Below are 72,089 nucleotides of genomic sequence, written 5' to 3'. Positions count from 1 at the left end.
TGAACCTTCAGGAGGGGGTCAAAGGGGCCACCAGTTGGCGAGAAGCTCGGGAGGCACGCCCTAGGGGGTGCCCCCAGGCTTGTAGGCCCCCTGATGCCTCTCTGATAATCCCCAAGTTCAAGGAATCATCATAGAAATTTCCAAAGATGGGAATGATAAGTATAGAGTGTCGAACCCACAAGGAGCTAAAGGTAAGATCAATATTCTCTCAAGTCATATATGCCACTGATACGACTCTACGTACACCGAACGTTTGCTTCCATCTAGAAACGAGAAATAAAACTACGTTGTGGGGTATGAAGAGGATAAATTTGCATGATATCAGAGAACTAAAATATAGAAATAGGTGCGGTTAACATAAGGTTAGAATATATTATTATATATTATGAATAGCGAGTGTGGAATAATGATGGATCGGTGTGTGGAGTTATCCTAGGCAATTGTTAATAAGATCGGTAATCATTATTGCAATTTTATATGAGGGAGAGGCATAAGCTAACATAATTTCTCTACTTGGATCATATGCACTTATGATTGGAACTCTAGCAAGCATCCGTAGCAACTAAAGATCATTAAGGTAAAACCCAACCATAGCATTAAAGTATCAAGTCCCCTTTATCCCATACGCAACAACCCCCTTACTCGGGTTTAAGCTTTTGTCACTCTATCAACCCGCTATAAGCGAATCATGAACGTACTGCAACACCCTACAGCGGGAATCCTTCACGTGTGCATGTCACGGAAGGCACCATAGGATAGCACCAAAATAAAACATACAAATCAAACCAATCTAGATCATCAATCAACCCAAAAGACAAAATAAATCTACTCAAAACATCATAGGATGGCAACACAACATTGGATCATAATATGTGGCATAAAGCACCATGTTCAAGTAGGGGATTACAGCGGGGTGCGGGAGATTGGACCGCTTAAAAGAGATGAGGAAGGTGATGAAGATGGTGATGTTGATGAAGACTGAGGGAGTCCTAGACTAAGGGGTCCTCGGGCGTCCGGCCTGTTAGCCATGGGCCGGACTGATGGGTTGTGAAGATACGAAGATCGAAGACTATACCCGTGTCCGGATGGGACTCTCCTTGGCGTGGAAGGCAAGCTTGGCAACCGGATATGTGGATTCCCTTCTTTGTAACCGACCTTGTGTAACCCTAGATCCTCCCAGTGTCTATATAAGCCGGAGGACTTAGTCCGGAGGGAGACATATCCATTATCATAGCCATACAAGCTAGACCTCTAGGGTTTAGCCATTACAATCTCGAGGTAGATCAACTCTTGTAATACTCGTATTCATCAATATCAATCAAGCAGGACGTAGGGTATTACCTCCATAGAGAGGGGCCGAACCTGGGTAAACATCGTGTCCCTTGTCTCCTGTTACCATCGACCTTGGACGCACAGTTCGGGACCCCCTACCTGAGATCCGCCGGTTTTGACACCGACATTGGTGCTTTCATTGAGAGTTCCACTGTGCCATCGACGAAAGGTTTGATGGCCCCTTCAATCGTCGATAGTGACGCTGTCCAAGGAGAAACTTTCCTCCCTGGACAGATCTTCGTGTTCGGCGGCTTCGCACTACGGGCCAACTCGTTTGGCCACATGGAGCAGATCGATAGCTACGCCCTTGGCCATCAGGTCAGATTTGGGACTTTGAACTACGTTGTGGACATCCGTTGAGATTTAATCTTCGCCGGATTTGAGACCACGGTCCACGGCGACCGCTCCCGGTCACCTTGATGAACGTGACCTGAATCTGTCATCAGACCGCATCCAGGAGATAGCTCCTGTGACCACTCCGGCCTTAGATCTAGAGCACACTGCGACATCCGAGGATTGGAAGCTCAGCCCCGCCACAGAGGCCACAAATTCCCTGGCGTTGGAGCCACACATAGGCTTGATCTCACACGATACCCGTGCCACCGGAACTCAGGACTCGTCTCCGGCCATAAGTTCCGAACCATGTGGGCCCGCGTATGCCGAACCTGATCATTTATCGATCTTTGAATTCAGCGCCGCAGACATTTCCAGCACTCATCTTTGGGCGACATGCTAAACTCATTAAAAACCTGTCCTTGCCGGAGGACTCACAGCCGAAGTATATCCGGCCCGAACTAGGGGCTGATGTTGTAGAATTTTGCTTCCCACTCGCCACCCACTTCATAGCCACGGTTGAGGATTTGACCGACATACTTGATTACGACTCCGAGGACATCGACGGTATGGACGACGATGCCGGAGAAGAAGAGGCCCAGAACCCGCCGTTCACCGGACGCTGGACGGCCACTTGCTCGTATGATGTATACATGGTGGATGCACCAAAGGAGAACAGCGGCGATGACAAGGAAGATCCAGCTGAGGATAAACCTTCGGAAATACAATCCAAGCGCCGGCGTCAGCGGTGCTGCTCTAAGTCACACCGCAGCAAAGATAGCAACACCGGCACAGGAGAAGATAACACTCCAGAAGGTGCTGAAGACAACGAAGACCCCGTTGAAACAGCAAATGAACAAGATGAACGGGAAGATGGGCAGGCTAGCTGTAACACCCTCGATGCGGCTATATCTCCCACGTGTCAAAGCACGACTTAGAGGCATAACCGCATTGAAAGCAATGTCGCAAGTGAGGTAATCTTCGCAAACAACCCATGTAATACAATAAGGGAAAAGATACATAGTTGGCTTACAATCGCCACTTCACACAATTACATGAATAACGCATTACATCAACCAGATACAATCAAGGTCCGACTACGGAACCAAAATGAAAGAAGACTACCCCAAAAGCTACACAGATCCTCGATCGACCCCAACTGGGCTCCACTACTGATCAACTAGAACGAAACAACACAAAGGACAAGATCTTCATCGAGCTCCTCCTGAGCTTGGTTGCGTCACCTGCTCGGTCTCATCGGCACCTGCAAGCTGGTTTTGGAAGTATCTGTGAATCACGGGGACTCAGCAATCTCACACCCTCGCGGTCAAGACTATTTAAGCTTATACGTAGGGAAAAGGTATGAGGTGGAGCTGCAGCAAGCGACTAGCATATATGGTGGCTAACATACGCAAATGAGAGCGAGAAGAGAAGGCAAAAGCATGGTCGAACAACTATGATCAAGAAGTGATCCTAGAACAACCTACGTCAAGCATTACTCCAACACCATGTTCACTTCCCGGACCCCGCCGAGAAGAGACCATCATGGTAACACATGCGGTTGATGTATTTTAATTAAGATCAACTTCAGGTTTTCTACAACCGGACATTAACAAATTCCCATCTGCCCATAACCGCGGGCACGGCTTTCGAAAGTTCAAATCCCTGCAGGGGTGTCCCAACTTAGCCCATCACAAGCTCTCACGGTCAACGAAGGATATTCCTTCTAGCGGGAAGACCCGATCAGGCTCGGAATCCTGGTTACAAGACATCCTCAACAATGGTAAAACAAGTCCAGCAACACCACCTGAATGTGCCGACAAATCCTGATAGGAGCTGCACATATCTCGTTCTCAGGGCACACTCAGATAGGTCAAGCTACGAGTAAAACCAGCCCTCGAGTTTCCCCGAGGTGGTCCCGCAGGCTTCCCGTTTCGGACCAACACTCAGAGGAGCACTGGCCCGGGGGGGTTAAAATAAAGATGACCCTTGAGTCTGCAGAACCCAAGGGAAAGAAAAGGCTAAGTGGCGAATGGTAAAACCAAGGTTGGGCATTGCTGGAGGAGTTTTATTCAAGGCGAACTGTCAAGGGGTTCCTATTATAACCCAACCGCGTAAGGAACGCAAAATCCGGGAACATAACACCGATATGACGGAAACTAGGGCGGCAAGAGTGGAACAAAACACCAGGCATAAGGCCGAGCCTTCCACCCTTTACCAAGTATATAGATGCATTAATTAAATAAGAGATATTGTGATATCCCAACAAATATCCATGTTCCAACAAGGAACAACATAGCCATGTTCCAACAAGGAACAAACTTCAATCTTCACCTGCAACTAACAACGCTATAAGAGGGGCTGAGCAAAGCAGTAACATAGCCAAACAACGTTTTGCTAGGACAAGGTGGGTTAGAGGCTTTGTTTAACAACATGGGAGGCATGATAAGCAAGTGGTAGGTATCGCAGCATAGGCATAGCAAAAGAGCGAGCATCTAGCAAGCTAAGATAGAAGTGATTTCGAGGGTATGGTCATCTTGCCTAAAATCCCGCAAGGAAGAAGAACGAGTCCATGAAGAAGACAAATGGACGTAGTCGAACGGTTCCTCACCAACGCGACGTAATCGGAACCAACCCGAAGAAGCAACACCGGAAAGAAGCACACAACATAGTAAACATCCATCACATAAACATGGCATGATGCACAACCAAGTAAGGTGCATGTCCGGTTTAAACATGCATGGCATGGCAAAGTGCACAAACAAAACTACAAATTAAGTGGAGATCAATATGCAACAAGTTGCATATTGACGAAACACCACATGACTTATTTAGTTCTCTCTCGGTTATGTACCCAACAATATTAAATGTTGTTAAGCATGTCAAGAGGTGAAACATAAAGGGATTATCTATCTAAACAATTTAAATGGGCCGGATATAGCAAACAACAAATCCGGTAAATCCCCATATGCAATTATCAATTTGGTGCAACAACAATTTTAAACACTTAAATGTTATTATCATGATGTGAATGACATGTGCAAGTTTTATGCAAGTTTTAAAGAAAATGTTGCCAAGCATATTATGAAGCATTTGTCACCGTGGCGGAAACGGAAGGGGTGCCACGGCAACTAATCCGAAAATGATGCCACAACAACATATCGGTTCCAGTAACTCATGGAGATACCGGTGCAAAAGGAAATGTGATGTGAGTGTGTCATGCAAGATGGTGGGGTGATCCCGGTACCCGGGTTTCCACGGGTTAGCGGCAAACGAGGAGGACCGAGCAAGTGACAACTCGGACATGGTGCAAACATAGGGTGCAACTCATACAACACATCACAGGCATGCGGTCCACGGGCGCGTTCCGGCGGTTATACCTTCGAAGCGTGCGTTTTGGAACGGATCAAGTTCATAGAGGGAAGTAGGCGTTCTCGCGACGGCGGTAGTGGAAGTAGTTGTTCACGCGACGGTAGTCGGACTTGACGATACCGTTACACTGGTCTTCGGCAACGGTAGTGGTACCCATTTTGTAGTCGTGCACATTCCGTAGATGTTCGAGGTCACGGTGAGGATCTTGACGTCCATGGAGTCTTCGAGGGTCGACAGTAGTGGTACTCGGGTCGTCGGCGACGGTAGTTGTTCTATGCATCGGGCGTCAAGGTACTTGCCGAGGTACTTGCCATTCTTAGCGGTTCCGAAAACGGCGGTAGATGAACAAGATGCGTCGTCATGGTACTTGGCAAAAATCTCAAAGAAAATGCCTGACGGTCCACGTACGGGTCTTGGCGACATTCTTGCCCATCCAAAACGAAACAAGACATAAGGGCCTCTGGTGGGCAGCGGGCGAGCAGCGGCAGAAGATGTCGAGCCATAGCTGCTCATGCCCAACAATGAAACAATAAAATCGGCCATGACTTGGTGCTGGTGCAGAGCATCAGGAGGCAGGGCGTTGCAAGAGAACGGGGCTGGAGATGGGGGCGGTAGCAGCGGAGCGAAGTAGAAATGACAGAGCTCGGGGTTCGTGGTGCAGGGGAGCATGAGAGGCACCATGGACGCAGAGGAGACAAGGTGCACGACGGCAAGGCGAAACAGGCCCGAGGTCGAGGTCGCCAAGGGAGGGAGGCAGCAGGGGTGCGGCGACGTTGATGGCCTCGCGGGCCATGGCGGGCGAGGCAGCGACACGGGGGCCTACTGGACGGGCGCGAGGAGGGAGACGCGCAGGGGAGTTCCTTACCCTGGAGCGAGATGGGGCGCGAGCACCATGGAGGTTCGGGTACTTGGGGCGCGGTGCAGAGGAGGTGAATAGGGACGAGGGCAGCAGAGGGAGGAAGAGATCGAGAGGAGAGGTGGCGCGGCGTACGGGAGAGATGGGATCGAGGGAAGGGACTGCTGCGAGCGAGAAAGAGAGATCGAGGGGAGATGGGGATCGGGATGCGTGCGCGTGCAACGCTCTCCTGGTGGCGCTATGAAGCACAAAGGAGGAGGAGGGGATCGGGACTAGGTGGCTCGGGCGCCTAGGGTTGGAGGAGTTAGATGGGCTGGCTAGGCCTAGCAGGCCGGCCTAGGCTGGGCTTTTCTCTCTCTCCCTCTCTTCTATTATATCCTTTAACAGAAAAGAAAAATTGAGAGAGGGAAAAGAAGGAGAGGGTTACGGAAGGATTTTGCACATAGGGATAATTTCCCTGGACTTGCAAAAATGAGCTTGATCCCGCAAAATAGAAGTGGGCACACGGTTGAAGTTGAATTCAAACTCATTTGAAATTAATTCAAATGATTTGAATAGGAAGTGAGTTTTGGGAAGGTCCAAAAATGTTGAGACTTTTGGAGGAGCCTCAAAAAAAGAAGAAAGAATTTTCGGCAAGGTTTGGAGATCAACTCGAAGCAGAAAGGCATGGGATTATCTGCACGTGTGTTATGGGTGATTCCAAATTATTGGAATATAATTTATATAGCTCCCTAAAATATTGGGAGAATAAGTTTTAAAGAGTAATCACCATAGTGAATATCCCTTGATTTAAATGGAGCGAAGATCCATGCAATTTATTTAGTTGAGTTAAGAAAAGAAATGACATGATGGCATGATGACATGATGCAATGCACATGATGCAAAGATGAAAGCGATGAAACAAACAAATCACACGACGAAACCCAAAAACCCTGGAAGGCATCTGAAGCTCCGGTCTTGGGGCGTCACACTAGCCCTGGTAAGCAGGCCACGCACGAAGACTCGGAGGACGGAAGTTATCATCCGCTCTCCGAGGATGAGGTGAGCCTCGGCACCGATGATTTCATCGTGCCTGAGGAACCTCTTGAGAAGGAGCGCTTCAAGCACTAGCTAATCGCCACTGCAAGGAGCCTGAAAAAGAAGCAGCAGCAGCTTCAAGCTGACCAAGATCTGCTCAATGATAAATGGACCGATGTCCTAGTAGCCGAAGAATACAGCCTCAAGCGCCCAACCAAAAGCTACCCAAAGCGCAAATTTCTACTTCAGTTTGACGAGGAGGCGCCGGAATACATACCTCCATCGTACAATGCGGCTGACTGGCCACCACATGGTCGGGACAAAATGGCAACTCATGCCGAACACCAGCCAGCCCCGCTCATCGCACAGGTAGAGGTAAATTATCCCATGGTCATACATATGACCTTCGGCAAAACCTGAACAATAAAGCAGGACATACCAGATCAATCTACGGATCGCGAGGACGTGCCTCGACGCATGATGACGGGCACCTATTCGGGCGTAAAAAACTTAGTCATGCGTGGGCTGAAAACCGCAGATGGACTCCATCAGAGCCACGTCGCGATACGGCCCGATATAGAGGCGCCGCACACTCTCATTGCTTCACTGATGAGGTCCGGGATCATGAATTCCTAGAAGGGTTCAAACCCGTGAATATAGAATCATACGATGGAACCACGGACCCCACGGTGTGGATCGAAGACTTCATTCTCCACATTCATATGGCCCGCGGCGATGACCTCCACGCCATCAAATACCTCCCTTTAAAACTCAAGGGGCCAGCTCGGCACTGGCTCAACAGCCTGCCTGCAAATTCTATTGGCAACTAAGAGGACTTGGAAGAGGCCTTCCTCGATAACTTCCAAGGTACATATGTTCGACCACCAGATGCCGATGACTTAAGCCACATAGTTCAACAACCTGGAGAGTCCGCCAGGAAATTCTGGACTAGGTTCTTAACTAAAAAGAACCAAATCGTCGATTGTCCAGATGCCGAAGCCCTAGCAGCCTTCAAACACAACATCTGCGACGAATGGTTGGCTCGCCACCTCGGCCAAGAAAAGCCAAAATCCATGGCGGCCCTCACGACACTCATGACCCGCTTTTGTGCGGGCAAGGACAGTTGGTTGGCCCGTAGCAAAAACAATGCAAGCGACGCCGGCACCCCTGAAGATAAAACTAGCAAAGACAAGTCTCGATGCAATAGATACAAGCGTCGAAACAACAGTGATAACACCGAGGACACGATAGTCAATGCCGAATTTAGGGGCTCTAAGTCCGGTCAGCGAAAGAAGCCGTTCCGAAAGAACAATTCAGGCCCATCCAGCTTGGACCGCATACTTGATCGTCCATGCCAGATTCATGGCACCCCAGACAAACCAACCAATCATTCAAATAGAGATTGCTGGGTTTTTAAACAGGCCGACAAATTAAACGCCGAGAACAGGGAAAAGGGATTGCAAAGCAAGGACGATGACGAAGAGCCCCAGCAACTGAACACAGCGGGGGCAGAAGAAGTTTCCCCCTCAGGTCAAAATGGTGAACATGATATACGCTACCCACATCCCCAAGAGGGAGCGCAAGCGTGCGCTCAGGGACGTCTACGCGATAGAGCCAGTCGCCCCAAAATTTAATCCATGGTCATCATGCCCGATCACTTTTGATCGCCGGGATCATCCGACCAGTATCTGTCACGGTGGCTCATCCGCACTGGTCCTAGACCCAATAATTGATGGGTTCCACCTGACTCGCATCCTTATGGACGGAGGTAGCAGCCTCAATCTGCTCTATCAGGATACAGCGCGAAAAATGGGCATTAACCCATCTCGGATCAAGCCCACCAGGACTACCTTCAAAGGAGTCATACCAGGTGTAGAGGCCCCCTGTACGGGCTCAATCACACTAGAGGTTGTCTTCGGATCTCCGGACAACTTCCGAAGCGAGGAGCTAATCTTCGATATCGTCCCCTTCCGCAGCGGCTATCACGCACTGCTCGGACGAACTGCGTTTGCTCGATTCAATGCAGTACCACACTATGCTTATCTCAAGCTCAAGATGCTCGGTCCATGTGGCGTCAAAACGGTCAATGGAAATACAGAACGCTCCCTCCGTATAGAAGAGCACACAGCTGCCTTAGCAGCAGAAGTACAAAGCGGCCTTCTCAAGCAGAACCTTAATTCGGCCGCTGAGCCCACGGACACCGTTAGAGGGTCCGAACTAGTCTGCAGCAAGAGAGCTCAGCTCGTCAGGAGCTCGACTAGCAATCCGGCCTCCGTCTCAGTCCCGATCAAGTAGTGGCATTCGTGTCGCGTGTACATAACTACGCACTCAAAATCCCATGGGCATCGACTGAGGCCTAGCTAGCTTGTGGTCCATAGTATGGCTCAACCGACATCGGATACACACATACTTTCACTCTTACTTGTTTCCTTTTCAGGTCTCAATCCCACAGGCACCATCTGGTGGTCTGGTCATCGGTCCTCTTGAAGGATAAACACACCAAGACGGTGAGAAATGCAGACATATGGGGGACTTTTTAGGTGATTCCGTTAACGATAACTCTACCTGTTTTTCAGGACCCACATGCAACTCTCCCTTGGTTTCGGCATGTCAAATAGCCTGTTGCTTATCGCACTACATGTATCAGTGCGCCTTGATGTACTAATTAAATTACAATGAGAACAGTTTGCGGCTGGAGCTTTAGGACCCCATCTTTTTACCTTTGTACTTTTTTTGTTTTCTTTCTCTTTTTCAGCTCCCTTGTGGATAACCCTATCAGGTAGCACCCGTACACTTGGGTACGTTTTATGTTTGCCAGGGGCTTCATAGCACCCCACATTACGGCAACAAAATTCTGAACACTTTTTATAAGTATAGTTCGGCACCCCGAATTTAGCATTATATGCATTGGCTCTGAATCATGTCTTTGGTCAATAGTTGGGTTGCCTGGCTCCTGTGCTTGCTACCTTACATTCCGCTATATCGGCTAAGGTAGTAAAGGGAGAACTACTGTGATTGTGCCTTGGTTTATCCAAAGGAGCACCTCAGTAGAGAAAGCCGAAAACTGACTGTCATGATGCGGCGAGAGTCGGTCAGCTGTTCGGAGGTTGCAAATCGTTGGAGATTTCTTCTGCATTACGCGAAGGATTGGTACTTCCCAATCAGATGCTTATAGCAATGTAGTTCGGATACTAGGGGCTGCGCCCATGTTTTTATTGTCGCACTCCTATGGCTAAGTGAGGGCGTTATAGCCGCATAGTCTGGTTGCCTGGTTCGTTGCGCTAAAAAACTCCTTCAAGGACCATCTAATTGGATCAAGATTGTTTAGATTCCATCCCGAACACCCCCGTGCTACCTACATGGGGGCAGAAGCCGATGACTAGTTAACCCTTAGATTTCATACAACACGGCCGCACAGGAAGTAAAAATTAAAAACATAACAAGCATTATATTGCATAAACACTTTGTTTCATCATACAAGGTATAGGGAGCTCAAATACATTCATTCAAAGATAGTGTCTTTCGCACAATGATCCGCAACAATGCGGGACCCTTCCAAGACATCGCCAAAGTATCGCTCGGGTGTGCAGTGCTCCTTGCCTTCGGGCGGCCCCTCGGTCGCCAACTTGTCGGCGTCCATCTTCGCCCACCAGACCTTGACATAGGAGAAGGCCAGACACGCACCTTCAATGCAGACAGGCCGCTTGATGACGTCCAGCCGAGGACATGCATCAACCAGCCTCTTCACGAGGCCGAAGTAACTGCTGGGTATAGCTTCGGCTGGCCACAACCGGATTATTAAATCCTTCATGGCCATTTCGGCCACCCTGTGCAGTTCGACCAGTTGTTTTAGCTGATCGCTGAAGGGCACCGGATGTTCTGGCACAAGATATTGCGACCAGAACGGCTTCTCCGCGGAGCCCCCTTCTTCGGCTCGGAAGAACTCTGCGGCGTTGGTCACACTGCGTGGCAGATCAACAAAAGCCCCTGGAAAACTTCGAATCCGGGTCAGTAAAAGATATTTCCTCTTCACATTCTTGCTTTGCATATTGAATTCCTTACTCGCCGCGATCTTCCTGGCCTCCTGGATCTCCTGGAGGGCGCCCTGGGCTTCACTCCGGGCTATCTCCGCACTCTTACGAGCCTTGGCAAGTTTGGCCTCTTGAGCCGACGCATTGTGCTCCAAGGTCTCGCACTTCCTCACCGCGTCCTGGAGCTCCTGTTGGAGTTCGTTGACCCGGGCCTTGAGCCTCTTACGGGTGGCCTGCTCCTTGACAGCCTTCCCCTCGGCTTCGACCAGGGCCATTTTCAGGGCCTCGACCTTGGTCGTTGTCATGGTTCTGAGTATGACCGTAGAATAGGGGGTAGGGATGTAGAGGCAAGATCCTAGCTATGGAGGAGTTGTACACGCGAGTTTTACGAGTTCAGGCCCTTCTCAGAGGAAGTAACAGCCCTATGTCTCGGAGCCCGGAGGCGGTCGACTGGATTATATGCGTGTGTGTTACAGGGGGTGCGAACCCTTGTCCCTGAGGAGGGGGTGGCTTATATAGAGTTCGCCAGACTCCTCCCGCCCTCAGTTACAAAGGGTTTAAGGTACATAAAGGTGGGGACATTACTGGTAATGCCTGCAATAAAGATACATAATGACCATTAAAGCTATGACTTAATTCCCGACCATTGCAGAGTGGAGTGGCTCTAGATCTTCTGGTAGTCGAGTGATTGTCCATACGGTCGAGTGTCTTCAAGATTGTCGAGTGGAACATAGCTTCATGGTTGAGTGGATGATGATTTTTCTTCGAATGCTTCTAGTTCTTTTAGAGATGTCCTTGGGGAGGGTACCTTGGACAGATCCATGACCCTACCCTAGGTACATAGCTTCGTCATTAGCCCCCGAATGGATCAGGGTTTGAGTGCGGAAGGAGTTGAGAACACTTCCGACTCATTTTTCGTGCTATGAGTATATCTTGTTCTGGATCAATGAACTGAGGTGATGACACCAACTTCTTTTTCAGTCGCGTTGATCCATTCTTAGTTTTTGTTGAGTGAACTTTTACTAAAGAGCTCTGAGTGATGATGTGGAGGATGTCTTCCGTCTGACAAGTTGTTCTGCTGTCCGCGGATTTTGCGGGATTCAGATTTTGGGAAGCGCGCCGGGCGGGGGAGGCTGCGGTAATCGGGACGGATTAGGCAGGTCGCCTCGATCCCCACGCCACCTTTTTTGCCACGTATCGCACGCGCGACTATTGCGGGATTTGATAAGATCGTCCGGGCCTACAAGTCAGTCACTCGAAAGTGTCGAGACCGGGCTTTCGAACAGTGCGCCCTCATTCTCCTTCTTCTTCCTCAGATTTCTCTGCTGCGCCTACTTCTTCTCTCGGTGTCGTAGCCCCGCTCGGACTCGATTCGCTGCCATGGGGAAGGAGAAGACGGTGGCGTTGGAGCGTGCAAAGAAGGCGACAGCGAAGGCGAAAGGGAAGAAGACCAGCCAGGGCGGATCTTCGTCGAGATCCGGCCTGCCGCCTGGCTGTATCCAGGGCGACTGGATCCGCTCGACAATCAGTCAAGACGACATCGACGACCTAGTTGAGGGGGGATTGATCCCTCACCAATCGGTGCGGCTCCCGGGGAACGAGACCGAGCCGCAGCCGCAGGAGGGTGAGTGCGTCCTCCTCGCCACTCATGTCGACCGCGGGTTTTCTTTGCCTCCCCACCCTTTCTTTCGTGGTTTCTTGAACTTCTTCGGGGCTCAAATCCACCACTTTACTCCAAACACCATCGTGTATCTTGCTGCTTTCATGTCCATGTGCGAGAATTTCTTGGGCTGCCGACCGCACTGGGGTCTCTTCAAGTACATATTCACAGGTCGCTCCCAGACGGTCAAGAAGGCCAACCCGAGTGACAAGAGGACGCACGTGATACAGATGTGAGGGGGCCTTGGAATCCAAATGAGGAACAAGAGCACCTTCCCAGCTATGATCCTTCCCGACTCGGTCCGGGGCTGGCAGTCGACCTGGTTTTACTGCAAGGACCAGCCGACCCCGGGTCAGTCGACTGTACTTCCCCCCTTTTCCATGGCTCGAGTGGAGAAGCCCTCCTCCTTGAGAGTGATCCCGGAAGAGAAGGCGCATGTGAAGGTGTTGGTCGAGTGGGTTGTCCAACTTGTCCGCGACGGAGTGACTGGTATGGACCTGCTGGAGGTCTTCCTCAGTCGACGCATCCAACCACTCCAAGCCCGTGACAATCCGATGTGGATGTACTCGAGACTCGAGGGACACTCGGATCCACCCAGAGGATGTTAGCGAGGACACAGTGGAGAAGTGGCTGAGAGGTATTACCGACAACAAGGATAATCCCCGGGGGTCCAGGAGGGTGGTTCCATTCGACCATTTGCACCAGCCGGAACAGGTATGATTCTGCTTTGTCGAGTATCTTCTTGATTCACTATGTAACATCTTGTTGATGGTCGACTGTATTTCTTTTGTTCATTGTCTTTTCAGGCTCTTATTGATATGTACTCGATGCCCAATGGAGTGCAGGAGCAAAATGTCGAGGAAGGGGCGAGCGGGGGCGAGAGTGGCGAGTGGCACACGGATGTAGAGGAGGACGAGGAGAGCGACGACCCGAGTGACGAAGAAGAGGTCGACTCACCTCCTCATAGAGAAAGGAGATCCAAGCACGTCCACGACCCGGCAAACACCCCTGATCTGGTGGCCGCACCGGCCGGGCAGTCTTCAAAGCGCCCTCGGATGTCTTCTCAGGTGCCGACTGAGAAGGGACCGAAACAACTCAAGACTGCACCGCCTCCAGCGCCGAAACCATCGAAGGCCACATCCTCCAAACCGCCGAAGGCTTTGCCCAGAATCAAAGTGACCATTCCCACCATCTCCGGGTAATCATCTGGCCCGATCTTTTGGCCAACTCGAGCAACAGAACATAACCGACTGAATTTTGACATTTGCAGTGCTGCTACATCTGGAACTTCTTCCCGCCAATACCGAGACAAGGAAATGGAAGACGCGGTTACCTCCAACCCTGGTAAAACCCTCGTGATCTTGTTCTTGATTATTTGGTTGATTAAATTCTGGCGATTCACTTGGGGTCGACTGGTTTATTTGCAGCCCCACCCAACGTCATCGAGCTTTCGGATGATGATGAAGATGTGGCCCCTAGGCCCAGAAAGAACAAAAAAGTAGCAGCTGGCAAGACGTCTCAGCAGGGACCGATGACAACACCAACCGTCCAGCAATCTGAAGACGCAGGTGGGGCCTCTGTAACTTTTGTTGTCCCATTATCGAGTGAGCGCCCTGCACCGTCGATTGTACCGGTGTTTCCTTCAGTCGTCCAACCTCACGCTTCGGAGCTCCAAGCTGCCGCACTTGGGTCGTCTGCCCCCTTCTTCACCAACTACCATGTTCCAGAAAGCCAGTCGGGCGCGGCTGCGGAGGCCATCCGTCAGGCTAACATGATGATGGAGCGGATGAAGACGGTGCACGAGAACAGTCAGGCTGCTTACGATGCCAGCGCGGCTCTCCGGGCCAATGTACAGGTAAGTAGGCTTTCGACTGACCTTGTTCTATTAGGATATGCTACCTGAAATATTTTCTTTCATACAATCTCTTATTGTTTGCGTCAAATCTGTACACCCACTGGGTGTTTTGTTGTCTTTGGTATTTGCGCTCTTCCACTCGGCCTGGGCGAGTGGGATCTGAACCGGTGGGGGCACGCTAAGTGCACCCACTGGGTGTAGTCCCCGAGACCACAGTCGACTGCGGGCAGTCGACTGGGGTCTGAGTACTTTTTACTTTCTTTTCTTCCACTCGACCCGGGCTGACTGGTCGAATGGGATCTGAACCAGTGGGGGCACGTCAAGTGCACCCATTGGGTGTAGTCCCCGAGACCGCGGTCGACTGCTGGCAGTCGGCCGGGGTCTGAATAGTTCTTCTTTTTTTACTCGACCCAGGCGGACCGGTCGAGTGGGGTCTGAATCAGTGGGGGTACACCAAGTGCACCCGCTGGGTGTAGTCCCCGAGACCGCGGTCGACTGCGGGCAGTCGGTTGGGGTCTGAGCAAACTTTTAAGTTTTATTCACTCGGAAGTAAATAATCTTCGATCTTGTCGATTGACATGTCTTTTGCCTTCTGCAGAAATCTTGTACTCTCATTTCTAAGTTTGCCGAATTTGAGGAGAAGCAGAGGCAACTTAACCTTGACTTGGAGTTGGCCCAACAAAAGTTGAAGAAAGCTCAAGATGAAGCTGTTGGTATGGAAGGTAACTTCCTGTCAACTGTTCACGTCGATCGTCCTTTTAAAATATTTCTTCAATATCTTGCTTGATCCGATTGCTTATTTTGCAGAGAAAATGAGGTTGGCTCTGGAAAAGAAGGACTTGGACCTTGCAGCTGCGCAGAAGGAGGCTCAAGATAAGACTGCCCTTGCAGGCGAGAAGTTGGCTTCGGTCAGAGTGCTGGAAGAAGAAGTAAGCAAGCTGAAGTCCTCTCTCACTGAATCCAACCGAGAGGTAACTCGTCTGAAGAAGGACAAGATGGCTCTGAATGAGAAGCTGGAATCTGCGACTCGCAAGAGAAATGACATGGAAGCTTATCTAAGAACTCTTGCCAAGAAGATCTATCTTATGTTGGAAGGTACTCCTTTTAATCCGACTGGTTTACCGCTTGCGAGTTAATCCTGTCCAGTTGACTCACTAACTCTTTGACTGCAGAATTCTGCCAAAACTTTGACGAGGAAACTGGACGGATCGAGACGGATTTGGACCCTATTGCTTCTCCAGTCGGCGACGAGGCCACCATGAATGTGCTTCGACTGGAATCTCGTGTCGCCAGTGTGACAAGTTACCTCGCTCGTCTGAAGGTGGCAGTTTCACGGATCGACTCATCACTCTGGCCAAGGGCGATGCTTCAAAATGACCTTGAGTCTCTGCTTGCTCGCCTCAACGAGGTCCCAGGTCAAGTGCAAGAATGGAAGAAGTCCTCTGCCCGGTGTGGTGCTGATGTGGCGTTGTCCTTGGTAAGACTCCACTGCAAGGAAGCTCGCGAAGACAAGCTGGCGGCGATCAAGGTCGCCAACACCAAATGGCACGATTTCCAATCCTTTATGGAGACTTTCATAGCTGCTGCCACTCAGATTGCAGATGGAATCAACTTGGACGAATTTGTTGAACCTGCCAGCCCTCCTCCTGCCGAATGAACAGACTTTGAGATTTAAACTTGCCTTAAATTTGCCTCGGGATGCCGAGTGGTTGTTGTAACCATTAAACTCCTTTGGGCTTGATGCTCGAATACTTTTAATCCGTCGCCTGGAATTTCTAGGATCTATCTGAACTTGGTTTATTTCTGAATATGTTTGCATTTGCCTTCGCATGGAATTTGCTCTTTGGGATATAGCCCTAAAGTGGAGAGTTCAATCGACTTGCGCCTCGTGGTCCTTGTAGACAGGGATGGGGCACACGTTGTATTTGTGGCGTAGCTCGGAGAAAGAGGTCGCAGTCGACCTGCACCTCATCGTCCTTGCAGATAGGGATGGAGCGTACGCTGTACTTGTGGCGTAGCTCGGACAAGAGGGTCACGGACGACCTGCACCTCGTCGTTCTTGAGGATGGGGATGGAGCGTACGTTGTACTTGTGGTGTAGCTCGGAGAAGAGGGACGCGGTCGACCTGCACCTCATCATCCTTGCGGATGGGGATGGAGCGTACGTCGTACTTGTGATGTAGCTCGGAGAAAGAGGTCGCAATCGACCCGCACGTCGTCGTCCTCGCGGATAGGGACAGACTTTAAAACTTAGGCGAGTACTGGACTGCAGCTAAGCCCCCAAGTGAGAGGGTTGCTCACCACTCGGTAGGATTGTACAAACTTAGGCGAGTACTAGATTGCAGCTAAGCCCCCGAGTGAGAGGGTTGCTCACCACTCGGTAGGATTTTACAACCTTAGGCGAGTACTGGACTGCAGCTAAGCCCCCGAGTGAGAGGGTTGCTCACCACTCGGTAGGATTTTACAAACTTAGGCGAGTACTAGAATGCAGCTAAGCCCCCGAGTGAGAATGAAGGGACCTTCCCAAGCCGGGGCGAGCTTGTGTGGTTTTTGCTGATCCACTCAAAGAACCAAGTCACACTCTTGAAAGGCTCGACCCTTCACGTGTCTAGCATGGAATCGACGCAAGTCTTGCTGATAAATGGTCGATCGGATCAAAGCCATCTCTCTTTCCTCCTCTAGGAGGTCGACTGCATCTTGCCGAGCTTGTTCTGCTTCATCTTCAGAGAAAAGCTCAACTCATGGTGCATTACGAAGCAAGTCACTCGCTAGAACAGCCTCAGCCCCATAGACCAAGAAGAATGGAGTTCGACCAGTCCACCGATTGGGAAATGTCCTCAATCCCTAGAGAACTGATGGAAGTTCATCAACCTAGGCGCCCGCTGCGTGCTTGAGATCTCGCATCAGTCGGGGTTTCAGTCCTTTGAGAATCAGGCCATTTGCTCTTTTTGCTTGTCCATTCGACTGGGGATGGGTGACTGAAGCATAGTCGACTTGTGTGCCTTGTGAGGCGCAGAAGGTTCTGAACTCATCACAATCGAAGTTCGATCCATTGTCAGTGATGATGCTGTGCAGAACTCCGTATCTGAATATCAACTCTCTGATGAAGCTGACAGCAGTATTAGCTTCAAGATTCTTAATAGGCTTGGCTTCGATCCATTTGGTAAACTTGTCGACTGCTACAAGCATGTGAGTGAAGCCACTCCTACCAGTCCTCAGTGGACCAACCATGTCCAATCCCCAAATAGCAAAGGGCTAGACGAGTGGAATGGTCTTCAGGGCTGATGTAGGTTTGTGCGACATATTGGAGTAGAACTGGCAGCCTTCACATCTGTCGACTATATCTTTCGCCATTTCATTTGCTCGTGGCCAATAAAATCCAGCTTGGTATGCTTTAGCCACAATGGTCCGAGAGGACGCATGGTGACCACAGGTCCCCGAATGGATGTCGTGGAGGATCACTCGGCCTTCTTCTGGTGTTATGCATTTCTGGCTGACCCCAGTTGCACTTTCTCTGAACAGTTGTCCTCTTATTACAGTAACGGCTTTGGATTGACGAACGATCTGTCGAGCCTCTTCTTCATCCTCTGGGAGCTCTTTCCTAATGATATATGCAATGTATGGCACTGTCCAGTCGGGAGTGATGACCAACACCTCCATGATCAAGTCGACCACGGCTGGGACCTCGACTTCAGTCGGATCTGTGGCACTCTTAGGCTATGGGGGCTCTTCAGCGAAGGGATCTTCTTGAACTGTAGGTGCATGAATATGCTCCAGGAACACATCAGTGGTAATAGCTTCTCTCTTGGAGCCTATCTTTGCTAAATCATCTACTGCTTTATTTTTCAGTCGGGGTACATGATGGAGTTCTAACCCCTCAAACTTCTTTTCCAACTTCCTCACCGCGTTGCAGTAACCAGTCATGGCTGGGATTCTGACGTTCCACTCCTTCATCACTTGATTGACTACCAAATCTGAGTCGCCATAGACCATGAGGCGACGGATGCCGAGTGAGATGGCCATACGCAACCCATACAAGAGTGCTTCATATTCTGCTTCGTTATTGGAGGAATCAAAGTGAATCTGGAGGACATATCTGAGCTTGTCTCCTCGGGGGGATACCAGTACCACCCCGGCACCGGAAACATTCAGCATCTTGGAACCATCAAAGAACATGGTCCAGTGCTCCGAGTGAACTTGGGTCGGCAGTTGTTGTTCAATCCACTCAGCGAGGAAATCCGCTATTGCTTGGGACTTGATAGCTTTCTTTGCCTCGAACTTGATATCTAAGGGAAGGAGTTTAATCGCCCACTTTGCCACTCGACCAGTTGCATCTCTGTTGTTCAGAATCTCTGATAGTGGAGCGTCGCTGACGACTGTAATGGAGTGATCAGAGAAGTAATGTGCAACCTTCTTCGTGGTCATATAAATCCCATAAACAAGCTTCTAATAATGTGGATATCTTTCCTTTGATGGAGTCAAAACTTCAGAGACATAGTATACTGGGCGCTGAACTTTGTAGGCTTTTCCTTCTTCTTCCCGCTCGACCGTAAGTACTGTACTGATGACTTGTCCAGTGGCTGCAATGTAAAGCAGTAAAGGTTCTTTGCTGATTGGAGCAGCAAGCACCGGCTGGGTGGAAAGCAGGGCTTTGAGCTCTGCAAATGCTGCATCAGCTTCAGGAGTCCACTCGAACTTATCTGACTTCTTCATCAGTCGGTAAAGAGGCAGTGCCTTTTCACCGAGGCGAGAAATGAATCGACTTAGGGCGGCCAAACAACCAGTAAACTTCTGGACATCATGCACACGCACAGGGCGTTTCATCCGGAGTATGGCACCCACTTTCTCTGGGTTAGCATCGATCCCTCGCCCGGAAACGAGAAAACCGAGTAATTTTCCACCTGGAACTCCAAACGTGCACTTTGATGGATTGAGCTTGATATCATACCTTCTGAGGTTGGCAAAGGTTTCAGCAAGGTCAGCCAGTAGGTCGGAACCTTTACGTGACTTGACCACAATGTCATCCATGTATGCTTCCACATTCCGACTGATCTGAGTGAGCAAGCACTTCTGAATCATCCACATGAATGCGGCTCTGGCGTTCTTCAAACTGAATGGCATAGTGACGTAACAGAAGCACCCAAATGGGGTGATGAAAGCTGTTTTTATCTCATCGGGTCCATACAGACGAATCTGATGATACCCGGAATAAGCGTCCAAAAAGGACAAACGCTCACACCCCGCAGTCGAGTTGACTATTTGGTCGATGCGAGGGAGAGGAAAGTGATCTTTCGGGCAGGCCCGATTGATATGTTTGAAGTCGATGCACATGCGAAGTGAGTCGTCCTTCTTTGGGACCATGACAACATTAGCTAGCCACTCGGAGTGGTAAATCTCTCGGATAAACTCAGCTGCCAGAATTCACCGATTGCCTTCCACTTCTGTACGGCGGACCGTCGAAGATGTTTTTTGACTGGTTTCACTTTTGGGTTGACTCGCAAACGATGCTCAGCCAGTCCCCTGGGAACACCTGGCATGTCAGAAGATTTCCATGCAAAGATGTCCCGGTTCTCACGAAGGAACTGGATGAGCGCTTCTTCCTATTTGGAGTCGAGTGTTGTTGAAATGTGAGTCGGAGCAACATTGGGATCCGTTGGATGAATATGAATTGGCTTCGTTTAACCAGACGACTGGAATGCTGAATCTGTGGCAGGCTCCTTAGCTCACAACAAATCACTCGGATCTGCATTTTTTTGATACTCATGCAACTCCACTACTGCCATCTGTGCATCGGTGATCTTTGAGCCCTTCTGGAAACACTCTTCTGCCTTCTTTCGACTGCCAGTGATAGTGATCACCCCTTTAGGACCAGGCATCTTCAATTTGAGGTACACGTAACATGGTCGAGCCATAAAATGTGCATAAGCTGGCCTGCCTAGAATAGCATGATAAGCACTCTAGAAATCCACAACTTCAAATGTTAACTTTTCTTTGCGGTAATTCTTGGAATACCGAAAACCACATCAAGGGCGATCTAACCGAGTGACGCAGCCTTCTTGCCAGGAATGACTCCATGGAAACTCATATTACTTTCGCTGAGTCTGGACATCGGAATGCCCATTCCTTTCAACGTCTCCGCATATAGTATATTCATACCACTACCACCATCCATCAGAACCTTAGTCAATCGAGTGCCTTCAACTACTGGGTCGACCACCAACGCTTGCCTCCCAGGGGTGGCTATGTGCGCTGGGTGATCGGACTGGTCGAATGTGATGGCAGTCTGAGACCACTTCAAATAACTAGGTGTCACCGGAGCGACCATGTTCACTTCTCTGTTGATGACTTCCAGTCGACTCTTACTCTCAACGTCAGCGAAAATCATCAGAGTGGAGTTGACGTGGGGGTAACCATCATCGTCCTCCTCCTCATCCTCAACTTTGTCTGCTTCCTTCTCCTTTTTCTTGGGTTGTTTCTCTCGGAATTGCTGCATTAGGAGTCGACACTGTCGAGTGGTATGCTTCGGGTAAATGAAATTACCCTCTTCATCTTTTTTGGTATGAATGTGGCATGGTAAATCTAGCACATCATTTCCATCTTGATCTTTTACTTTCTTGGGGTTCCACGGCCCTTTGGGCTTCCCTTTGAACTTTCCTTGAGTCACGGCTAAGGCTTCACCAGGAGCGGCTGGCTCGGCTTTGCGCTTCTGCTTCCGACTGGAGTTTCCTCCTCCGGTTTCGTGGGCGACTATTTTGTGCTTGCCACTCCGGAGTCGGTCTTCTTCTTCACCATTGGCGTACTTGGTGGCAATCTCCATCATCTGAGTCAGAGTCATATCCCCTGTCCGACTGAATTTCAGATTCAACTCCCGATACTTGACGCCTTCTTTGAAGGCACAAATTGCCTGGTGATCAGACACATTCTCCACTGTGTCGTGCAATGTGATCCATCTCTGGATATAATACCTCAAAGTTTCATTCGGTTTGTGAATGCAACACTGTAATTCTGTCAGCCCTGTCGGCCGTTTGCAAGTACCTTCAAATGTTCTGACAAATACTCGGGCAAGATCTTCCCAAGTACAAATACTACCAGGCGCTAACTGATTCAGCCACGCTCTGGCTGAGCCCTCCAACATCAAAGGAAGGTGCTTCATGGCCACTTCATCATTGCCACCACCAATCTATACAGCCACTCGATAATCCTCAAGCCAAGTATCAGGCTTGGACTCGCCAGTGAACTTACTGACTCCAGTTGCCAACCTGAAGTTGGGAGGAATCACTGCAGTCCTGATGGCTCTGCTGAAGCACTCTGGACCTGAGACATGTACCCTACTGCTGGTTGGGAAATCTCTGTCATGACCCTCTCTGTGAGCTCTGTTTCTGTCGACCAGACCCTGAACGAGAATAGATCTCGCATCAAAGCCTGGCTCCTTGGGGTCGACTGGAATCCTTTGCCCACCACTGTGAGGACGTCTGTCATCATGCTGCCGAGGCACGTATGACCCACTCCTTGGGGGAGGCGTGGGCACTCGATGACGATCATCGTGATCGAGTCGGTGATCATACTTCTCGCGGTTTTTGTACTGATCTCGCCGGTCTTCACGTCCTTCACGCCTCGGGGGCGATCTCGGGCTGTGAGCCGACTGGACTGTGTCTGCAACCACGGATCTGCTATGGATCCTATTCCGCGACTGAGATACTTCTGTATTCTGCTCTCCCGCCACACGGAGCAAAGCCCGGATCTGCACCAGACCTCGACCAGCTTCTGACAGGGAAGGTTGGATTGACTCCGCTATTCGGGCCGCAGCTGCGAGATTCTGGATCGAAGTTCGGTATACCTGAGTCGGAGGCGGAAAAAGTTGACGTCGACTGCACTTGGGGATACGCTGCCGAGCACGCTCGTCGAGTGCGTGCTGGAGGTTCTCCAGTCGAGTGTGCTCAGCCAAGTTGGCCAGGCGCGCCTCCTCCAAGGCCTGAGCCTCAGGGGTTTCTCCAACGATAGGAGTGTGAAGCACATCCATGTTCCGGCGGCGAAGTTCTTCCCTCCACTGCGAAGAGAGGGGTTCGGGGCGGTACTCTTCGTGAACACGCGGCGGATCGCCGCCCCCATCGCCTCCGTCTTCACGAGTGAAGCCAGGAGGACTGCGTGGTCCATTGACCATCAAAACTTTTGTCGTGGGGTCGCTGTTGTCGCACTCGGATGCGGTCTCTATGGAGCCAGTCGACATGTCGAACAGGCTGTAGAGAGTTTCGCCAGGCTCGATTGCCGCGACTTGGGGGTGGCCGACTGGTGAGCCACTGCATGCTTCACCCACCACTGAAGCCTCGGTCGACCGGAATGCTTGCTCCGGCGGGCGGCAGGGAGGGAGGTCAGCACATAAGCCGACCGATACTGAGTCGACGGCTGCCGTAGGAGGACGCCACGGACGCACGCACGAAAGTGCGTTGCCCCGTGGACGGGGAGCGCCTCGACGTCGAGTGGCGCTTCCTGGAGCCAAGTGGAGTCATCGGCGATGAATACGAGCGCACCGACACGAATCTCGTGGCCCTTGGCCAAACCTCCGCCTGAAACCATGTTGATGGGGATTGGAAAAATCACAACTTCTCCAACAAGTTTCTAAGACACTTTCCCCACGGTGGGCGCCAACTGTCGTGGTTCTGAGTCTGACAGTAGAATGGGGGGTAGGGATGTAGAGGCAAGATCCTAGCTATGGAGGAGTTGTACACGCGAGTTTTACAAGTTCAGGCTCTTCTCAGAGGAAGTAACAGCCCTACGTCTCTGAGCCTGGAGGCGGTCGACTGGATTATATGTGTGTGTGTTACACGGGGTGCGAACCCTTGTCCCTGAGGAGGGGGGTGGCTTATATAAAGTTCGCCAGACTCCTCCCGCCCTCAGTTACAAAGGGTTTAAGGTACATAAAGATGGGGACGTTACTGGTAACGCCTGCAATAAAGATACATAATGACCATTAAAACTATGACTTAATTCCCGACCGTTGCAGAGTGGAGTGGCTCTAGATCTTCTGGTAGTCGAGTGATTGTCCATACGGTCGAGTGTCTTCAAGACTGTCGAGTGGAACATAGCTTCATGGTCGAGTGGATGATGATTTTTCTTCGAATGCTTCTAGTTCTTTTAGAGATGTCCTTGGGGAGGGTACCTTGGACAGATCCATGACCCTACCCTAGGTATATAGCTTCATCAGTCGTCGCCTCTGTTCACACCATGGCATTTCGGTCATTGCATATCATTTCCCCTTTTTCGAACACATAACAGGTTATTACTTACCTTGTTTTTCCTGGAGCTGCCTCTACACCTGGCCCAGCTCCTCCTCGGCCTCCGCCAGTTTCTGCTTCAATCCGGAGACTTCGGCAGTATGCGAGGCCGCAGCCAATAGCGACGCCTGTGCATACATTTCAGACAAGTTTAGTTAGTTTCCTGCAATAGGAGATTGATCCTCTGTCTGGTTTTTTCTTTCCGAACACCGGACAGTGTCTCAGGGGCTACTGTCTATATTGGGATTTTCTCCTTTTTGCGCCGCTTACCTCAAAACATGGCAATAGGCTGCTGCAGGCTTCGGTTAGTCCGCTCTTGGCGGACTGAACCCTTTCAATTACTGTGCCCATAAGGACACGGTGTTCATCCACAATGGAAGCGCCTCGCAGCGCTTCCAGCAGATTTATCCGGTGCCCCTGGTTGGACAGGGGTCACCGGGGGAACATGCATCGCCCCTTCTTTTGAAAGAGGTTGCGTGCCGGATTTCGAAGCCGCATCGGACTCCGGAATCGAGTCCGGCTGAGGGCCGAATTGAATATGGCCCTCCCCGCCAGTCTCCATGGGGATTGACTCCCCCTGGTGTCCAGCGACGGGGGTTTCGCCTTCTGGCGCCTCCTGAGCCTCTCCCCCTCCTGGAACAGTCCTTCGGGACAGCACCTCCACATCGTCCTTGGCCTTGGGGGAGTGAGCGGCCGGCGGTGAATCGCTGGCCATCGCCTTTGAGTCCAGCGAACCTTGTGATGAGGATCGCTGGGAACTGTCGTGGGCTGGACTGCAATAGCATAACTGATTATATCAATACAACAAAGAGGAAAGACTTGGTTTATGGGCGGATATGGGTTTTAGCACTTACGATGCGGCCCGGGGCTTAGTGCGGGAGTGTCTCTCCGGACTACTATCGGCGTTCCACGCAGTGCTATCCGCAAGGGAGCTCTTCCCTTTCTTGGACGTCTCCGCCTCCAGATTCGCCGAAGCCGCCCTATTCTTCCTCCCCTCATCAAGGGGACACTATTGGAATCAGTTTCTTTGCCGTCCGCCATGGCGAACGGCAAAGGCATGGATCACGGACGGCAAAGACCTTTGCCGTGAGTCAGCAGACGGCAAAAGGTCTGGCTGAATAAGCTACGGCAAAGGGCACTTTGCCGTCTGCTGGCGGACGACAAAGATGAAATGGTATTTGTCGTCCGCCAGCAGACGACAAAGGACCTAGAAGGTACACATGGCAGCGTAGGTCGGTTAGGGGGTTAACGGCGTGCTTTGCCGTCTGCCAGCAGACGGCAACGACCGTTGCATCTTTGCCGTCTACTGGCAGACGGTAAACAGCCCAAATAGGCCAGCCCAGGCTGCTGCCACGTGGCCTCTTTGCCGTCTGCTAGCGGATGGCAAAGTTGCTATATAGCCCCTGTTTTTTCTATTTTTTTGTTATATCAATTCATTTTCACAGAAATTCACACACACACACACACACACACATATATATATATATAGTGTTGCTATTCATCACCCAGGGTGCAGAATAAGTTATTCTTCACCCGAGCTAATCTTACGATCGCTTCATAAACAAATTACGTTTGGAATTCAAATAGTTACATTCATATTGATTCACTATGTAAAATTTGACATAAGAAAATAAAAATATAGGTCATAAAACAAGAAAATTTGCAGTTTATGTGTATTTTAGACTATGTTTTTACGTTTTTAATTTTACATAACATAAAATATTTTTTACGGCGATTATATATTTTCTTATGGTCCCTTTTTGCGTCGAAAATAAGACAAAACTTACAGAACGTAAAATTATGGTGCATTGATGGTAAAATAAAGGGGGTGAAGAATAACTATTCCTCGCCCAGGGTGACGAATAGCGCGACCCTATATATATATATATATATATATATATATATATATATATATATATATATATATATATATATTCAGAATCACATAGTTTCAAACATCAAACATCATACATCAAACATAGTTTCACCATCGCCATCAAACATCATACATCCAATTCATATATACATAGTTTCACAAACATCCAATACATCAAACATCTAACATCTAAATAGTAGCATTCTGCCCTTCCATGAAGTGAACCAAACCTGCAAAAATGGGAGTGAGAAATTAGAAGAAGAAGAAGACTAGAAGAAGAGCTCTTCCTATTCCTTCTCTTCCTCCTCTTCCTTGTTTTTTCCATCTTATTCATTATTTGTGTTATTTTAGAGTTAACCTATCTAAGTATGCCATTTTTGTGCTACCAAATCTATGGTGAAATGAATAGAACAAGAAACTAATGCTTTCATATTTTAGAAAGCAAGTCTAGAGTGACGGCTGCAACTGCAAACTTTCCTTCACTAACCCTGTACATGCACTAATTAGTGCATTGCGTTTGGAAGTAAAGCAGAATTTAGGCAGTGTAAATGAGCTAAAACCAGTGCACAAAACAGAGAGCTCAAACCCATGCCCAGTCCCAATGATTAAAGGAAAATTAAATATGTCAAAGGATCGCAATCCTGAAAATAATCGAGATGGGAAGCTATACATATTGTAGGATGTATGAAACATACTGTAAATACGGCCTCTTGCCTTCTCAAAATAATACAACCTCTTGAATAACACAAGTACAGACTACCAACACTAACGGAACCTTCTTGAGTTTACCTACCAGGAAGCATGTGGCTCAAGAAATAAATTGGCATTGCCTATTAGGGTTAGGAAATTCATCCACACTCAGCTGATGCCTCTCTCTCCCTCTCTCTCGATTGCATTGCAGATGATGTGTAGGTTTAGACCATGGACCCCCTTTCTCTCTCTCTCTCTCTCTCTCTCTCTACTGATGGAATTGCATAGAATTCTAAACTGAATTTTCAGAAACTTGGATGTTGACTGGATCTACTTGAAATGCAGATTGTAAGTAGTACCAAGCATGCAGCAGATCCATAGGATTGAAACATAGGCAATCCCAAAAAAATGACCTGTAGCCGCCGCAGTGTGAGGTGGTGCAGGACGAAGAGTCGTCGTTCTGATGGCCGGCGTCGGCGCCCTTGTGGGTGGGTTCATCCTCCTGGTTGTCGTCGCCGTCGAGGTACTCGTCCTCTCGTCGTCGTCCTACTGCTGCTCCAAATCGAAGCACACATGCATCATACATACATACATACATACATACATACAGGACCAAATATGATTTGAAATAGATAGAACCAAAGTGCAACTAGCCTAGTATATACATGATCTCATCAGGAACCAGAGTTATATAACAAGTAGTCCTACACAAGAACCTACAGTCTGGTGGCATCAAGCACTAAACCAAACCTCATCACACACCCACCCACCTAGTTTGGTTTCACAACCAGCAGCATAGAAATGAACTAGGCTACAGCAGAGCAATGTTTGTAGGGAAATAACCAACCTCACAGTGACAGTCGCGGTGGACGACCTCACAGGTAATTTGAAACCATGCATGTGATAGTGAAAATTAATGCCTGAGGCCCGAGCATTACGAATCACAAGCCAATTCTTTTCTTTGAAACTAAAATGAATAGGTGGGCATGTATCACAAACTGACTCCTTGAAAAGACAAGCTAATGTCTGGACATTATGAATCAGAAACCAATTCTTTTTGTTTGACAGCCACAACTAGCAGTACATGGTCCAAACAAATCAAAAAATAGCAAAGATAATAGCTAGTAGCACTTTACAGAAGCATGTGTATGTGTGACAACAGAAGCAGCCATTTTTAGAAAAATTAAACCAATCCAAAATGTTAATCAATTAAGCAGCTCTCTGGTACGCACAACATATAGGAGGGTAGTGGTCTGCTATGTTTAGAATTAGAGCCCCACAGACATGCATGTATCTAAATTTAGAAACAAGATTACCTCACTTGATATGCATTATTTCTCACACAAAAGTTAAACAAGCAACCAGTCATAGTAATCAAACAGAGGAGAACACCATTGGTATTCAACAAGCTGTAAAGAAATCTACTCTGAAATCAGAGAGCATGCAACATAAAAAAATTAAACAAGGAACATTCAGACCTCCATGGACATGCAGATCGCCCCACCTCCCTTGCCCTTCTTATGGTCTTTCTCCTCCTTCCTCATCCCCTTCTACTACTTTTCTCTGGACACAGAAAGCACCAAATTAATGCCCCTAAAAACAAACCCGGTCAAATCAGAAATTGCACAAGGGAAAAAAGGAAATTTTCTTCCCATATAGAAAGAAACAGGGGGTTGAGAGAGGGAGAGAGGCGAGATGGGGGAGGAGGACCTTGGCTGCCGTTGCGTGGTGGTGGATAAGTCCCTCCTCTGCCGCTGCCTTGTGGTGGAGAAGCAGCGTCCAACAGGCGCAGCCGTGTGAGGAGCCATGCGACAAGGCGTAGAGGACCGGCTGAGGCACGCCGGCGGCGGAGACGAGGCCGTGCACCAAACCCTAGTCGTGGAGGGATGGGTTGGGCACCAGCGTTCAAGGGGGGAGGGACAAATCTGGCCGGAGGAATCGACGCAGTGGGGCGGGGTGAGCTCGGTAGCATGTTGCACGCCGACCATGGTCGCCGGAGCTCGCCGGATTAAGGGTGGTGGCGGCAGCGGTGGCTAACCCTAGGGCGCGGGAGAGCAGAGAGGAGATGTGGGTGCGGGTACGGGGGCAGTGGGGGCGGGGCGGCCGGCGGCGGCTCGGGAATGGGTGTGGCGTGGGCGAGGGGCGGCGGCGGCTCGGGCAGGAGAGAGAGAGAGAGCGCGGATAGAGAGAGTGGTGGGGCACAGGTGCGGGCGCTGACCCGCTTTTTAGTTAGGTCATGCCTCTTTGTCGTCTGCTAGCAGACGGCAAAGCGCCTAGTTAACGGATGTTAGGTTGGCCATTTTCTTTGCCGTCCGCTAGCAGACGGCAAACAAGCTTTGCTGTCTGTCAGCAGACGGCAAAGAAAGTGGCCGTTAGGTAGTTCTCACTAGTGGGCCATCCTCCCTCTTTGCCATCTGCTAGCAGACGGCAAAACTTTTATGTCGTCCGCTAGCAGACGGCAAAGAGCTGGCTGACGGCAAACACCCTTTTTGTCGTCCGCTCTTTATTCGTCGTCGGCTTTCTGAAAGCTGATGGCAAAGACCTTCTTTGCCATCAGCTAGCAGGCGACAAAGAGCTGGCTGACAGCAAATATCCTGATTCCAATAGTGGGAGGGTTGTTCTCCTCCTCCTCTTCATCGCCGTCGTCTTCGGTGGCAGAGGAGCGGGTCTTATCTTCGGACGTCGCGTCCGAAGCGCCCCTGTGGCGGGGGCCACTCCGGACCCCCTTAGCCTTCCTGGTGGCCTTCTTCTTCGACGCCTTATGGGGCGCCGGCACCAGCATCTTCGCTAAACGCGGGATGACTGGTTCTTCAGGTAGCGGAGCCGGACATTGGATCAGCTTCGCCTTCTCCGTCCACTCCTTAAGAATCCATGATAATAAAGGCTTAGACCTCATCCTTGAAACAAGCAAGTAAGGGATGCAGTAAGAATACTATACCTCGTTGGCGAGGTGGTTGATGTCATGCCCGCGGCCCGAATCTGTGGCCGGCGGTGTTTCGTTACCCTTAAAAAGCAACCTCCAGGCATCTTCGTGAGTGGTTTCGAAGAGCCTCTTCAGAGTATGGTGCTTCTTCGGATTGAACTCCCAGAGAGGGCGGCTTCGGCTTTGGCATGGAAGAATCCAGCGAAGTAGCATCACCTAGATTATATCGACGAGTTTGATATCTCTATTCACCATGCTTTGAATGCGCGTCTGCAGCGCTGTCGGCTCGTCTGACGAACACCAGTTCGGGCCCTTCTCGACCTAGGAGGTGAGTCGCATGGGAGCGCCAGAGTTGAATTCGGCAGTTGCGGCCCAGGTGGTGCCGCTGGGCTCTGTGATATAGAACCAATGTTTCTGTCATTCTTTTATAGTCTCCACGGAAGTGCCCTTCGTCCAGGAGACATTGGCCAGCTTGCTAACCATGGCGCCTCCGCACTCCGCGTGCTGGCCATCCACCACCTTCGGCTTCACATTGAAGACCTTGAGCCACAACCCGGAGTGGGGTTGGATGCGAAGGAAGGCCTCACACACGACGATGAACGCCGAGATGTTGAGGAGGGAGTTCGGGGATAGATCATGGAAGTCTATCTCGTCATTGAAGCCGGATACCTTGTCATTGAAGCCAGGTTCAGGGGCTACTGAGGGAGTCCTGGACTAAGGGGTCCTCGGGCGTCCGGCCTATTAGCCATGGGCCGGACTAATGGGCTGTGAAGATACGAAGACCGAAGACTGTACCCGTGTATGGATGGGACTCTCCTTGGCGTGGAAGGCAAGCTTGGTGACAGGATATGTAGATTCCCTTCTTTATAACCGACCTTGTGTAACCCCAGATCCTCCCAGTGTCTATAAAAGCCGGAGGACTTAGTCCAGAGGGAGAGATATTCATTATCATAGCCATACAAGCTATACCTCTAGGGTTTAGCCATTATGATCTCGAGGTAGATCAACTCTTGTAATACTCGTATTCATCAATATCAATCAAGCAGGACGTAGGGTATTACCTCTATAGAGAGGGACCGAACCTGGGTAAACATCGTGTCCCTTGTCTCCTGTTACCATCGACCTTAGACGCACAGTTCGGGACCCCCTACCCGAGATCCGCCGGTTTTGACACCGACAAAGACGATCACCACGGCGATGATTCCCATGGCGGCACTCCGGCACCACCGAGAGAGGGGGGAGAGAGTCTCCCCCTTGTGCTTCCTCCATGGCCTCCCCCTAGATGGGGAGAGGTTCTCCCTCTTGTCCTTGGCCTCCATGGTGATGAAGGCCCCCTCTAGCTTCCTCCTCCATGGCCTCCAGTGATGATGGCCCCTCCGGCAGGGTACCAGAGAGGGCCTAGATTGACTTTTCGTGGCTACAGAGGCTTGCAACGGCGGAACTTCCGATCTAGGTTTCTTTTCGGAGGTTTCTATATTTATAAGAATTTTTGGCGTTAGTCTCACATCAAGAGGATTCCCGAGGGGACCACAAGCCCTCAAGACGCCCCCTGGGGCGCGCCTTAGAGGCTTGTGGCCTCCTCGGGACTCTTCTAGTCCAACTCCGGTGCTTCGGGGGTCTCTTTTAGTCCATAAAAAATCACCATAAATTTTCGGCCCATTCCGAGAACTTTTATTTGTGCACAAAGAACGACACCACGGTAGATCTGCTAAAAATAGCGTCAGTCTGGGTTAGTTCTAATCAAATCATACCAAAACCATATAAAATTGTTGTAAAGATGGCATGAATACTTCATAAATTATAGATACATTGGAGACGTGTCAACATCCCCAAGCTTAATTCCTGCTTGTCCTCGAGTAGGTAAATGATAAAAGAAATAAGTTATGAAGTGTGAATGCTAGTATAGTGCATAAATTTGATCAATGATAGTTCCAAACACTTTTTCTAGCATCATTATATATCATAAACAGTAGCTCATCTCATAAAACTTCTCATGATCAAGTAACAAGCTATTCACATGTCAAAGTATAGACCATAAAGTTTCTTGAAAACTAACAAACTATGTTCTCAGTCACCAAACAATTGCAATTCATCTTACTTTCAAGAAGGGTCTATGTAAGAGCTATGATTTAGCAAATTTCACATACTCAACTATCATATGTTCTTCCATGATTGCTAACACTCAAAGCATATTGTTAGAACAAATAGCCTCCGTCGAACACAGAGAAAGATAGGGGCTTAATGTTTTGCCTCCCAACTTATTTATCATATAGATAATTGTCAACAATAATAACTCATGATCAAATGTATTTGAATGGTCATATATGCTTGGATTTCCCCCCACCACATGATGCTTGCCAACTAAAGGATAATTGAGGTTGAAATAAGAAGGAATACTATTGACTCTTGCATAAAAGTAAATACACGAAAGTAAAAGATAGGCCCTTCGCAGAGGGAAGCAGTGGTTGTCATGCATTTTTTATTTTGGGATGTGCAAACCCTTAGTGCAAAGGAACGTCACGTTGAATTTCCCTTTGTGATAGCAACCTTTATTATGCAGTCCATCACTTCTATTTATTTACCATCACAAATTCATACAACATTTATTTTCCCTTACAATAAAATATCATACATATTTAGGAGCAATTTTTATTGCTTTTTGCACCGATGACAACTTACTTGAATGATCTTATTCAAACCATAGGTAGATATGGTGGACGCTTATGGCAAAAAACTGAGTTTAAGGGTTTTGGATGCACAAGTATTATCTCTACTTAGTACAAATTTTTGGCTAGTAAAAAACAAGATAGAGTGAGATACGAAGTGTAAAATAAAGTGCATTGATTTAGACCAACATGGAATTGTTACCTCATGCACATTATCTATTTTCGCCCTGGAAAATCGTCCCGTGTTTGGGGACTACTCCTTTTATGGAGGAGGAACCTGTGGGAACGGTAGTCCTGCATCGAGATTGTTAGTTGATTACTGCTGCACATTTTATCAAGATCAACCTATGGGAATAGCTGTCCCTTCCTTACCAAAGAAAGGAAAAAAAATTGAATCGGTTCAATTCTTGCCCTCATATCGAAATGAATCAAGAACGCCCTTGTAGATGATTCTTTACTGCGACAACATTGAGGGTTCCTCGAATAATGCAATATCTCATACCGGGTAAATCCTTAACCCTTCCCCCTCTTACTAATACTACAGAATGTTCTTGTAACTTATGCCCATCCTACCTACTCTACCTTTTTGTCAGCCCATCCCTTTGTTTTAATGCAGACTTTGATGGAGATCAAATGGTTGTTCAAGTCCAAACTGTTGAGGCCCCTTAGAGGTTCTAACCATGGAGCACGAGGGTCCCAAAAACATAATAACTCGGTCATCTATTTCAAATGAATATCTCATTTTTTAGCAACAGGGTTATGAAAACCCACCAGAAGCAAGTAGACGAATTGTATGTGCCAATTACCATTTAGCTAGCAAGCTCATAAATTCCCTCTGCCCCTACTGTACTCCAGCTTGGTAGTTTCCAAACTCCTGTAGCAGTTCTTGAACACCTAGAGGTGTCTGCTCTGTAGGATCAGCATCTAGAGTTGATTTGTATTTTGTATTCTATACTATGTTTTCTTTATATATTAAATACAAAGCCCTTACTCTTTCTTTTGTTTGGAAAGCTCGAACACACAATGTTCCTAGCCAGTCTCTCTCGGGAAACATGGCCCAATTTCTCTCTTTCTTTTCACGCGAGCAACAATTGGGAATAAAACAGACAGTGACCATGAGTTTAAAATGTAAAAAAAAGGGAAGAGTGCATTCTCCACTTTCTTAGCTCAAAAATGCGTAATATAGTGATGTCATGTGTCTGTTTCTTTGAAAAGGTAAATGAATGGTGTCGATTTCCACACTGAGATTGCCTAAGAGGAAAATGATTTAATCTTTTATAAGAACTAAAGTTTCATCAGAATATAAAATAGAAGTTACTCTAGGGATAACAGGCTGATCTTCCCCAAAATCGAATGTGTTTGTTTTTATGTTATTTCGTGAAGGAATGAAAAGATACCTCAAAATACTTCAATTGGTACGCACAAGAAATAGGCCACGCGAAGGGGCCAGCAGCCCCCAAACCAAAGTCTGAGACGTACAATTACAACTCAAATTACTTCAGATATTTCTAGAGGCATTTGGGGCAATGCGAGCCCAGGTCCCGAAGATACCTGATTCTAAGTATGTTATTGAAGCGTTAAAGCGAGATTCGGGCCCTTTATAGGGAAGGCATATCATAGAGAATTATAATTCTCGATTCAAGCAAAGAGTGAGAAGTATGGCTTGGCCAGGAAAGCAGTAGTAGTGGCAGAGGTCGAGGTTCAAAAGAGAAAGCCACACTCCTAATTCTTGGCTAGTGGTGAACGGAAACAAAATACTTTTCCTTGCTCTTTTGGGGTTTTTAAGGTGACCGGTGCCTTTCAAAAGTGTGCTTTGGGCCCAACTTCTTTCACGATCATGTCACGTCAAGGTACAGAAGAAAAAAGAACTGCAAAATCCGATCCAATTCCCCCTCCACCCATTTTTAAATTTTGAATTTGAAATACTTTAATTATTATTTTTCCTTATACGGGAGCAGCCCTGGCTGAGTATTTTATGTACCGCGACCGACCTAACAGCTATCTGCGGCTGCTTCTTCATCATTCCGTTCCCTTTTTCAAACTCCACTTCTTCGTTAGGAATCGAGGATCTTTTAACAATACCCTGAAGCCCTAGACACTTGTTGCAAATAGTGTGGAATGGAACCAAATCTTTTCTATTTAGTAGTCTAAGTTTCTCGACGAGGATAATTAATTCTGTCAACTACTCGATACAACGAACTATTAGATCACGTCTTTCCTCGTTCATGGTTCTATATTCTTGTGTCCTAACTGGAATAAAAGAATTAGTACATCTGTTCCGCCCAAAATGGCCTAGTGGGGCCTATAGGACCATATGTCACTGCTTAATTTCTATTTTAGAGCATGGTTTGAAGGGGTTGTGGGTGATTCCCCTGAAAGGTGTGGAAAGTCACTGTTTGATGGCTCCCTTAATGTATGTGCAGAAAGTTTCTTCGCAAACTGCTCAATTTTGCCTTCTAGGGTCGGGAAAAAAGTAAAAGGTCTCGCGAAGAAAATAATCCTATTTGACGAAATTTCCCTTTTTTATCTATGGAGTCACAACCGAGGTCATGGTAAATCCAGGAATTTGATTTGATTCATTTTTCTTATAGTATAGAAAAGAATGAAGTGGAGATCTTCCAAATCTTTCAACCCCTTGGAGTTATCATACGCTTGGAAGAAGAACTAGGAAGAAGAACAAAATATAAAGCCCAATAAGCATGTCTTGGGAGGCACAGACTTGCTTCCACGAGAGGCATGGTTGTGCCTCTCAGAAAAGGGGAAAATGTATTTTCTTTTTTCCTTCCACGAAAGGCACATAATTACTTCTGGTGGAGGCACGAATTAGCTTCTGCGAGAGGCACGGTCGTGCCTCTCCGAAATGGAAAAAAGTATTTTTTTTTTCCCTTCCGTAAGAGGCACAAATTTATTTCTCGTGGAGGCATGGATTTGCTTCCGTGAGAGGCACAGTCGTGCCTCTTGAAAAGGGAAAAAACATGCTCCCGATTTGGGTTATTTCGTCCGTTTTTTCCGTGAAAACTCGTCGAAACCTATCAACACTGGATCTAATTTTGAAGATTGCAACGCGAGGAATCCAACGATGAAAAAGGTTTTTCTATTTGGACGCATGGTTTGAGAAATAAAATGCTTTGCATAAATGGATCTATGAAAAAAAACTCATAGGTTGCGACAAGTGGCGCACATGCAGCGTGACACTTGTCGTAACCTTGGGGTGAGAGTGATCTTTGCAAGAAGTACTCGTTAATTAGTGATCTCAGCTACAACAAAAAAGAAGAATGAGGGAAACAAATCGGTCATGGGCCGAATTTTCATAGCACGAACTAGTGGGCATATGCCACTTTTTTCCTTTTCCTTCTTTATCCATGGGCCTGAGTAGCCTAGTCGAGTGGATGTGGATGTGCGCGTGAGAGAGTAGGCTTAGATCTTAGGTGTTCGTCTGCTCGATCTGTGGAACAAGAGATAGCTGGAGGCACACATTACTGAATTGTATGATGGCTAGAAGTGTATGGTCTCTGGTGCCTGAGCAAATGGTGGAACACATGTGTGATAATCAAGATCTAAGTGCGAAAGAATAGCGGTTTATGATGCATGAATCTATGAACCATGATGAATTCACAAGGATGGTGGTCACTCTGTGGGCTATATGGAAAGCGAGGAGGAAGGCAATCTATGAGGAAATCTTCCAAAGTCCTTTGTCAACCCACTGTTTTATCGGTTCTTTTCTGGCGGACATCTCGGCATTAACAAAGCTAAACCAGAGTTAGAATCGCTCCCCGGTAGCTCGTCCTTCGTCATGGCAAGCACCACCATCAGAACATGTAAAGATCAACTCCGGTGCAGCTGTTTTCAAGGACGGCGGCGGTGGGGCTGTAGCTGCTGTCTGTAGAGATGAGGATGGGATTTTCTAGGAGTATCATGCATCATATATAGCAATCACACGGATCCGGAGACTCTAGAAGCAATGGCAGTGAGAGAGGCTCTGGTTGTTGCAAAAGATCTCTATGTGCACAAAATACAAGTGGCATCAGATTGCAAGACAATTGTCGACGGAATACAACATGGTTCATCAACAATTTATGGACCAATCATACAGGAAATAAAGGACCATTCTCATACTTTTACTTCTTATAACATAGTTCATGAGTTTAGGAGTTCGAATACCGAGGCTCATAATCTCGCTAAGCATGCTTTAACATTGGGGTTCGGCCGTCGTGTTTGGCTCGAACAACCTGGTGATCTTCTTTTCATACCTGTAAACGTTGTGATGATTTAATAAAGCTTCGCCAGATTGTCTCAAAAAAAAGATCTTAGGTGTTGGTGTTGAGTTGTATAACTTGCAGGGATGTTTGCATCTCCCGCAAGTTTCCTGTAAATGTTCTTTCTTTCTTCTAATGGGGTCTTTTTTAGGAAATAAAGACTTTTGCTAGTCTGAATTTCAGCTCTTTCCATATTGTTCATTGCCTGAGAGCTTGTAATAAGGTTGCAGACGCTTTTGTGTTGTATGGGTCGAAGATGAAGCTTGTACCCCAAGCGGTATGGCCGGGTCTTGCCCCTACCTTTGCCCGGTCTTTTGTTGCTAGCGACATCGCTAGACACGTTGATTAATGGAATGAAATGTTTCAAGCTCAAAAAAAATGATACATTTTTTGTGTACTCTTTTAAAAAACAATGATCCTTCAGATCGGAGCGGCCACCATGTCCGAGTTGTCGGCACCGCCACCACGCCACTGCTGCAACCCGTTTTTCCAACGACGCATGTTCGCTGCGCGGCCAGCAACTGGCGCCTTACCTTCGCGTCGTTCCGTGCGCAGCCAACGATGCCGCGCCCCGCCGCCATCCATTTCTGCCGACAACGCATCGTCACGCATTTTCCACATCCACTGACCGCGTGCGGCGTTCCACGCAGCCAACCATGGCGCCGCATAGCCTTGCCGCTGTGTCGCTCAAACGGCAGGCACGCCCAGCCGCCTGCACCACCGTCGTTCTGTGCAGCCACGCCGCGCCGTCCACCTTGCGGGCTCCCGCATACTCGCCATGACTACGTCTACGGAGCGAGGTCACGCACGTGTCTCAAACCATCGTTGAAGCAACCACCAGGCGATCATGCTTCCTTTCTTCTAGATGTGTGTATACACTCTGGTTGAGATCGATTTGCATGAGTGCAATGGACATACAAGGGAAACCATCAATGGTTAGACGAGCAATTGCTAGTCAGGAGAAGATCAGATTGAATATGACAAGGGCATTTCCAATCGATCCTCAATGACCTGTTAGAAGAGTAAAAACATAACATCGAGGAGTGGCGATGCATCTTCCCCGGCTGCAACGACGATGCACCGACCTGGACCCATGTCTCGCCGGCGGTGGCCTGTCGAGGCAAGATTGGCTCGACCTCTACTATGTCAAAGATGATAATGATGATGAGTAGCCTAGTGTAATTTAAGTTTGAATTTATATTTAATGTTCGGTTGTCAAGACTAGGTTGACCCTATGTTTATATGTATGCAAATTTTGGTTGAGACTAGGTTAAATTTATGCAAATTTAAATATTACTCCCCTAAATCCAGGAAATCGGCTAGAACCAACTGAAACTGAGTGAAGTATAAATACTCCACTAAAATTTACTTGGTCGGATCCTCCTCTACATTTTAAGAAACGATTAGAAATGCCCTAACTCCAGATCGATTCGTTTATGGATCCATGCGTGCTCCCGTGGCCATGGACAGCCTGGTGCGCCGACGAACAGTAATCATGTACCCAAAAAAAGGAACAATACTTGTTTTTTTTTAAAAGGAGGAAGACCCCCGGCCTCTGCATCTAAACATACATGCAGCCATTTTATTAATTATTCACACAAGACTTTACAAAGCAATACAATAGTAAGACTAAAGTCACTGTCTAGACAACATCTGTCGCTACTCTTATCCAGTTGATGAAGGGATGTTGATAGTCTGGGTCTAATACCAAACAGACCTCGCAACCAAACATAACATCTAAGACCTGAGGCCCCAACCAGGACGCCTGCCGGGTATGGGGCACCCACCGGTCCGGCGCACACTCAGAGGCCGCTGCCGCCACCTGCCACCAATCCATCTTCAGAGCTGTACTGCTGCATCTACCTTGCTCGGTCTAACTGTCGTCGATGCCACCACGACGCCAGACAACGTCACCGTCCTACGCGAGTCCATCATCGCACATCAGACGCCTAATCTCCAGGGCGCCATGCCATCGAGATCTGTCACCATCAATGTGCAGGATGAAGCACCGCCACCAAAGACGTCGTCCACTGTTCCCTCGAGCCCGCGTACACCTCCAAGAAAGACGCCCCCAAGGGGGAAACGACACAATCGCGCCACCGTCTTCTGATCTCTTTGGCATCTAGCCAAGAGCAGATTTTTCACTCAGATCTGTTCAAAGAACTTCATTCAGCTTCTTGTGCACGAACCGTCGCCTTTTCCGACGGAGACTAGACCAAAAGGATCCGGCCGCCACTGACAGATCCATGCAGCCAGCACTAGGAGATGACGACAGTCTCTCTGTACCGGAGCTAGCATGAACCGGAGCAGATCGAGTCGGAGACGATGAAACCCCTCGAGCTCCCGCAGACCAGTGAGCCGCCGGCACCACCGCGTCCAGATCGCCAGACTCGTGAACAGATCCCTCTTATTCACTGATGTAGGTATTTATACTCTCCCAAAGGTGTGTTACAACTTACAAGAGATGTCTTTTAGAGAAAAAGACACGAGCCAATAGTTCCCTAATTAACAAAAGTTAATTAATTCGTAACAAAATCCACATCTGCTAGCCGCGACCTTGGGCATAAAAGAAACATGGTGTAGTTTGATCATGGCTACTGCCTGAGTTTCTTGGAGCTGCTGCACTCAGGGGACTGTAGTGCTTTATGTGGTCTGCTTTGGCCGGGGTTATCCGCACGCATTTGCCGTGGAACCACCACACGTAGATGTCGCAGCCGATCCAGAACTTGCTGAACCTTGGTGAGGGGGGGGGGGGGGGGGGGGGGGGGGGGCTCTTTGTAAGGTGCTGCTAAATCTCAGTTCAAAAACGTACAATTTGATTAATCTGGTGCTTTTTTTTGCGAATAATCTGGTGTTGTTCAAAAACGTGTTGGGCTGAGGCTGGAAGCGGGCATGGTGTCTGCCTTCCGCTATGTCGGGCTTCTTAACTTGCTTTCCTGTTTGGGCTGTGGCCTCTGGCTTGCAGTCCTTTCCGTTTTCTTTTTTTTTATTTTTTTATTTTCTCTTAGGTCTCCCACATAAATACTTGTATTTTGTTTCTTATTTTTTAGTTTTCCTATCTTCCAGTGGAATTTTAAGGATGCAGCTCACTATGTGTGTACAACACAACTAAAACAAATGTTTGTGTTTTTTAAATATATGTTCTGAATATCAAAAAGTGTTCTCGTTATGAAACTTTGTGCAAAAAGTTAAAAAATGTTCTCATTCTGGAAACATGTTCTTGTTTCTTAAAAAGTGTTAGTGTTTTTCAAAATAGTTATTTGTGTTTTCAAAAAATATTTGAATTTTTGAACATTTTTTTATTTTAAAAACTGTTTGGAATTTTAAAAATTGATCAGCTTTTCAAAAATTGTTTGGAGTTACCGAAATAATTCATTTTTTAAAATACAATTTGAAAATTTGTTTGTGTTAAAAAAAATTGGCTTTTAAAAATTGTTCAAATTTTCAGTTTTTTTTTTAAGTTTTTTGAGTCTCAACCCTGTTGCGTATTCTTATATAGTTCGCGCTTTGCATGATCACCAGCAACCATGAGGCCAACTGGCTAGCTGCACCCGTTTGAAGTGTGAGGTCGCGTTACAAAAAAAGAAGTTGCTTTCGCGTGGACCTGTGCGTCCGGCTAGCTGCACTCGTTTCCTGCACCACACGAGTTGAAGCCCACCACGCGTTTCTCAACACAGCACAGAACTTAAGCCCACACAAGGAGAAAAATATAACTCAAAAGCCCACATGATAAACATGCCGAATCTAAACATGGATGACGTGTCTTAGGCCCCGTTCGGATCCTCTCCTACTCCCAGCTTCTTTGGTCGGCACGTGGAGTCATCTCGAACGTGGCAGCTCCTGGAAGCCAGCTTCGCGGAGCGAACTGCCCTTAAGGATGGCAATGGATAGGGTATGGGGCGGGTAGAGCAATACCATAGCCATACCCGTGTAGTCAATGGGTACAAAATTCTACCCATACCCGTACCCATGGGTATGATACTTTACCCGTACCCATACCCGACAGGTACCCATACCCATTGGATACCCAACGGGCAGTTCAAATAGTACACAAGCTATTCGCAATTTTACATTCATCTATAGCGCATTTGACAAAAAAAACATTGATCTCAACTCAATAACAAATAGTTGAGTAGATGAAAATTATCTCAATTCAAATTGACAATTGGTAACAACTTTAACATAGGTTCATAAGCTCACAACACAACTTTAACATATGTACACTTGTGATTGTGAATCACGGGTAAGATTCACATGTCAGTATAAAATGGGTAGGGTATGGGTATATCCATGGGTAAAAGGCTATACCCGTTCCCTACCCATGACTTAACGGGTAGGGTATGGGTACTACCCGTTGGTATAAAGTTGCGCCCATACCCTACCCATGCGGGTACGATACTCGCGGGTACCCGTACCCATGGGCAAAATTGTCATCCCTGCCCTCGTAGTGCAAAAACGAGAAGCGGGTCGAACCTATCTTCAAAAATGGAAGGAGGCGGAGTTGGACGTAATTATCGGATATGCCACCGCCAAGTGAACTCTGGGGCAGCGTACCGGTTCGATCGGTATGTTTCTCTCACCGATACGTTCTCTCCCGTATGAGAAACCACCTACCTGGGCTTTATGCTTGCTTCCTGGGCTGCCGGCCCATGTAGACGGGAGCTAGAGAGCAGCCGCGCGCTGCCAAAGTGCCGAACGCATCACTGGCTCCGCCAAGAAGCTGGCTAGCGCTGCCTCCCCAAGAAGCTGGCCACTTTGGGAAGCCAGCAGACTTCCGAATGGGCCCTTAGTGGACTGAGACCTAGATGGCCTTTAGAAAAGAAGAATATGGAACCAGTTTTCTCGTGCAATCAGTAATAGCTAAAGCTTTGTATAAATTTGAACTAAAACCACTACAAGTAATTTGGAACGGAGGGAGTACATGCTGATATCAAAAAAAAACTTGACAGGTACATGCGGCAAGAACTAAATAACACAACACTTGATAGCAAGAAGTAAATAACAAAACACTTAACAAAAAATACATCAAAACAACTAGAATATACGCGTGCTTTGCCGTGCCCGTTTTTTCAAATTATTTGCCTATTTGGCCGTTAATTCTCAGATAGATCTTTTACTTATATCAATCAATGGACCGAGCATTGTTGTTCATTTTCTGTGGGGCTTTTGTGTTTTTGGCTTCCATGATTTTGTGGTGTTGTAGGAGGATATTAGTCCAAAAGAAACGTATAGAGATTTCCAGAAGCAAAGACACATGATCACCGAAACTTGGTAGGATATTAGTCAAATTTTTTACAGCTTTACAACAATTGTTCTTCACAAAGATGAAATCATAGACGAACTACCAAAAAATATCCATAGGCAGTGGTTGCTGTCACCCATGTCCTGGAACTTCAAGGCCAAACCATAATACCGGATAGGGATGCAACTAGAAATAAAATTCTATGGAATCAGCTCTATAGACAAAGCAGTCGTGTTCACAAAAAAACATCGTGATTCCTCTATAACCCTCCTGGGAAAGCAACAACTGAGATACAAAACATTGATGAGTTTTTATGGCTACATGACAGTTACAACCCAGTGCTGAAACAACTTCGATCTGAATCTACTATTGATTCTAACTTTAGAGCACAACATGCAAATTTGATTCAAACTTGAAGATAAAATCCCCTTGGAATTTGCTACTTGTTTAGCCCGGAGCAAGTAATATGAAATTCAAATCTGACTGAGAAAGGAGAAGGGGGGAGGTGGGGGAGGGGGGAGCGAGGGATCAGTAGCTATGATGCATACCTTGTCGACGGCAGTGTGTCGAGGAAGACGATCGAGTCCTGAAGTCAGCGGGCATCCCTACGTAGCGCCATCGTTGGCCGCTGTGGCATGACTCGCCGCCTTCTCGTCAATGACCCGCGCGCTCGCCGTTGCCGAGCATTACCTCGTTGCGAGAGGGAGAGAAAGAGAGAGATGGGGAGGGGGCGTGCGGCGCAATGGCGAGTTTGTGATGCCTGTGCAGACATGCAGTGCGGAAGAGGCGGTTATGGGCTGGCGGTGTTGTGCCGTGATATGCGGTGTTTTTTTTTGTGTGGCTAGGCCTCAGTCGACTGAGATTTAACCAAGTCTCAGTCAACTGATATACTCCCTCCGTCCGAAAATACTTGTCATTGAAATGGATGTATGTAGATGTATTTTAATTTTAGATACATTCATTTTTATCCATTTTGATGACAAGTATTTCCGTGCGAAGGGAGTAGTATATAATGAGAAAAAGAGAAAACTGAGAAGATTTTTTTAAGAATCTCTATGCAAGATCAAAGGCATATAGCATCGACTGAGACATAAAAAAGTCTCAGTCGACTGAGACTTAGCAAAACTATTTCATTTTCCCATCAAAATGTGCGACACATCAACTGATACGTGAATAGTCGGCCGTACCGCTAATTCCCCTCATTTACAGGAGCGACACATCACCAGGATACGTGTATCTGGGAGGGGACCAAGCGGTAAACAATTTTCAACTCACCCATTGATAATCGTGGTCAGTTTTATCTCTCTAGCCTCGAGCGACCACAGCCCTCACATTCGAGGGAGCTTAGTAACTCTAGTGATATAGCAAGTGCATGGAACTCGTTTGCATGCAATCATTTCTCATGTCTGAATCTTCTTAGGTAGAATATTATTGTTCACAATATAGGCTCCACACCACTTCCAAGAGCCTTTAAAATTTCTAAATGTACATTTTTCATTGGACAGAGGGAGTAGCAACTTTTGTTAATTCTCCTAAACTTCTTTCTTTAAATCCAGTTTTATTTCATTTCATTTTGCTGGGTAAACCACTTTCAATATACGAGCCCCTCATTGACATCGGGTAAACCATCGACGAGCACGAGGCAGGGCCGCCCAAGAGACACATATTCCCGATGTCATTTGCACCTGGAAAACGTTTCGCTGGTAACCATTTCAAGGATAAGTATTTCCGGAGGGAGGGAGTAGAGTTTTAGTCTCGTCTCCGGAAAGTGGTCAAGTGATATGGTCCATAGCGCTCATCTGGGCCGCTGATGGCGAGATCCAACGGCAGGTGACGCGTGGAGCGGCGCGCAATGTCACGTCGCGATTCCGAACTCCTGTGGGTCGGCGCGGGCAGTTGGTTGGAAAGCGCGATCTGAGATAGTCGGGCTCAGAACCAGGTCGGCCCGTCCCAGTCGGAGCCAGGTCACCAGCCCACCCGGACCCACCGCGGCCGGGCCCGTGTCCCTGGCACACTCCCGCCCACCCCGCTGCACACCCGCCCACCCACGTCCACATGGGACCATCACCGCGGGCCCACAGCGTCAGCGACCTACCTCGGATCCCCGGGATCGCCCGCGTCGCCAGGCAAATCCTTTCGGCCCGGGCACAGTGTAATAAAACCGAATCCAAATCCTTCCTTGGGTCAGACTCGACGACGCCCGCACGCACGCCGCAGACCCAACCGCTGCCCCCCACCCCCCTCCCTCGAGCTCGCCGCCGCCGCCGCCGCCGGCCGCCCCGCCCCGGCAAGATGGAGACGGTCCGGGCCCCCGCCGCCCCCGCCATGTCCAGGCCGCGCACCGTGGAGGCCATCTTCAGGGACTTCTCCGCGCGCCGCGCCGGCCTCGTCCGCGCGCTCACCTCCGGTGAGTACCCGACCGACCGACCGCGCCCCCTTCCCTTCTCCTCCTCCCCCCCTCATCTCCTTTTGCCCTCTCGTAGCGCCGCGCTGACGGGCCACCCGCGCGCGCCGCAGATCTAACACCGCGCTTCTCTCCTGCGCCTCGTGCCGCCGTGCAGATGTCGACGACTTCTTCGACAGCTGCGACCCAGGTGAGTTGCCCCCCCAGATTGGATGGATGGATTGGGCGGCTCCGCTGCCGGGCGGTGGGATCCGGACGGGGATTGACTGGATCGGCCTCGGTTTTCTCTCTCTCTGCCCGCAGATAAGGAGAACCTCTGCCTCTACGGCCACCCCGACGGGACCTGGGAGGTGTCGCTGCCGGCGGAGGAGGTGCCGCCCGAGCTGCCCGAGCCGGCCCTCGGCATCAATTTCGCCCGCAACGGCATGAACCGCCGCGACTGGCTCTCCCTCGTCGCCGTCCACTCCGACTCGTGGCTCCTCTCCGTCGCCTTCTTCTTCGGGGCGCCGCTCACCGCCAACGAACGGTAATTTTACTGCCTCTGACGATTTCTCTCAGCTTGGTGCCTCTGACGATTGATTAGCTTTTAAATTGTCTATTCTATGTTACTCCTGATTGACAGTTTAGGCAAGATGAAATGTGGTCTTTTTCGATAGAGTACTTTAGCTTGACTGCTAGGTGACTTGCGGAGTTGGGATACGCGTGACCGATTTGATGGCCCATTTATTTTGTTTCACTTGGTGGTTGGTGCATGTGTGTGCATGTGCACATGTATCTTGTGCTCCTCTCTTTGTTTCTTTTCTTTGCTTTGAGTGTATCGGAGGGTCATGCTTTTTGTTTCAGTTTGCTTTATTGGGTTTGCAGTTACTTGTTCCCTTCTTTCTGTGGCCCTCTGGGTTTGATGGCGATATAATCCATAGGGTTCAGCTGTTAGTTAGGCCATATGAAAAGCAACTGCCCCCTTTCACTTTATTTCAGAAATCATATACACAAATAAAGGATTGCGTGCTTCTGTGTAGTTCCATCATTTGCAGTTTCGGCTGCTATAAAGAATTTTAATCTCTATATCCATTTTTGTGTTTGCGGTGACAAACTATGCCACATTGTCACAATTTGCTCTAAGCTTATTGTAATATTCTTCCCAGAAAGAAGGAGAAGGGTCTTATATTGATGGCGGGCCAGGGCCATTCCTTTCTAAGTTCCTGCCATGTTAATTGCAGAGTTATTGATTTACATCTATGGGGTTGTAGTAGTTGAAGAAGTTGTGCATTTACTGAGTGATGTAATGTGTATACGAAGCAAACAGGAAACATACAATTTATATCATGACCTACCACATCATCAAATGCGCAGTTTTAGGGCTTTTACAGTATCATCATGCTGAATGGCCAAAACATCTTGTCAAAGGCTTTAAGTAAATATAAAGGTGGTTTGGCGTAGTAAGAAGCAACTATTCCTTTTCCCTTTATTTCAGAAATCATATATACACAAATAATGGACAGTGTGCTTCTGTGTAGTTCCCAGTTTCGGCTGCTCTAAAGAATTTTAATGTCCAGCCTATTTTTATGTTTGTGGTGATGAACTGTGCCACACATTTCCACAACTTGTTCTAAGCTTAGCTATGTAGGACCGACGATCAAAGTGCCATCTATCTATGAGTAAAACTCTAAAGGGTTCCAAGATTCTTCTCATAAAGAAGGAAGAAGGCTCTTATATTGGTGGCGGGACCATTCCTTCCTGAAGTTCTGTCATGTTAATTGCAGAGCTATTTATTTCTGTCATCTTGCTCTTTTTTGTGGACCCTTTATGGGGCAGCATATTATGAGTTCATTTTGATTCTCTATATAGTCTGTACACTGAATGACAACCAGTTTTTTTTTTTCTGCGGGAAAGATGAAAACCAGGTTATTTGTTTTTTTAATCTCAAAATGGAGTTAATAGCAACCAATGCCCATTGTTTAATTTATGTCTTGTTCAAGCATGCTGGTAAAGCCGTAATTCCAGAATCTTTCTTACATTAACTTGTGTGTTTAGTTTGTGCACCTTGCACCTTTTTCCCCCACACTACAGTGAGAGTTTGCTGCCTAAGTACTCCATATACCTTGTGCAGCTTCTGGGTCCTGTGTTTGTAATGTGCATAATTTTGACCTTCGAAATTTAGCTAGCTGGAATAAAAGAAAACACTTAAAAATCTTCACTTCAGTATTGCACTCCTTCATGGACCCTGTTACATCTTGTCAGTTTGTCACTCGTCATCTCTAGAAATTAACAATTGGACCATGAGAATCCTTAAAAAAACAGATATTCTTTAGTGATCCCATTTTATTGTTTGTTCTACAATTTACTTATAATAGGGTTTCGTTTTCACTTGAATGTTCATGTACCCTTATCTTAGTCATCATATCATAGTGAAATTCGTACTTTGCTCACTTGAGCGATTTTTTCCTTTTTGCAACAAATTATTTCAAAAGGCTTCATTGATTTTTTTTTCCTTGTATACATACCTAGTACATTAATGTTGGTGGCCTGCCATGCTAGTAATATATTTACAGTCCGTGACTCCGTTCTCTTGTGTTAGCACTAAAGATAAAGGCCCACTCTGCTCATCTATATTGAAAGTGGTGTGAAGCCTATATTGTGTGGAAAAAAAACTACACAGGGCAAATGATTGGATGCAAAACCGGTTCCATGCACCTGCTATACTGTTCTTGATGTATTCTTTGTTAAGTGTTCTGTTATTTAGTTCTTGCCACATGTAGCTGTCAAGTTTATGCCTAGCTTTAGCTATTTACTGATTGCACAAGAAAACTGGTTCCATGTTTTTTCTTTCTTTTGAAAAGGCCATTTTGAGTATTTCCGCAAATTCCTTCTTGTTGTTCTGTTATTACTGTTCTCTTTTTCTCTTGGCCGCTTTTTGTCCTAAGAAAATGTTCTCCCCTTTAATGGAGTTCTTATAATGTGTATATCAAGTTGGTGTGAAAGCTTCAGCTGCATCTTGCTGCCAATCCAACGTTTCTGTGCCTTGTGTCTGCCAGGAAGCGCTTGTTCAGCATGATCAACGATCTTCCAAATGTGTATGAAAGTATGGTTGACAGGAAGCACAGGGACAGGTCTGGTGTTGATAGCAGTGGCAAATCCAGGCACTCATCAAAGCCAAAGGTACGCTGACTGACCCCTCCACTGCAGTAGTTTGTGTTTGTTGGAAATTCCGAAACTGGGAGCGCATCTCCGAACGTAACTCGAACTGAATTGCAATTTGTTATGTGCAGCAACGAACTGATGATGTCCGCCCAAAGAACTCCAGAGCAGTTGCTCGAGAAGAAGACGACGACGATGACGAAGAACACAGTGAAACCTTTTGCGGAAGCTGCAACGGCATATACAATGCAAGCGAGTTCTGGATCGGCTGCGACATGTGCGAGCGGTGGTTCCACGGCAAATGCGTGCGGATAACCCCGGCCAAGGCGGATCACATAAAGCACTACAAGTGCCCTGAATGCAGCAGCTCCAAGAAAATCAGGCAGTAGGCGGTGGCCTGCAAGTCTGCTTCAGCCGTCTCTGACCCATCTGATCAAACTACACCATGTTTCTTTTCTGCCCAAGGTCGCGGCTAGCGGATGTGGATTCCTCTAGAAACTGTGCTCCCTCCCATGTGGTAGTCTCCTAGCCGTAGGTGCTGTGAAAGACTGATACATAGCTCATACTCTCGTAGCATTATAGATGTTTCCTTGGTTGTCATTTGATGTGTTCATTCCCAGGTGTGGACAATGTCGTCGCAACGTTTGCTGATGATGATTGAATTGTGCCTTGGTAGGCGATTTGCTGATTGGCTTGTGTTTTTGCAAAATGAACTGCCTTTCGTTGATCCGTCTGAGGGCCGAGTGGCTCCCTCAACCCTAGCGGAAGTACAGGGGCCAAAGAATTTATACAGGTAGACTAAACACAGGACTATGACTTTGACACTCTTCATCTGTTTGAGCTTCAAAGAAATGAACCAAAGTGAAGGATTTGTACAATCCATGGAGCTCTTTGTACAATTTCTTTGGACGAAGTACCAGGGTCTATTTGGTGGTTTGAACATTTTGGATCTGAACATTTTGTTAAGATTCTCTTGTTTCTTCAATTCCTACGAATTGAACACCTAAGTCTGACAAATATCCCTTTCACAACTCTCCCACGGAAGAAGCCACGGTTGTTCCCTACTCCAAGTTCTGCTCTGCCATAAATCAATCCCGACCGAAAATGTCATTGCACTTGCTAATGTTTGAGGAACCTGCATTCAAGCACACATCAATAGTTAACCGCACCATTTGACAATAAAATAAAAACATTTTATAACATCCTAAACTTTGGCATGTAACCCGCCCTGGCCTCACCCGTGAAAAGAAAAATGTGGGTTAAGATCTAATTTCTCCTCCAACAGCTCCCTACTCCCCCTAAAAAAAATTGGTATGAGAGAAGTTGGCACAAAAAACGCGTTCCAGCAGCTTCACTATTTCTATTTTCCTATGATCACCAAAAAACGTTTCCGCCATACGCAATTGAACTTGGCAGAAGCCAACATCTAAAACTTCACATTTACTACCACAACCATTGGACGCCCGCCTAATCATCGCATCGCCTTATGCCCTCGGGCGCGCGGCGTGGGCAGTCGCCTGAGTAGGCCGCTCTGTCACCAGCCAACCAACACCTCGTTGTCGCCTGCCTCGCCGCAGCCCGCCACCGCCTCACCGCAGCGGTTGGTGACTTCGTGCACGCAGGAAAGAATAAGTACAGGATTTTTTTTATTTATAGAGAAGCTGCTACAACAACACACCTGTAAAACGCAATAAATTTAATTTACTGAGAGGGTCCTAATAAGCATTTATACAGGAACGAATTTTGGGAAGTTGCTGGAGATGCATTTATGTATTTCGCAGATTTGTCTCAGCCCGCTCCGATTCGCTCTTCAAAATCCGAAGACCCTTTGACCAGGTCCACAGACGGGACCCACCCCAAAATCCCAATCTCCCCGCCCTTTCTCCCTCTCCCTCCTCCGCCACACGCCCGCCACCGCCCGCACCTGCGGCGATGGCGGCCGTCGCGACCTCGGAGGTGGCGTGGCAGAAGTCGATGATATAGCCTCATTTGAATTCGCTGGAGATGTGATTAACACGTGCGAAGTCGATGAAATTGGTTCGTTCACAATTATGGCATTTTCCTACTGCATCGACTCAGCTGGTGCGTTAGAAGCGTCTAGAGACTTTCAGTGTTCCGAGTTCACTCCGTATGTGCGAAATTAGTTTAGTTTTGTTCCCATTGCTGAAATTAGTTGAGTAGCAGACAATTTTCAATTCGTAACTTCAAAAGGGGGAACACAGCGGATCCTTTATCTACTGCCTTGGGTATTTCCAAATTTGCTTCGGAACATCAGGAAAAACTTGTGTCATCTTCGGTTGAGTTGGGCTGTACTAGTCCTGCTGTTCAAATGCTTCCATTGGAGTAGTATATAAACGTCTCTCTGTGGGGGGTTTGCATTTTGTACCAAGCGCGTCATACTTTTCTTCAAGATTGGAATCAGAAGAGCTTCCTCTGTGGTATCTAAGCGCCCGTTCGGAAGTCCTCCGCCTCCGCGCTTCTCCAGAAGCTGGCCGAACACGACGGCTCAGTATGTTGTTTCTTTTGCTATGCTGTGAGATTTTGAATATATGTTCTGCTTTAGGAATTCTCTGTGTTTAGTGAACTTCTATTGCCATGTTTGGAAACCAACTCTGAAATTGTAGTCTCCTTGTTAGATATATTACCTTATTTTAGTAATTGGCAGTGGTTTGACAAATACCTCGCAGGATTATTGGTTGATCATCAGGTTTCGGTAACTTTCACTTTGAAAAGCTGGGTGCCTGGGTGTTCATTTCCTATATGCTATAAATATGTATTGTTTACATTTCGGTCGTAACTGTTTGCCCTGAGTTGCAATGTTGTCATCTCTCTTCACTTCACAGATTTGATGATCAGTACCAATATGTATATGATCCTACATTTGCACGGGCAAACTTTCTTGGTGTTTAATCAAAAAATATATTACATGATCTTTATTGCATATGTATGTGTTTGAATAAATCAGTATCGGAAAATATAGATGTATTTTTTTTGTGAATTATGTGCTTCACTGAGCATGTTTATCAATAGCACAATTTGATACCAGTTGAGGTTTTCTATTGCTGGAGCATTGAGATAATTTATTAAGTATCTATATGATCTGGTGAAAAGCATAGCATAGTGTGTGATTTTAAGTTATTCATACAACTATTTGGATAACGTTAGTGATCTATTGACCAAACAGACAAGGAGCTTGCTCCGGATTGCTATATACAACATCAGCTACATCAGAGGCCTATTCCCTGAGAAGTACTTCAATGATAGGTCTGAGCTGGCAGTAGGTTAGGATCGGTGCCCAGTATCTATCTACATTCACTCATTCAGTTTGAATTTTTTAGCTCAGTATCTCAAACAACCTTTTATTTGTTGCAGAGATGAAGCTTAAGAACCTGATGCATATGGATGCTGACCCCAAGAGACTGATTCATTGGATGAAGAAAGGCAAGATATGATTATATGTTTTAGATGCGCTTTCTCTATGCGTTTGTCCTACAGTTGCTTATCATGTGTCATAATCATCATGCAGTCTCACACAGCTACCCCAACTCAAACGGGGAGGAAGTTACAATGAAATGAGTCGCACAGGGAGCAAAAAGAATAGTGCCACGTTCAAGTCAAATGCAGCAGAAGTCACTCCTGATCAGATGAGGTGCTATTTTAGATATCCCTTCTGGGTGCTATGATTCATTTTTTATTGTTAGTCTTTTGTGCATGCAGAATGGTATGATTTTGTGCATAGAAGTTCAGTTATATGTTTTTTGTCTATGATAGTGTGTGAGAAGTTAAGTTACAGAGGAGCTGCTCACCTGTTGGCAATTAGTGCTAGTTGAATTTATAGGCTGTTGTTAGCTTCCTTGCGTGACTTGCAGAATTCTAGCACTGGTGAGATAGTTGATGTTTCAGTGCAGTTTTATCATTTATCCTGCAGATCAGTTCGCGAATTGCTTATATTGGGTCCATACATGCATGTTATTGTCAACATTAACATTGTCAGTTGTAACCAGTGGTAAAATGGTACATATCCTGACATGGCAACGGTTTCCTTTTAGGTGCTCTGCTTGTAAGATGATGAGAACGCTGGTGAGAAGCTTGGAGAGTATGACAGAAAAGGTAACTTTGACATTCTGTATCTCGGTTAAGTTGTATTGTGCTGTGCTGTGCTGATTCTATCATGGCTTCATACACTTGCTAACAACTGCTTGTTGAATGTTGTGCAGGAAATGGTGGAAGGTAATGCAGAAACAATTCTGTGTGCTCGTCAGATTAATCGTGTAAAATAGATGCATTCTTTCTGCACTTAGTCAAGTCTTGAATTACTAAATCGACGACTCACTCACTTTTCCAGATGTTTTGGAGAAGCTGCTGAATGACGATCTACTTTGCAGGGCAAGCAAGGATGGTTATGCTGTTATCAAGGTCAATGTAATTAACACTATTGCTTACCACATGCTATGTTGCTCTTCACTGACATGATCATTTCAGATTTCTGATCCCGGAACAGCCTACATGGAGAAAGAGGTCACCATGCACAATGTTTCACCTACTGACGGAGCCAAAATCGGCAGTGGAGATCTGAAGTGTATGAAGGTCCGCCCCTTTAACCCTTGAATGCCAATTCACGATGTTTCACTTTCATTCATGAACTGTTAACTAAAACTGATTGAAAAGTGAGTCGTCGATTGGACATGCGACATACTCATCACCACGCCAGTTGCATCAGTTAACAGTTGGATGCTGCATGAACTAAAAGCTTTTTCCACCTGTGATATGTCGCAGGTCAAGGAGCCGATCCTCCATTATCAAGCCCCACAGGTCCCAGTCCACATTATCAAGCACCTGTGATGGACGATTAACCCCGTAGGCCAGGCGAAGATGCAGAGATACAGTCCAGTCCCTTCAGGTGCTTGAAACTTGTGAAGATAGTGAGAGCGCGCCACCCCCAGGCAGATGTAGACCCTTGTCCCTATAGCTCCATCCTTGGCGGCAGAACGTAAGCGGGAGAGACTTTTGTCCCATGATGTTTGTTTCATGGGAGAGAGGCTGTGGTGAGAGAGATTGCGGAGCAGCGACGATTGACGCAAGTTTTCCTTTTGCCTTGCGGACTGTCGCTACTGTTCTGTGGTCTGTACTCCGGCGAGCCGTTTGCTTGCCGTATGGCCGAGTTTCCAAGCGCTGCTAGAGCATTGCGCCTCCCCCAAATCTGCGCGCAGCTCAACCCTGCAACCTAGAATCCGAAAGCTCAAGCCCAAACGCGTGCGCGCGCGCGCGACAGACCAGGCCCCGCCCCGCCGCTATGCCACCGGCGGCGGCGGCCGCGGCTTCGAGTACTGCGAGCTGTGCCGCCGGAACCACGACCGGGGCCAGGGCCGGCGCCGCCGCTACTTCCCCGCCCACCCCGGCCGCCGCGCGCCCCCCTCCACGCCTTCCCGCATCTGGTGCCCCACTTCGATTGGTAGCTTGTACATACTCCTCAATGCCTTCCAGCATCTGGTGCCCCACTTCGATTGGTGCGCCTAGGATTTTGATGCAGGTCGCAGCAGTTTGGATGGCCCGATAGAACACTCCACCCAGCAAATGCTGGTACAGCAGGATCATGGTGCCGTTCAAAGGCCGGTATGGTTTTTAGAAAAAAGTAGTATAGTTTATTATGCATATTGGATTATATGATCAGCTAAAATGCAGTTACTCTGTTGAAAACAAGTGCAGTTACTAGCCACTAGCCAGGCATGACCATGTTATGCAGTGAACTTGGTTAACTGCAAAGATTGTTCGGTAAGAGGATTTTTCTTAATGAAAATCCAATTTAGTCTTCCAAATTCATTCTCGTTCAGAAAAATGTTTCCCAAAATTCATTGCCAATTTAGTGCAGAGTTTTATTGGTTATTATGTGATGGAGAAAGATGCCTGACATGCTGGCCATTCCAGAAGCTAAGAAACTAGACGAGTCGAAATTCCCCACTCCCTTTTTCTACCTCTCAGTTTTCTTCTTCTCCAACTCTGGGAATCGATCCGTTGTTAAGAGTTTTTTCATCCTCAGAGTGAACCCTTCTGCTCCATAATTTACATAAGCAAATGCCTCTTTCAGTTCAGATGGCACAAGCAGCCATAGGTTGAAGATCGTGATGCATTGTCATTCAGCAGCACCATAGGGTTTATTTGTTTTCTGTATAGTGTTGCAGACAGCCTCATTCAGCACTTTTCTCACTCATGACATGAAACTTCACATCTACTAGGTTTTAGCATTGCGTCTTTTCCCATTTATTTCCTATTTCCGCTATGTAATAAGGCATGCCAATAGGAGGTTTAAGTTTGGGGATGCAAAATTTTAGCTGAAATTCATCTAGCATGATTGTAGTGCATATTTTGACTTGTATCACTAATATTCCAAGTTTGCGTTTGTTTTAGTGTGAAACATCATCTGGGAGTCTGTACTTCTTGGATGGGGCTGGCCCGCCGTCTAAATATGTTGTATTAGGATGAACCTAGCCTCTCCTATAGCACTCAGGATTTTCAACCTAACTTTTTCAACAGTAGTTACTACATTTACTTGAGATCGTGCATGACAGTTTCTCTGCTACAACCTAAGCATGACAGTTCATCTGCTATAACTTACGCATGACAATAAAACATTTTAGTTGGTACCATGGGTTCTGCTGTATGCACTGGATAGTCTAAATTAGAACACTTCTTTTTATCATGAACACAAGTCTTCTATCATTTTCTGATTATACTTGGCAGATAAATAGGTTGCTGATCGGTTTAACATAAATTAGATAATTTTCTTACAAGGCTACAAGCCAATGGTATCATGCAACATGTTTACCAACCAATTGTGAAGATGGTTGGTACCCTTTTAGTTCATTACTTTCCTGAGAGGTAGGATCTGGGATTAACCAGTATATAGTGTCTGGTTCCTATTTCATAGAGGATAGATTTCATGTTTTGCTAAGTTTGTTGTAGAATGTTCATATCTGTAAATGATTGTTTATAATATTTTAGTTGTTACCTACAAGCAAACATTTATGATCCGTCTGAATCAATGGGGCAAAGAGAGATGATGCCAAGAGGATTTCAAATCCTTTTTCTAACAGCCTTCTTATATATCTTAAACAGGTGCAACTGGGCAATGTACATGGGTAACAGGGCAAGTCCAGACCAGAAAATGATGGAACTGTTCAATAAAGCGAGTGGACTGGAGTAGAGGACTCCCAAGCAAATTTCATCTCTTCTGAGATTAGACAGGTATCATATATTTCACCCCTTTCAGTACACTGTCGCTTCGATTTATTAGCATGCATAGTGAGCAACATTAGCTTCTTCTGTCCTGGTTCAGCTCACCATTTTAGCCTGCATATCAGATATTCTGTGCATGCAAGTATCTTCAACCTGTACTACACTGCATATTATTATACTTCCTGAATACCATCAATGTTTATTTTCAGCCAGCAATGTGTTTGGTTCTCCCAATCTCTTTTTCCCATATTTCTGCTGTTAAAAGCAAGACATGGAATGTGGAGGCAGACCATGAGGTAAGATAGGTGTCACTCTCGTAAGTATGCTACATTCGCCTGCTCTTTTCTCCCAATTTTCCTATTTGTATTTCCTAACCATGGCAAATAATAAATAGCTTGTCATCGATTTAGGCATTTAGCGCAAGGTACATTTGTTTGCATTGGTTAAATGGTCATTTCAGAATCCCTCACTTGAAAGTGAACTGAGGCTTTGTACATAAGCACTCAGAGATTAGGTAGAACAGGTAAGAGGTAAGTCATTTGAAATTAACTCATCAAGATATCCACTAACAGAAACTCCAGATTTTGCATATAGTTTATGATGTTAGAGATAGAGAGAATGCATTGAAGATGTCCCTGAACGTTTGTGATGTCGATCCAAGTGGTGGTGATCTGCATCCGGTCGATGTGCTGTGGGAAGAGGTATGTGCATGCTGCCTCGTGCCATTTTACTACATGCCATCCAGCTTTTGTTCATCTTCTTTCTAAGGTTACTAAATTCATATAGGTATGCATAGGAATTGGTTCAGGTGGTTTATGTTAACTTATTTAAGTTGGTTCAGGCTAAATTATTCAAAACAATTGTGCACCGTTTCTCAACATGGTGGTTGAGCTGCAGTTCGGTTGCATATGTGCAGTTTTAAGCGAACTTTGTCATTCTACTGGATTAGATGGTATAGGTGTTGATGGACGTTAATCTGCTAAGCTGGTTCTAGAGTGTGCTTGGCCTAGGTTATTTAGACAGGTTCACCGTTTATTCTGGGACAAATCAGTGGACTGAACGGCAAAAACTCCAAATTATTTTTTTAGGTTTTAAAAAGATTACCTTTTGATGTAGTGGTCTGCAGATGTTACATTTGGAAGGTTATTTTGCATAATTCCATTCAGGGCTAGAGATGTTGTGTTTGGGTGGACCCCACTGCAAGCTGATGATGTCTGCTGTCAAAGCGGCGGCAAGAGGTGGAAAGTGAATAAATAAATAAAATAGAGAGAGAAAGATGTCCAATTCTAATCCTTTCAATTGATGTTTCTTTCTGTCATTTTCTTCGTTCATGCTTCCAGTGACCCACAGTTAAGAAGTTATAGAATTGATAACAACTGAAGATGTTTTTGTAGGAAACAAGATGGTTAGCAGAATCATGCAAGGCACAAAATGGTTGACTAAGCATAAAGAAGAATCAGACCAGATTTGATTAATACACAAATTCCACATCTCTGCTTCGTATTTAGAAGGGAAGTCTTCATCACAAATCTTGGTTATGTCTGTTGTTGATCTAATAAATGTGGCTACCCGCATATGAGTATTTATTTTCTTCTCTCTTTTTTTTGAAGGGAAGGAGACGACAAACTGGTTTCGCCAAGTTGCCCTCCTTGCTGGTCGCCAAGTTGACCAGAAGCTGCACATGAAGAAACAACGAGGTGTGATGCTCAAACTAGATATCTCGCGATTGCTTCTCTTTCCTGGCCATTCCTTTGAGGATCATCGCCACAAGGGTTCTAGTACCATATGGCTCCGATGGATCAGCCTGATGCTTTTCCTCTGCTAGCACTAATCATGATCAATGGAGTTCCTGGAGATCGTATAAACTATGTGCGAGGACTGCGACAAGGAGACCCCATCTCCCTGATGCTCGTCGTCATTGCCATGGAGGCCCTCACAGCGCTTATATCCAAAGCTGAAAGATCTGATGTCCTGAGCGCTTTGCCAGGTATATAAACCCCCTTCAGAGACTTCAGTCCATGCGGATGATGTGGTTCTGGTTCTGTTTCTGAAAACCGAGTGCGACCTGCTGTGTGTGAGGCAACTTCTGAATATGTTTGGGGAAGCATCAGGTCTGCGGATCAACTGTACAAAATCTTCGGCCATTGTGACCAGAGGGGATCACCGTGACCATGATGAGGAGAGGATCGCTCCTATCCTACAGCGTTCCATTGGCGCTTTTCCCTGCAAGTATTTGGGGCTTCAGTTAGCTATTTTATCTCTCACTGAAGCTGAATGGCAGCCTACCCTGGATTCCATTAGGGCCTGTGCCCCAGCATGGCAACGAGGCCTCATAAACAGAGCCGGCAGACTGGTCCTTGTGGATTCAGTCCCATCTGCTCGACCAACTCATCGTTTGCTGATTTCTGAAGCTCCGAAGTCGGCAATTCTTCAACTTGAAAGGTGGCTGTGTGCAATCCATCGTATAAATTTCGGATGTCCAAGCCTCCAAAGCTTTTTAGGTTTGCAATCGTTCTTCCAGGAAATCGCGTTTGCTTCTCATATTTGTGTTTCTTTTGAACAACACTCATTTCAACGTATTTCGTCTTGAAAATTTGTACACATGTACATTATGCCTCCATGTATATGTGTATTTTTTTCATAATTTTTTGAAATGTAGAAATAGAGTTTTGATGAATTTTGAAAATTGCAAATGGAGGCCTCCAAGTATGTATAAATTGAAGATGCATAAATGATGTTACCATAATTGTTTTGCAAAACTATTTTTATTTCATATGTTGTTATACTAAATTTATAGACATGATAAATCAAAAATTATAGTCAAATTTGTGCGACGAAGATGGAGACCACAAAAAGTCAAGCGGGCCTTACAATATTTTGGGAAGGAGTGAGTATGAAACAGCGATGCTTTCCTGTTTTATATCCCTCCTAGGCGTGGTTGGACTTGGACTGCTGTATCGGTGTTCCCTCTCCGTGAATGAAACGGTCTCGTACGGCCGTGTACTCCGTCGACCAGCTGCACGTGGAAGGCGCGTGAGTCTGTCACCGTGCGTGGCCCCGTGTCAAGGACCAAGGAGTACAATGTTGGTTGGCATGGTCTATTTGTAACGAAACCTCTTCTTAATTAATGAAAATGGCAAATCTTTTGCCTTGTTTCAAAAAAAAAATGTTGGTTGGCATGGTGCGCCAGCTTCAAGTTTCAACCCATACCCTTCCATGGTGGTGGCAACAGTAAAACAGCCCTTCCGGTTCCGGGACGGGGAGGCTGAAGCAGCGTCAGAGAAGCTGACGGCGCCAGGCGTGCAGTTCAAGATCAATACATAAATTCGACAGCCGTTGCCACTAGTTGCTCAGCTAGGAATATCCAAGCTTAGGAGGACATATCCAGTGCTTCAAGGAACTGTAAATAAGTTCAGGTTTTCTTTTAATTTTTTTAACTTTGAGTTGTAGTTTTATGTATAGGTGGTGGTAGCATGGAAACACCGTGTAAGGTCACCAAGCACTGTAAACCAAGCTTATTGGATGAACAATCTACATTCATAGCGAAACATTGGTACAACCGTGGATCAGATAAGAGATGCTTCATAGACAAATTTCGAACATTTTGCCAACGATAAGAAACAGAGTATCACATCACCGTTCACCTTCACAGCCACACCTCATTCAATAACGCGAACAAACTTTCAGGAGACCACACCATATTTTATACAAAAGTATCATCTCGTGAGGCTTAAAGTCCGTGCATACGGTGAGTTGATTCCGTCAAGAAGCAACATCACAGAGTTGGCTATCATCAAAGGCCGCCCTATAGCTAGCACTTTCCCACTCAAGTCTGTGAAGGTTGACATATAACGAACGCCATGTATAAAAAGGTTGCCGTCGACCCAACATCCCGCGATGATGGAAGCAAGGTATCCCAACTCATATGTGATTCTCAAGATAGAAGATGCGTCTGGGTCTCCAACTCGAGGCATCCTAAATCCTTATAAAGCCCCTGAAAAAATTGAGAAGATGCAATTAATATTGGCAAGGTTCTTATGTGTCACGCCTGCCCCTGAAAAAATTGAGAAGATGCAATTAATATTGGCAAGGTACTTATGTGTCACGCCTGCAGATCAACCTGCAGCGGACTAACGAGTGCAAGTGCAGTTAGTCACTTGCAACGTCCAGATCACCATGGGGCCCGCGGCCAAGTGTATGCATGCGTGTGAAGCCAAGTGTTGGCGTGCTTGTGAAGCCAACTGGGTGGCCTACTTGTAACCGAACGAGAGAACGGTGACGGCGTGGAAAAGCAAATGAACTACTTTCCCCTCGTCTCACCTCTCACCCCTCATTCTCACCTAACCCCTCTGTTCTTCCTCATCCCGATCCCCTTCTCCTCTCTCCCCAAACCCTCCAGATCAGGGCGTGACAATCTGGTATTCAGAGCCACAATTTTTCCCCACCACTGTCGTTGGCTCCGATCGATCGGTAACATCCACCGGGTCAGGTGCGCGCCGCTCCGGCGAGCTCGCACAAAATCCTGCCCGGGGTTCGATCTGATCTAGCGAAACCACGGCACCACCATCCAAGCCCTCGGCGCAGACCCGCCGCGTGCTCGCCGCCATGTCGGAGACCACGGACAAGCTGCAGAGCCTGCTCGAGTCCGTCATCCGCCGCCTCGACGCCAATCAGAAGACCGCCGACGAGCGCCACTAGGCACAGATTGTCTACAACGACCAGGTCTCTGCCGAGATCAAGCTCCTCTCCAAGCAGATCGACCTCACGCAAGCCGACGTGGACGAGGCCCGCAAGGCTGCGCCGACCGTCGACCCCGCGGCGACCGCCTCCGGAGGTGCATCTCCATCGGGCGTCACGGCCACCGTGGACTCCTCCGCGCATCCTCCACCACCTTCGCCACCACCACCACCGACTCGTCCTCCGCCGCTGCCTCTCTACACGGACGGTGCGGCCCAGCTCCCGTTCGCCCGACTCGTCAATCACGGACCACCGTTGCTCACCGCGCGGTCACCATCGTCCTCGGAGCTCGACCGCCACGGCGACCACTACATCAAGCCGCTGAAGCATGATTTTCCGCGGTTTGACGGCGATGCCCCTCGCATCTGGCTGGACCGCTGCACCACCTACTTCGAGCTGTACCGAGTGCCCCAACACAGCTGGGTCACCACCGCAGCGCTGTACATGGACGGTCTGGCCGCGATGTGGCTCCAGGCCTATCAACAGACACACCCCGGCGTCTCGTGGCAAGCATTCAGAGCTGCGGTACAGGAGGAATTTGGTCCAAAGGAATTCGAGGTTCAGATGCACCACTTTGTTCAGTTACGACAGATAGGCAGTGTGCAGGAATATCGCCAGCAATTCGAGACAGCAATGTATCATTTGCTGGCCCTGGACCCAACCCTGAGCTTCAAGTTTTTCATCTCTCAGTTCCTGATCGGCCTCAAAGACGAGCTGCGCCTGGGAATTCGACTGCAAGCACCAACCAGTATCACTCGTGCAGCAGTTTTCGCTCGCATTCAGGAAGAAGAACTGGAGAAGCAGCACTCCCAGCGTCCGCGCATCACACCAGTCGGACGCCCACCGCCACCTGCTGCAGCAGCAGTCCCTGTTCCAGCTCGCGCTGCAGCCGTACCCAAGCAAGGGGGCGACGAATACGCACGAGAATGTCAGTTGCGCGAATTCAGAAGAACGAATGGCCTCTGCTTTCGCTGCGGGGACAAGTATTCGAGAGAACACCAGTGCAAACGCACTGGCCAAATCCTGATGATCGAAGTGGGCGATTTCGGTGAAATTTTGTTTGACGACACCGTTCACGCACTGCAGTTACTCGATACACCAGCAGCACAGGAACCAGAATGCTGCTCGCTATCACACCAAGCGCTGTCAGGCGAAGAAACTCCATCGACAATTCGCCTACGAGCACAAGTGGGGGATCAGATCATGCTACTCTTGGTGGATTCAGGAAGTACACACAGTTTCATCAGTGAAACTTTTCTCGCACGACTGCAAGTTCTGACAGAGAACTTGCCACCAGTTTCAGTGCGTGTCACCAACGGTCAGAGACTGTTGTGCAATCAACCGCTGAGAGGATTGGAATGGCAAGTACCCGGCCACACCTTCCACACTGATCTCCGCGTGCTGCCGCTCAGCGCTTATGATGGCGTGCTGGGCATCGACTGGCTGGCCGCTCACAGCCCCATGAACTGTCACTGGCAGGAGAAAACCATTGCATTCGAGACAGAGGGGAACAAGTGCACTTGCGAGGCATCAGAACTTCAGATCTTCCTCCCATAGCCGAACTGGATGCTTATGAGTTGCATCGCATGGAAGTATGCAATGACATTTGGACCGCGGCTTTGGTTACAGTGGAGAGAACTGACAAACCTGAACCTGCACCTTCACCACCCAACATTCAGAAACTCCTGTCTGAATATGCAGACGTGTTTGCTGAACCCAACGTACTGCCTCCCAAACGGCAATATGACCATGCGATCAACCTGGAGTCGGGCACAACTCCGATCAACACCAGGCCCTACCGCTACTCGCCAGCACAGAAAGATGAGATCGAAAAGCAGGTTCAGGAGATGCTGCAATCGGGTGTCATTGCTCATAGCCTGAGTCCATATGCCGCACCTGTGTTGCTGGTCAAGAAGAAGGACGGCTCATGGCGATTCTGTGTGGACTTTAGACGCCTGAGCATAGCTACAGTGAAGAACAAGTTTCCATTGCTAGTGGTCGATGAACTGCTCGATGAGCTGGGCGGAGCGGCATATTTCTCTAAGATTGATCTGAGAGCGGGCTACCATCAGATACGTGTGCGCGAAGAGGAAGAAGAGAAAACGGCATTCAAAACACACCACGGCCACTACCACTTCAGAGTGATGCCGTTCGGCCTATGCAACGCGCCGGCAACCTTCCCGTGCCTTATGAACTCGATCTTCGGTCGCCATGTTCGCAAGTTCATCATCATATTCCTCGATGACATTCTGGTCTTCAGTATCGATTTACAGGAACACGAGGAACACTTGCGCATGGTGCTGGAACTGCTACGGATGCACCAGCTCTACGCCAAGGCCTCCAAGTGCTCGTTCGCGCAGCAGGAGATCGAGTACCTCGGGCATGTCATCTCCAGGAATAGCGTCGCCACCGACTCCAGCAAGACCAGCGCCATGAGTGCCTGGCCCGTGCCCATGACGCCAACCGAGCTCCGCGGCTTCCTCGGCCTCACGGGCTACTACCGCAAGTTTGTGCCGCACTACGGCATCATCGCGAAGCCCCTGCCACGCCTCCTCACCAAGAAGGGATTCCTCTGGGACGACCAAGCGCAAGCTGCTTTCGAGATGTTGAAGAAGGCGATGGTGAGCACGCCCGTCCTGGCGCTCCCAGACTTCAAGCGCCCATTCGCCATCGAGACCGACGCGTGCGACACCGGCATCGGCGTCGTTCTGACGCAGGATGGCCACCTGATCGCGTACTTGAGCAAGGCGCTGGGCGTGCGGAATCAGAAACTATCGGCGTACGAGAAGGAATTCCTCGCGGTGATGATGGCGATCGACAAGTGGCGCCCATACCTTCAGCGCGCCCCGTTCGAAATCGTCACCGACCACAAGAGCTTGTGTTCTTTGGGCGATCAACAGCTCGTCACAGATCTGCAGTGCAAGGCGATGTCCAAGATGGTGGGGCTGCAGTTCATGTTCCGCTACAAGAAGGGCACCGACAACGGCGCGGCCGACGCGCTCTCTCGTGTGGGGCACTTACTGGCCCTCAACGCGCTCTCGGTGTGCCAGCCACAGTGGCTACAGGAAGTGGTCAACTCGTACTAAACGGACGCCGGCGCGCAAGAACTGCTCGCCAAGCTCGCACTCTGCGACACCGACGACCAGGGCCGCTCCCTTCAGCAGGGCGTGATCAGACAGCGGGGACGGCTATGGATCGGCGCCAACACCGCGCTCCAGACGAAGCTCATCACCGCGCTGCACCACAGCGCCGTCGGCGGCCACTCCGGCGCCACCACCACCTACCACAGGGTGCGCAAGCTCTTCGCCTGGACCGGTCTGAAGCGCGCCGTCGAAGATTTCGTCAGGCAGTGCAGCATTTGCCAGCACGCGAAGCACGAGCAAACGCACCCGGCCGGCATGTTGCAGCCACTCCCAATTCCGCAAGAACCATGGCAGGAGCTCACCATGGATTTCGTCGAGGGGCTGCCCAAGTTCGATGGCTACTACGCGATCATGGTCGTCGTCGACCGGCTCACCAAGTATGCCCACTTCGTCCCTCTCCGCCACCCCTTCAACGCCGCCCAGGTCGCCAGATCCTTTTGGGACGTCATCCGTCTCCACGGCATGCCGCACTCCATCGTCTCCGACCGCGACAAGGTGTTCACCAGCGTAATGTGGCGCGAGATCCTCAACGCCATGGGCACCAAGCTCCTGTACTCCATGGCGTATCACCCCCAGATGGACGGCCAGACGAAGCGCGTCAACCAGTGCTTGGAAATGTATTTGCGGTGCTCCGTCCACGACACACCCAAGCAATGGCGCCGGTGGCTCTCTGCAGCAGAGTTCTGGTACAACTCGTCGCACCACGCCTCGCTCAACTGCTCCCCGTTCAAGGCGCTGTATGGCAGGGAGCCCAACCTCGGCGGCATGCCAGCGGTCAACTCCAACATACCCGCGGATGCGCCGCTCGATGAGATCGACTAGGCAACACACACCGAGTTGCTGCGCGCCCAGGCGCGCTTCAAGAAACAAGCAGATCGCCACCGCGCCGAGCGCGCCTTCGACGTGGGTGAGCAAGTCCTCCTCAAGCTTCAACCGTACGCCCAGTCCTCCGTCGCCAACCGCCCTTGTCGCAAGCTAGCGTACAAGTTCTTCGGACCCTTCACGGTGACGGAGCGCATCGGCACGTTGGCATATCGCCTGAACTTGCCACCAGACAGCCGCATCCATCCCGTCTTCCACGTCTCGCAACTCAAGCCATTCGTCCCCGACTACACTCCAGTCTTCGCGGAGCTGCCCAAGATACCCGACCTCACGGCCGCCGACCGCGTTCCGACTGCCATTCTGGACCGCCGCATGATGGAGAAAGGCGACGCCCCAGTCATCCAAGTACAGGTGCAGTGGAGCACCATGCCGCCGTCGTCTGCGACCTGGGAGGACTACGACGTGCTCCGGCAGCGTTACCCGGATGCACCCCTTTGGACGGAGGAGGATCAAGCTGCTCAAGAGGGGGCAAATGTCACGCCTGCAGATCAGCCTGCAGCGGACTAACGAGTGCAAGTGCAGTTAGTCACTTGCAACGTCCAGGTCACCATGGGGGCCCGCGGCCAAGTGTATGCGTGCGTGTGAAGCCAAGTGTTAGCGTGCTTGTGAAGCCAGCTGGGTGGCCTACTTGTAACCGAACGAGAGAACGGTGACGGCATGGAAAAGCAAATGAACTACTTTCCCCTCGTCTCACCTCTCGCTCTCACCTAACCCCTCTGTTCTTCCTCATCCCGGTCCCCTTCTCCTCTCTCCCCAAACCCTCCAGATCAGGGCGTGACATTATGTTTGAGGAAATGCAGATACTAGAAAACAACAAACAAATCAAATGAGTTCAAAAAACATAAATCAAATCACAGTGGCTCAAATATTCAGTGGTTTTTGGTTGTCAAGTTTGTTTCAGTTGGCATATAATAATAGGCCGGTGCTCAAACTTTGGTTCCTGTCAAATATCTGAGAACAGAAATGAACAGTGGGTTTCTAACAATGTATCGAATTCGTTATTATTGTTTCAGGAAATGTAGATACTGGAAAATAACAAATAAATCAAATGAGTTGAAAAACATAAATCAGATCATGGTGGCTCAAATATTCAGTGGGTTTTGGTTGTCAAGTTTATTTCAGTTGGCATGTAATAATAGCTTGGTGCTCAAACTTTGGTTCCTGGTTGCTCAACTATCCACGCAAATATTAATAGTGCACAAAATGCTAATAAGGTTCTCATGCTTGTAAAAAAGAATGTGGCTGAATGCATGACTGGGTATAGAAAAGTACTGTAAATAATAAACATCAAATCAAATCAAATCAAATCATAGGGAAAATGAATCCCCATCGTTATAAAAGTCTAATGGACACGATAGTTGTCAGACCATCTACTACTTACAAATAGGAAAAAAAAACATAATCATACTACTGTACATAATTTCAGAACCACCAAAAGGATTGTGAAGCAGAGAGTGGTCTCGCTGTTGTTTACCAGCTCGAATACATTTGATTGATACAGATGCAGAGGCCATGAGCATAAGAAAGTAAGGAAAAAACACACAAATAAATTTCGTAGCGATAAATAGTCGCGAGCTTAGGAAAGCATTCCAGAAGTCGCAACTCCAGACCAGGACAGTCAGCATCGTAAAGTTTGACCAACTTCATAGAAAAAAATATCAACATTCACAATGTGAAAACAATACCAGTTTATGCATCAGGACTTAAAGTTTCATATTGTATAATTTTAGCATGATAGATGTTAACATGTTTTCATATAAATATGGTCAAACTCTGAGAAGTTTGACTTCAGACAATTCTTATATGCAGAGTAAAAAGGACCGGAGGGAGTACTTCCGACTGCGAGTGTGCGAGTGAAGCTCCTAAGCTAAACTGCTGCCCGACCTAGCTTGGATGGATTTCAGAAACGAGCAACTAATCCCCACTGGCACAAGCACAGGCAAGGGCGGATCTGACTAATCGCTGCCTATGGGAGATGAATGAATTAACTAATTGCTGGATGAAAGCAGGAGCTCATACCTCAAAACCAAAGGGAACGGCGGCGAGGATCGATGGGGGCGACGCGCGTGAGAGGTGGAGGCGGCGGATCGAGGCGGCGGCGAGACGAGGCCGCCTAGTAGTGGGTCAGCACGCTCGGTCGGCTTTCGTGTCGTGGGTTCGTAGGAGTAGTTTCCTGGAGGGAAAGTGCTCGACCGACCAGGGATTTATCGACTATCGTATGAGGCCGTGTCTAATCCGAACACGCTCGCGTTCTTTTTTCTTTTCCTTCTACTAGATATGTGCATGTGCGTTGTTACGAGAGCCAAATTCTGTAATTATGGCGATTGCGATTTTTTTAAGTGAAAAAGTGTGACGTCTGGGGTATATAATTATGATGATTGCAAATTTTAAAAGGAAAGGTGTGACGCCCATTGGGTCATGTAATTATGATGATTGAATCGAATCGTCACTTGCCAACCGAGAAAAGAAGATGATGTGGATGGACGAAGGTGGGGACCGTCAACAGGAAAAGGAACTTTAGGTTCTTTTTAGATAGTATATAGATATAGATATAAATATATTGGTACGTTCTGGCAGATACTTTTCTTGCAAAGGACAATCCGAGTGAAAATACTCTACCTCTAAGGCTCTAACACTAAAAAAAACCTCTGCCTTCAGGGAGACCCCTGTTGCTTTAAGGGAGACCTGCGCTTAGCGCAACAGGGATGTGGGTACTCTTAAGGATGTACGGGTGAATGATGCTACTGTGCATCAGTGGTGAAAGTTTGCTCTGTAACTGAAATTTGGTGTGCATGGTTAGATTAGCTGTAACGGAATGTCAACGAGCACGTAACTGAGTGTTTGCTCTGTCGGGTCTAGTGATGTACTAGTAGTTGTAGTGAGTTTCACCTGTGTAGCTAACTTTAATCGAATGTGTATAAGTGGATGATGGTAGTGTCAATTCTAGTGTTCTAGTGTTGCCTGTCAATGATGCTAGTGTGCATAAGTGGTTCGATTGTAACTCAATGACACTGAGCATGTAACTTAATGACTATTGGATAAAGTTCATTGTGACTCTGTCTGGGGTTTCTACGGACAGTGGTGGCGCTGAGTCGGTTGGATCCAACGCGTGGAGCTCGGTGGAGTTGGGAATGCAGGGCGGCGGCCCCTGGTTGCTCTGTGTGGCGGCCGCTCATCATGTGGACGACATGTCGGCTGGATCTGGTGTCGGTGTTGTCCTGTGGCTTGGTGCGGCTCGATTAATTGCTTCTTGTTGTGCTCCTACCGGCATGGTGCTGATTGGAGTAGCCGAGTGACTAGGGTGGTGTGCCTCCGCATGGTGTGGGCGGTCATGCGTCTAGTCGTGCCCGGCGAGGCAGCTTCCTGTTCAGATCTGGTTTCATTGGTGATGGTGGTGTGTTGTGCGTTGGTGTGTGCGCAGCTTCGGCTTGCTCTCTATTGGAAGTGGCTGGTCCCCTTCCTCGGGGCTTAGGTAGGTGGTGGGGCTTAGGGCTCTGGGCGAAAGCCTTGGTTCGATGGGGGTCGAAGGATACCGACAACGATGCTTCTTGGAGTTGTCGCCGAAGAGTTCCTCCTCTCCATTAGGTTGTGGCTTGTTGGTTTGAGAGTTGTCATGGGGGTTGTTGGTGTGGTCGGCCTTTTCATGTGGTCTGGCAGAGCTGTTGTGGGTGGCTGTGGGTGAAAGCCTTGGTTCGATTAGGGGTCGAAGGATACTAGAGACGATGGTTCTTGGAGTTGTCGCCGAAAAGTTCCTCCTCTCCACTAGGTTATGGCTTGTTGGTTTGAGGGTTGTCGTGGGGATTGTTGGTGTGGCCGGCCTTTTCCCGTGGTCTGGCAGAGCTGTTGTGGGTGGCTGTGGACGAAAGCCTTGGTTCGATTAGGGGTCGAAGGATACCGGAGACGATGTTTCTTTAAGGCGTCTCCGAAGAGCACACCCACACATCTCCGAGTTGTGGACATGTTGGTGGTGGAGTTTGAGTTGGCCAATGTCGACATGGTTGTGGGTTTTTTCGGGGTTGACCCTTAATCAACTTTGTGTTTGTATGGTTTTTGGCCTACTTTTCCATATAAACAGGCTACTCTGTTTTTGTTTTTCTATCTTAATGAAATTGGCAGCGCACTTGCCTTGCAAGTCAAAAAAAGTATGCATGTCGCTGCATTTGTGCTCCTGTGTGAGTGCCCCTATTTTGTAGTTAAATGTAACTGAATTATAGGTAAATGAACTGGTTCATTGAAATTAGCAAGTGAAAGTATTGTAATTTCCTGACCATTAGTGCCCTACCATGCAATATACTTCTTTGTAGAGTCAACGTTCATTTGTCACCAACTCCCTAATTTATTGTGTTGTAATTTCAGCTATTATTTGTAGGGAGGTTTAGACTATGTATAACTTGTGGAGTGGGTTGATGTGCCTTGGCCTGTCATACTACATAAGTGTCTAACAAAGCTACGGAAAATGTTTCATGAGCAAAACAATGGCAGGGTGATGGACAAGCAGGGTTATGAGAGAGAGGTAGCCAAGCATAAGAAGGAGAATGAGAAGTTGTGCAATCAGTATAGCCAACTTGTTGAGGATGTTACCAAGCTATTGGCTTGGTGCTACCTCTTGAGCATTTGCGTTGGTTTTCTCTTGAAGAGGAAAGGATGGTGTAGCAAAGTAGCGTAAGTATTTCTCTCAGTTTTTGAGAACCAAGGTATCAATCCAGTAGGAGGCTACGCTGAAAGATCGTGGATGTCGCCTAGAGGGGGGGTGAATAGGCGTTTTAAAATAATTACGGTTTAGGCTTGAACAAATGCGGAATAAACCTAGCGGTTAATTTGTCAAGCACAAAACCTATAACAACTAGGCTCACCTATGTGCACCAACAACTTATGCTAAGCAAGATAGACTACTAGGTGATAGCAAGATATATGATAAGAAACAATATGGCTATCACAAAGTAAAGTGCATAAGTAAAGAGCTCGGGTAAGAGATAACCGAGGCACGCGGAGACGATGATGTATCCCGAAGTTCACACCCTTGCGGATGCTAATCTCCGTTTGGAGCGGTGTGGAGGCACAATGCTCCCCAAGAAGCCACTAGGGCCACCGTAATCTCCTCACGCTCTCGCACAATGCAAGATGCTGTGATTCCACTAAGGGACCCTTGAGGGCGGTCACCGAACCCATACAAATGGCAACCCTTGGGGGCGGTCACCGAACCCGTACACTTTGGCAACCCTTGGGGGCGGTCACCGGTACCCGTCAAATTGCTTGGGGCGATCTCCACAACCTAATTGGAGACCCCGACGCTTGCCCGGAGTTTTGCACCACAATGATTGAGCTCCGAACACCAACAACCGTCTAGGGCGCCCAAGCACCCAAGAGGAACAAGCTCAAGGGTACCAAGCACCCAAGAGTAATAAGCTTCTCAACTTGTAACTTCCACGTATCACGTGGAGAACTCAAACCGATGCACCAAATGCAATGGCAAGGGCACACGGAGTGCCCAAGTCCTTCTCTCCCGATCCCACAAAAGCAACTAATGCTAGGGAAGAAAATGAGAGGAAGAACGAAAGAAGAACACGAAGAACTCCAAGATCTAGATCCAAGGGGTTCCCCTCACATAGAGGAGAAAGTGATTGGTGGAAACGTGGATCTAGATCTCCTCTCTCTTTTCCCTCAAGAACTAGCAAGAATCATTGGAGGGATTGAGAGTTAGTAAGCTCGAAGAAGGTCAACAATGGGGGAAGAACATGAGCTAAAAGAGATAGGGTTCATTGGGGAAGAAGACCCCCTTTTATAGGAGGGGGGAAATCCAACCGTTATGTGCTCAGCCCGCACACAAGCGGTACTACCGCTCCTGGTCCCGGTACAACCAGGACTCACAGTATATGTGCAGAACCCTACCAGGCGGTACAACCGGGCGACCAGGCGGTAGCACCGGTTGAGAAGAACAACCGGAGCAACCGCCCAGCCACCGCTCAACCACCGCATAGGAACGGAAGGGAGTCACCCCTGAGTGCGGTAGTCGAGCGGTACCGGGCCGGTGCAACCGCATGGCCTTGAGCGCTCGGGCGGCTAAGTCCTGAGCGGTAGAACCGCTCCGGACACCGGTGGTACTGGTACGACCGGACCAACCGGGCCACCACCGCCCGAGTACCGCATCAAAACAGAGGCCTGGCCGGTACTTGGGCGGCGCCTGGCCGGAACAACCGCCCAAGTCTTTGCTGAGCAAGATGGCGGTACCACCGCCCGGAAGCAGCAGTACAACGGCTGAGAGCTCCAAGCGGTACTACCGCTGGGGCTCATGGTACTACCGCTGGGACCAGACAAAAACCACTTCCAAGAAAACAAGAACTGCCATAACTTCTGCATATGAGCTCCGAATTGAGCAAACTCAAGCTTGTTGGAAACAAGACGACGAGTAGCATCAAAACAGCGACTGGTAATAGTAAGAAGAGGCAGGGGAGGTATGCCTAACAAAAAGAGGAGTGAAACCTCCAACCGAGAAGAATCGGCAAAACCTCCAACATCGAAAACATCATAGAAGATGCATGCGAACTCCGTTTTCGATGAACTCAAGCTTGTCATCAAGATGACCATAAGCTCTAAGACTCACAAAGAGAACCAAACAAGAACCAAGAAAGATGATGCAAGGATGCAATGGTTTGAGCTCTCTACGAACGATACGATCAAGCTACTCGTCGAGAGCCCCCCTTGATAGTACGGCAATCGATCCTATAACCCGGTCTCCCAACTACCATCATGAGACCGGTAAAATAGAAAACCTATCAAGGGCAAACCTTTGCCTTGCACATGGTCCACTTGAGCTAGATGATGACAATCTTGACTCCCTCAAGTTGGACCACCTTTCTTGATTGTGTTGACTCGATGAAGACTAGTTGATTGCTCCCCCATACTCCACTATGGGTGAGCCACTCTTCCGCACATCTTCACAAGTCCATTATCACCACAAAGGACAACAAGCTTCAAGCATTTGATCTCTTCATGATGCTCCACTTGAACTTGCACACCGCAACCTAACCCCACAAAGAACTCTCACGAAGACCATGGGTTAGTGCACAAAGCGTAATTGACAATTCTTACCATACCATGGGATCACTTGATCCCTCTCGGTACATCTTCTGCGCTTTGTGAGTTGATCAACTTGATTCACTCTTGACTTAGTCTTGATCAACCTTGAACCTTTCCAATTCTCTTCATTTGAATGATGTCTTGAAGGTAGACATGAATGATCACACAATCTTCTTCTTCAAGACATGCTTGCAATAAGCTCAACTCTCACATGACCACTCTTTGGATAATTCCTTGAATAACACCTTGGTTGACACAAACTCTCCTTGAAATCAACACATGCACTCCAAGAAAAGCCTATGGACAAAACCTTCAAATATAACTCAAGGAAACCATTAGTCCATAGAGATTGTCATCAATTACTAAAACCAAACATGGGGGCACCGCATGTTCTTTCATACGCGCCAGTCCCTCGCACCTACACAAAACAAATAAATCCTCGCAACCAACGCGATAAGGGGTTGTCAATCCCTACACGGTCACTTACGAGATTGAGATCTGATAGATATGATAAGATAATATTTTTGGTATTTTTATGATAAAGGTGCAAAGTAAAATAAAAGGCAATGAAAATAACTAAGTGTTGGAAGATTAATATGATGAAGATAGACCCGGGGGCCATAGATTTCACTAGTGGCTTCTCTCAAGAGCATACGTATTTTACGGTGGGTGAACAAATTACTGTTGAGCAATTGATAGAATTGAGCATAGTTATGAGAATATCTAGGTATGATCATGTATATAGCCATCACGTCCGAGATAAGTAGACCGACTCCTGCCTGCATCTACTACTATTACTCCACACATCGACCGCTATCCAGCATTGCATCTAGAGTATTAAGTTCATAAGAACAGAGTAACGCCTTAAGCAAGATGACATGATGTAGAGGGATAAACTCATGCAATATGATGAAAACCCCATCTTGTTATCCTCGATGGCAACAATACAATGTGTACCTTGCTGCCCCTATTGTCACTGGGAAAGGACACCGCAAGATTGAACCCAAAGCTAAGCACTTCTCCAATTGCAAGAAAGATCAATCTAGTAGGCCAAACCAAACTGATAATTCGAAGAGACTTGCAAAGATAACCAATCATACATAAAAGAATTCAGAGAAGATTCAAATATTGTTCATAGATAAACTTGATCATAAACCCACAATTCATCGGTCTCAACAAACACACCGCAAAAGAAGATTACATCGAATAGATCTCCATAAGAGAGGGGGAGAACTTTGTATTGAGATCCAAAAAGAGAGAAGAATCCATCTAGCTAATAACTATGGACCCGAAGGTCTGAGGTAAACTACTCACACTTCATCGGAGAGGCTATGGTGTTGATGTAGAAGCCCTCCGTGATCGATGCCCCCTCCGACGGAGCTCCGGAACAGGCCCCAAGATGGGATCTCGTGGATACAGAAAGTTACGGCGGTGGAATTAGGGTTTTGGCTCAGTATCTGATCGTTTGGGGGTACGTGGGTATATATAGGAGGAAGAAGTACGTCGGTGGAGCAACAGGGGGCCCACGAGGGTGGAGGGCACGCCCGGGGGGAGGGGGGGGGGGTAGGCACGCCCCCTACCTCGTGGCCTCCCTGTTGGTTGCTTGACGTAGGGTCCAAGTCTCCTGGATCTTGTTCGTTCCAAAAATCACGTTCCCGAAGGTTTCATTCCGTTTGGACTCCGTTTGATACTCCTTTTCTTCGAAACCCTAAAATAGGCAAAAAAAACAGCAATTCTGGGCTGGGCCTCCGGTTAATAGGTTAGTCCCAAAAATAATATAAAAGTGAATAATAAAGCCCAATAATGTCCAAAACAGAAGATAATATAGCATGGAGCAATCAAAAATTATAGATACGTTGGAGACGTATCACTTGGCAAGATAGAAAGGGCAGGAGATGGACTACTAGCAGTAGGCAAAAGATGATTAAGATGTTCAAAAGAAGAAGGAAGAGCTAGATTAGTAGGCTAAGATGAAGGTGTAGCTGGAGAAACAGAAGCTGGCCAAGGAGCAAAAGTGCATCCTTTCATGTCAAGCAGATATCATCAGGAACACCAGGAAGCACGTGAAGGAGATCAAGGAGAACTGAGATCTGCT

The 72,089-nt window shown here is 47.8% G+C and overlaps 2 protein-coding genes and 1 long non-coding RNA gene across 4 annotated transcripts; 2 read left to right on the top strand and 1 right to left on the bottom strand.

Annotated features, from left to right (window-relative positions):
- Positions 1–5,127: 5,127 nt before the first annotated feature.
- On the bottom strand, positions 5,128–5,718 carry LOC147973503 (uncharacterized). Its single transcript, XM_087524703.1, has one exon. The coding sequence runs from the start codon at positions 5,716–5,718 to the stop codon at positions 5,128–5,130; it is 591 nt and encodes a 196-aa protein (XP_087380829.1).
- A 37,885-nt stretch (positions 5,719–43,603) lies between these two features.
- Positions 43,604–47,610, top strand: LOC125511140 (PHD finger protein ALFIN-LIKE 3). Its single transcript, XM_048676432.2, has 5 exons — positions 43,604–43,787; positions 43,942–43,974; positions 44,088–44,310; positions 46,820–46,943; positions 47,054–47,610. Exons 1-5 carry the CDS (start codon positions 43,673–43,675, stop codon positions 47,309–47,311), a joined length of 753 nt encoding a protein of 250 aa, XP_048532389.1. The 5' UTR covers positions 43,604–43,672; the 3' UTR covers positions 47,312–47,610.
- Positions 47,611–51,739: 4,129 nt separating this feature from the next.
- On the top strand, positions 51,740–56,804 carry LOC125511139 (uncharacterized). Of its 2 annotated transcripts, XR_015602937.1 has the most exons (6): positions 51,740–52,535; positions 52,629–52,694; positions 54,036–54,164; positions 54,365–54,856; positions 55,550–55,852; positions 55,981–56,804. It is a non-coding gene; the product is annotated as an uncharacterized LOC125511139 (long non-coding RNA). The 2 variants fall into 2 exon arrangements; XR_007284915.2 differs by having other exon boundaries at positions 55,550–56,804.
- Positions 56,805–72,089: the final 15,285 nt, after the last annotated feature.

Source organism: Triticum urartu, chromosome 5A (assembly GCF_056163025.1).
Source record: "Triticum urartu cultivar PI428250 chromosome 5A, HENAU_Tu73, whole genome shotgun sequence".
NCBI lineage: Eukaryota > Viridiplantae > Streptophyta > Magnoliopsida > Poales > Poaceae > Triticum > Triticum urartu.
The sequence above is the reverse complement of the archived record's forward strand: the minus strand, read 5'-3'. Positions and strand labels throughout refer to the sequence as shown.

What these genes read in the sequence shown, in the direction of transcription:
- LOC147973503 (XM_087524703.1), bottom strand. Translation starts at nt 5,718, where the DNA reads ATGGTGCCTCTCATGCTCCCCTGCACCACGAACCCCGAGCTCTGTCAT.
- LOC125511140 (XM_048676432.2), top strand. Translation starts at nt 43,673, where the DNA reads ATGGAGACGGTCCGGGCCCCCGCCGCCCCCGCCATGTCCAGGCCGCGC. An exon ending in CGTCCGCGCGCTCACCTCCG is followed by an intron (nt 43,788 to 43,941) that starts GTGAGTACCCGA and finishes GCCGCCGTGCAG; the next exon opens with ATGTCGACGACTTCTTCGAC. An exon ending in CCGCTCACCGCCAACGAACG is followed by an intron (nt 44,311 to 46,819) that starts GTAATTTTACTG and finishes TGTGTCTGCCAG; the next exon opens with GAAGCGCTTGTTCAGCATGA.